Source organism: Momordica charantia (genome assembly GCF_013281855.1).
Source record: "Momordica charantia cultivar OHB3-1 chromosome 3 unlocalized genomic scaffold, Mcharantia_2.0 BLBB01000003.1, whole genome shotgun sequence".
NCBI classification, from domain to species: Eukaryota; Viridiplantae; Streptophyta; class Magnoliopsida; order Cucurbitales; family Cucurbitaceae; genus Momordica; species Momordica charantia.
In genome coordinates, this window is record NW_028275161.1 from 15,320,513 (window position 1) to 15,392,209 (window position 71,697).

General features: G+C 33.0%; 4 protein-coding genes and 1 non-coding gene across 13 annotated transcripts; 1 reads left to right on the plus strand and 4 right to left on the minus strand.

Annotated features, from left to right (window-relative positions):
• Positions 1-244: 244 nt before the first annotated feature.
• LOC111020514 (ubiquitin-like protein 5) lies at positions 245-29,839 on the minus strand. 9 transcript variants are annotated; one of them, XM_022297201.2, is made up of 2 exons: positions 29,540-29,839; positions 245-1,526 (listed from the first exon to the last, which is right to left on the minus strand). In XM_022297201.2, exon 1 carries the CDS (start codon positions 29,765-29,767, stop codon positions 29,546-29,548), a length of 222 nt encoding a protein of 73 aa, XP_022152893.1. In that variant the 5' UTR covers positions 29,768-29,839; the 3' UTR covers positions 245-1,526; positions 29,540-29,545. The 9 variants fall into 9 exon arrangements, 6 of the variants coding, with proteins under 6 accessions (XP_022152893.1, XP_087978206.1, XP_087978205.1 ...); XM_088122080.1 differs by lacking the exon at positions 245-1,526 and adding an exon at positions 16,935-17,276; XR_002602690.2 differs by lacking the exon at positions 245-1,526 and adding an exon at positions 27,540-28,657 and having other exon boundaries at positions 28,856-29,550.
• A 6,684-nt stretch (positions 29,840-36,523) lies between these two features.
• LOC111020558 (CASP-like protein 5A2) lies at positions 36,524-39,114 on the plus strand. Its single transcript, XM_022297253.2, has 3 exons — positions 36,524-37,051; positions 37,807-37,939; positions 38,712-39,114. The coding sequence occupies exons 1-3, from the start codon at positions 36,840-36,842 to the stop codon at positions 38,901-38,903; spliced, it is 537 nt and encodes a 178-aa protein (XP_022152945.1). The 5' UTR covers positions 36,524-36,839; the 3' UTR covers positions 38,904-39,114.
• Positions 39,115-39,205: 91 nt separating this feature from the next.
• On the minus strand, positions 39,206-48,058 carry LOC111020556 (homeobox-leucine zipper protein REVOLUTA). The gene is made up of 18 exons (XM_022297252.2): positions 46,959-48,058; positions 46,283-46,448; positions 45,952-46,040; positions 45,767-45,857; positions 45,557-45,652; positions 45,291-45,404; positions 45,110-45,193; positions 44,873-45,028; positions 44,722-44,796; positions 44,500-44,606; positions 44,196-44,379; positions 43,175-43,363; positions 43,010-43,090; positions 42,740-42,874; positions 41,603-41,937; positions 39,983-40,088; positions 39,710-39,862; positions 39,206-39,548 (listed from the first exon to the last, which is right to left on the minus strand). The coding sequence occupies exons 1-18, from the start codon at positions 47,189-47,191 to the stop codon at positions 39,399-39,401; spliced, it is 2,544 nt and encodes an 847-aa protein (XP_022152944.1). The 5' UTR covers positions 47,192-48,058; the 3' UTR covers positions 39,206-39,398.
• A 535-nt stretch (positions 48,059-48,593) lies between these two features.
• TRNAR-UCU (transfer RNA arginine (anticodon UCU)) lies at positions 48,594-48,666 on the minus strand. The gene has a single exon. It is a non-coding gene; the product is annotated as a tRNA-Arg (tRNA).
• An 8,840-nt stretch (positions 48,667-57,506) lies between these two features.
• Positions 57,507-62,620, minus strand: LOC111020530 (double-stranded RNA-binding protein 2). Its single transcript, XM_022297225.2, has 3 exons — positions 62,080-62,620; positions 59,398-59,617; positions 57,507-58,651 (listed from the first exon to the last, which is right to left on the minus strand). The coding sequence occupies exons 1-3, from the start codon at positions 62,323-62,325 to the stop codon at positions 57,900-57,902; spliced, it is 1,218 nt and encodes a 405-aa protein (XP_022152917.1). The 5' UTR covers positions 62,326-62,620; the 3' UTR covers positions 57,507-57,899.
• Positions 62,621-71,697: the final 9,077 nt, after the last annotated feature.

The window sequence follows — 71,697 nt, forward strand, 5'->3', positions numbered from 1 at the left end:
AAAATTATATACAGAGTTTTGAAGTCCAATTTCATGGAACGTATTTATTGAATTAAAAAAAGATGGAACATCCCACTTTCAAAAAGTAGAGTCAAGCTTAGGAATGGCTTAATAGTTCTTACACCTTGATTTCAAAAATACCACTTGTTCTTGAAGATACGCAAAAAAACAAGGCTAAACTAAACTCAGTGAGAAGGGATCAAATCATTCAAAGATTTGTTTTTTTCCAAGACCAAACATAAAATATATTTTGGTCTATTGGTTGACTGGACTTAAAGAAATCTCTTTAAGTTGCCTACGTACCCTTAAAAAAAGGATCAAGTCATAACGTAGTTCTATAATTTTATTTTGTTTTTTTCTTTTTAATTTTTCAATTTTTAATCTCACACGAGTTAAATACCATGCAATTTCAACTCTTACGGTAAAAAAAAACATTTACATTGGAAGCATCTTTGTCTTTGACACTTATCTAACATTCTTCATTTGGATAAGTTTTTTACTTTTTAATATAGAGTTGCCTAGCAAGCCTTGTGCTCGTTTCCAAAGAGACCTTTATTGAACGACCCTCCTTTTCTTTTTGTAATCTTAGGATCTTAAACAAGTTCAAATCTTCCTCGAATGACCATTGATCGGAAGATGCCATTATCTATTGGAGTGCTAGCTCATTCTACTAAAGATAAGTTTCAGACTTCCTTTTTTAGAATAATTGATGAAGCTAAAGACTGCAATATGGATCAATTTCTCCTTTCAACGAGGTTGAAGATCAAGATTTTAGATTTTATCAAAAATTCTTCCTACCCACCTACCCTATGGTTCTGTGCAAAGGTCATCCAATTGATTGATTACTTCAATCTCTTTTATCTCGAATTGCATGATTTCTCAAATTTCTTGGATCAAGTTGGCATTACTTGTTCCTATGAAATATAGAGGAAACATCGAACGCTAAAGTTTCTTATTCTAAAAGAGCCAGAGGTTTCTAGGCTAGTGTCAGCTTAGTCTTTCAGTTCACTGGTTTGTTATATGATAGTGGTTCTTAGGAAGGGATCTACTCCATCCTCTTTTGTGATTCAGGATTGTTAGCCGACTTGTTGGTTTGTTTTTTTGTTTGCTTCTTCAGAGAGTTGTTTTAGTTATCCCGCATTGTCTGGTTGGTTGTTGATTCTCTCTTTATCCTTTTAGTGGTTGTATCTTTTCATCCATCAACGAAAAATTGTTTTTTGTAAAATATATAAATATATAGAGTTGCCTAGCATATTGAGTGTTTGATGATAGGTCTCCAAATTGCAAGAGATCATCTTGAAATAACTGAGTTTTCACTCTTAATTGAGTGCTTTAGACGTGTTATTTATAGCATTCCAATAATGGTAAGTAGAAAGTATCTTTATATTAAAAAGTAGTCTACTTTGCTCATAATACAACACTTATTCTTTCTTATTGATTTCTTGTCGTCTTGACCATGTTCTCCATAGTTGATTTACACAAACATACAGCTAGACCATCACATGTTGTTTGACCATGCAGATAACCTAAAACATAATAAGGTCTATATTAAGGCTCTAAACCCCATACGTCTTAATTTGTAACAATAATAAACGTAAATGAAGCAGGCATGTGTTTTAGAGGTTGGAGAGACTTGAAAGCATTAGAATCCTTTCTAATGCTTCAATAATAACTTGTTTAGTTGCATGGAGAATTAATCATTTGTGCTAAAAAAATGACAAATAGTTTTGTTCAAGCTCCAATATGATTATGAAGGTCACTTTTTTCTTATGGAATAACCTCAAAACATGTCTACTCAAACCTATTGTGGGGAACAACTTTTTTTTTTTATAAGAAACCGAACTTTTCATTGGAACAAATGAAAACAACTTTAAACTTCAGTTTCAAGTTGTTTCCAATTACCAATATACTCTAACTTTGAACATCAGTCAAAAGTATTTCCTTATAGCATTTGAACGCTAGTGAATCTTTTTAAGTACCAACATTTTTAAACATCTCAATGGAGAGAGTATTGTGTGTTGGTATCGATTGCATTTTCTACCACATCTTTAAACATCTCTTCAAGTACCATTAATTATCTATTCTGTATAGTCCTAAAATAAGAGACGACTTAAACATAGTTAACTACATTGAGCTACGATTGAATTGAATGAGTTATCACATCTTAAAGTTATTAAGACAAATAGCATGAAACAATTAAAATCTAATTGTGTTGTTGATAATCTTATAATGCAACCTTTTCCTAGTTATATTTGACAAAAAGCCTTAATTCACTACAGCACCATCTTGATTTTCAATCAAATTCACCAAATGGGCAACCATATGATCTTTTCTTCAGCTGCCTTATCAATATATTGATTTACTTATCCATCTCTACCATCCTCCATAATTCTACTTGCATCAACATCATAATCTATATGTATCCAGAATTTCAAACTTTTTCGAGATAATCTTAAGGTCAAAAGGTTACCTTAAAAATAACCCCAAATTCATTCATTATCATAACAATAACCCCATAATATATGTCTAACACTAAACAAGGCCCCTATTTGAGAGATGGTGGTGTCCCCTCTTTTACACTCCTCTTTGTAATATATCGTTTGAAAAGGGGGTTGGATTGCAACTAGATTACTAAAGGGAAAACGGAAAAGAAAATGTCTAAGTCTTCCTCTTGAGAATCCTTTAGTTACCCAGGGCATAAGGAACTTGGTCGCATTTTTCTGATGGCCTTTAAGTTGGAAATTGAAACTGAAATCTATTTGATATTTTAGGTAGACTTATTTCCCAAGAGAATAAAGAGGGATAGGTTAAAGGGATACAAAGTTAGTGGATACATCATCCTTTTAACTCGTTTAGTATACAAATGTAAAAGTTTTATTCTAAATTGAATAGAATCATCCATATCTTTTTGTTATTGTCAAAATATCAACAGTGATATGTGGCTCCCCAAGGTTAATAGATGGTCTTGGATGGTGTGGAGTGGCCTCTTTGCTCATTGCATACTAGGGATTATTATTTTTAGGACATAACCCAAGTTGGTCTCCTGGTTGGAACTTGTGGTTAAAAAAGCCTAGAAATGTCTCAGTTAAGTATTTCTTTCAATGGCAAACATTTTGATTCACTCAATTAGAAATTCTTCAGTGAAGGCTATTAAAAACAAACCAAGGCTACGCAGATTTTATGGAGGAATGGGTAAATAAAGAAAGAGAATCACATGTATATGTGTGTGTGTATATATAGTCTCTTGGCTAGAACTTTGACAAGCATATATTTTTGCAAAATAAATCACACGTATTTAGTATTTAGTTGTACTTAGTTGTACGACTGTTTTGAGGGTAGAAGGTGAGTTGGGCATTGAAAAGTTGGCTAACAAATCCTTGTCAAAGTTCTAGCCTAGAGACTCCAAAAGTGTTGCCCTTTTATCATCGATGACTCTCAAGCTGCTTTTGTAAAAGATAGACAAATTCTTAACCCAATTCTTGTTGCCTCTGAAGTGGTTGAGGAATGGAGAGCTGAGAATAAGGATGGTCTTCTCCTAAAGCTCGATTTTGAGAATGCGTATGACAAAGTTGACTGGAACTACATTAACAAAATTTTAGCTTTCAAAAGTTTTGGGGTGCGAAAACTTCTGGATAGGTATCCCACATCTGAACTGAATTCTTTCTGGTGTATATTGTGAAATGGTGGTGCTATAACAAATCCAGAGTACCTTAACTTGCGGTTGCCGCACAAAGAAAGCAGGTCACCTTAACCAGTCATACCCATTTATGGAGATTCAGGATCTGAAGCTCAAATTAAAGCCATGAAACAAGTAGCTACTCCTACTGCAGCAATGGTAGTGAAGAGCTTTCCTTTCCTAGGGCCAACCTAGAAAGAAAGATGGTCTCTTTCTTCCTTCTCCTATTCCTGGAGATACAGATTTTGTAGTCGAATCAATGCACCTCAACCTCTGCTGATCATAGCCGACAAAGATGCACCAACTAGCATAGCCGCCTTCTTCTCCAGCTTCGTCCGTAACTGCTCAGAACACATAGCAGACGCGGATGCACACCCGCACTTCGTCTGCCTCGTCAAGGGAACCCGGACCTGGAACAGCGTCTGAATCGACTGGCGATATCCCTGCTACTGATGATACCCCCCTGATGGATGCTGCAGGGTAAACAGGTTAATATAGATCTGCTATCTCGAGCCCTGTAACCTGGCTATGCTCTCTTTGCGTCTTAGTAGGAACTACAAACAGCTATCAAGACCGGATCAACTAGATGTTCTATGCTTTCAGATCAAATCATCCATTGGTAGCCCATTGTGGAGGGTGCAGAACGTGGCAGGGGCATTGGTGAGTCCAAAAGGCATAACCAAATCAAATGCCCCTTTATTAGTAAGGTTGCTTGCTCGTCACACAGGTCGTCTTTGGCTCGTCTCCTTCCGCGATACGCACTTGGTTCAGACAAGGGTCATGGATGAAAGGCTACTTCTCTTCTACAAATTTCTCCATCCTATAAATGGCAAGCTGAGAAGTAAGTTCTTCAATAGAATAAGAAATTGAAAGATTACGTTGAAATTGTTCATTTGAAAATTTCTCAGTTGTCGTCAGCTCGTGTTGTGAAGTGTTGGGTTAAGTCCGGCAATGAGCCCAACCCTCATGTTTAGTTGCCAACCATTAAGGTTAAAACCCTTAGTAGACTGCCGGATAGAGAGGTTTAAGGCAAGGGGAGGTCCCCCTTCCTTTTCACTTTTTTGGGGACTCTTTTAAATTGTACCATTCATTTTTTTTTGAAAAAGAAGTTTCATGAGGGGCGTGAATAATTGGGGAAAATGAAGTGCAAATCTCTCATCTTCAATACGCAAACAATACTTTTATTTTTTTGTCAAAACGCAAGAAGAGATATTCGTAGATGGTAGTCCTTTATCAATTTGATTCTTCAAAGGTCTCCCTTTGAATATTGGTAAGCCCTTTCAAGTGGGCATCAACACTCATAAGTGGGCATCAACACTCATACCCAACAGTTGCAACAGTGGGCCTCTCTTATCGGATGTCAAGTAAAAGGTCTACCTTTCAAAACTTTAGGGACTTCACTCAAAGGAAATTATCGGAAGGTTTCATACTGGACCCTATCATCAAAAAGTTCATCCTCAAAGACATTAAGTCAATTGGGATATTTCATCTCTGCCCAAGGCTCGTGGTGGTCTTGGTACAAGCAGCTTTTGAACAATGAAATGAAGCTCCTCCTTCACAAATGGTCATGAAAATTTTCAAACGAAAAGTGTGCTCAATGGAGAAGGACCATTGTCAGCATATATGGAGAAGATCCTTTGGGATGGTCGCCACCGAAAGGGAAATCCCTCGAAAGACCTTGGTTTGATATTGCAAAGTTGGGGGCTACTTTTCTGAGTTTTGTTCATTTTGAAGCTGGTAATGGTCAAAGAATCAGATTATGGAAAGATGTGTGGCTGAAAGACAAATCTCTCGTATCTTATTTTTCCAGACTTGTACAGTATCTCCCTTGAGATGCTACACTGGCCAGATGATCAATGTGATTGGAACTTGAGGTTTAGAAGCAAACTTCGTGATAGTGAAATGGACAGTATCCTTTCTTTAATGGGTTTACTGAGTTCTTCCGACAAGGCATTGGATATGGCAAAATTCTATGGGCTGTTGATAGCAAGGAGTCTTTCTCCACAAAGTCATTGTTCCTTAGACTCAGTTAAAAGGCCCCTGGATAATTTCTCCAAAGAAAGTCAGTTTTTTTTATAGATTTTAGCCTATCCAAGTCTCAACAACCACGATCCTACAAAAAGGAGCTTTCAAACTGGTGTGTTTCATCGATGGTGTGCTGTTTTCGCTACAAATTGCTGGAATCTATGAACTACAGTCTTCTTCACTACCCTATAACTTTGGATTTGTGGTCTTTTTTGTTTAGAGAATTCGATTACGCCTGTTGTTTGCCTAATGGGGTGGAAGTTTGACTTCTGGAGGCCCTCCATGGTGGTTTCTTCAAAGAAAAAGCCAATAAGTTCTTTGGGGTTGTGCAATTAGAGCCATTTTGTGGAGTATTTTGGAAAGAAAGAAATAGCCCCATTTTTAATAACATTATGATGAAAATGATTGGAAAGCTGTCCTCTATTTTTTTTTTTTTTTTTTTGTGGTAAGGCGGTGGCTCTCTCGTCCCCCGGCCTTAAGGTTGTCCTTTTTTCTCCATATATTTCTTCATTTCCTATCTAAAAAAAAGGAAAAAAAGGTTAGCTAACAAGAATATGAAGCTCCCAAATGGCCATGGCACTTTCCAATGTAAGTGATAGGCTGGAAGGGTCTTGAATCCATTTTTGGGAGAATATTTAGTTCAACAATGTCCCCTTTCAAGTGTGTTTCTCAAATTACACATTTTTCCTATTTCAGCATTCAAGATGTCTCCCTTCAATTGTGACCCCTCCTTTGAACTTTTTAAATAGGAATCTTTTAGAGTGTGAAATTGAAGATCTCTCCTTTCTTCCTGCTCACCTTCAAAGTTTTATGTTAACCTGGAATGCTAGAGACAAGTGTTTATGTTACATTGATCCATCAAATGTCTTTTCTTGAAAATATTTCTTCACTCGTCTTATTTCTTTAGCTATGAGAGGTCTTCCACTTTCTCTTTAAGGTTATGTTCATGAGATTGCTAGGTTAAATAAATTTTCTATTGTGTATCTTGATGTTAAATATAAGCACCACCAGAGATGAACACAGTTAAGTATTTGTAAGATAATTTTTCTATCCTAAGATCTAATCAAATCTTTATCTTTAACTTTAAAAGCTACATGTTCATGGTGTATAAATTGATATTTCTAGGATTAGTGGTAAATCCGAAAAGGACTAAAGTTGACCCTAGTACAACACTGCACAAAGGCTATTTTCTATTGTCCTACACCGATGATACTCCAAATCTCCATGATTTTATTATAGGAAACTTTAAGATTCTAAAGTATCCTTCTTGTTACTAAAAAAAAAAGGACCTCAGTAAAGTGAGGAACAACAAAACTGATGTAGTAGTTTGTTAGGTGTTTAAATGTTAGAGCTTCCACTGTATTTTAGCTTTAAGTATTTTGTTTTTAGAATTAGTTATGTTTTTTAGAATTAGTTAGGTTATTAGTTAGTTACTGTGGTTAACTTTAGTTACCATTATTGTAATTAAATCCCATTGGCCCATAAGCTAAGCCTATAAGTAAAAGCTAAGCTTCCCCTTTTGTACATTTTTTTATCATTAATAAAATAACCAGCATAAAGCTTTTTCTGCTCCACCAAAAACAATTTTCAATTGTCCAAAGATGAATTGCCTACTGATGAAAAAAGAAAAAGCACATACACACAATAAACTTGTACACTCTAGTTTGTGATCTAAAGTAGTGAAAACATCATTTATAGGGACATTCCTATAATGTTCTGATCTCCTTCTTTATGCCATTTCCATGGTTTTTGTACAAGCGTGTCATACCACATCTGTTCCGTTGTCATCTTTAGCATGAGGTTTCAGACACATATCTACCAATTCAATTAAATATTGTCTTGCAACACAAGTATCAAATATCTAACTCAAAAAGTTGAATTTTTTGCTAAATCAATTACAAAAGGAGAGATGTTAAGATTTATCTATTTATTCTGCATTATTTATTTTGACAAAAGAACACAATTTTTAAATATTCAACTTCATATAATCTTTCACTGAATCTACTAAGAATATTTGATAGGTCAAGCAACTTTTACTCTTTCCTTGCTAGTTGAAAGTCTCCTTCCTAACCCATTTGCATATTGTTCGATTCATTGTTATTTCCAATGGATATCAATGTATATTTCATCATCAATTCATATGCATTTGTCCTATGAGGCTACCTTAGTCCTTCCTTTTTTTTTTGATAGGACCTTAATCATTCCATTCATATTGATTCCTAAATTTCGTCTTCTCCACATCTCACTTTATTCCTTGGGGTTCTTTCCTTGTATAGCATTTATTCTTTGTTACTTAAGAGTTGTAATGCTCTCCTTGTCAGAATGAATCTAAAGAACTTTTGTGATTATTGTCACCATAGAGTATCAAAGCACTAGTTCCCAACCCTATTTCTTTTTCAACAAAAGGTGTTATCTTTCCTTGTACAACAATTATTCTTGATAAACAGGATTGTACCACTCTTGTGAGAATCAATCTAAAGAATTCTCTGCTTCTTTTTTTCCGCAAAATTTGTTCCAAAACATGATTCAAAGCACTTAGTTTCTTTGACGATAAATCAAAGCTTTGTGCGTTGAACACGGAGTGATGATTCAAAACGTAATTTTTTGAATTATCTTTGATCTACAAATGTCACGTATGTCCAAGAAAAATAAGTGGCATGACCAAAAGATCTATATGTCAAATGAGAGCAATGAGTAGCAGTAATCCAACAACAACTAATTTTTCAGAGGGCCACATTATGCTAATCACCAACCAGAAATTTAGTAGTAAGAACTATCTTCTATGGTCACAATCTATAATGACAGTGACACAAACCTCTACCCTAGCAAAGTTTTTTTTTCTCCTGATAAGAAACCTGAGTACCCTTGCAACTATAGCCTTGAAATTCAAAACTTTGGAAAAGTTTGGCACTCATGATGATGTAATCAGATAGCTTAACAATCAGAGTAGGTGAGAGTATGCAACAGAAAGAGAATATTGGGGCCACCCGAGAAATGTCCTCTAATCTAGAAAATATCTCAGAAGCCAAGTTGAGATACTTGTTACTAATTATTTTACACTCCTCACTTGTCACTAGCAACAACTAAGTTTATATGAAAATCATTGTGAGAGGATTCTCGTCATAAGGCCTCTCCATAAAACTCTCTTCCTTAATTGTTTGAGATCTTTATACTCCTAGTAATGAGAATTGAAACTCCAACACACCAAATTATGAGAAATAAATTAATCTAAACTTCTTGACATATTGGAAATTTTGCTCACAAGAAAAGAAAGAAATGAAGACTATGAACATTAAATCAGGTTATATGAAAGACATTTGTCGGGAAAACACACATCAAATCACATGATTAGAAGCTTACCAAAGGGCAACTACACTTAGTTACTGCGTTTAATTGATTTCATTCCCCAACCATTTTTCAAAGAGCTAGTTTGTCATCCACACCTCAAGGACGGATCCCAACCAAAGTTTCAAAGATGGAGGTCTCTCTCATTTCTTTTCTGTTTCTTTATTCTTGAGTTCGGTGGAGTTTAATCATGAAGACTACTTTAGAGTTCGGTTCTTGCAGCATGAAAAACAAGTAAGTACTTATCATCTAATTAATGGAGCCTAGGGTTTATCTTCTTTTCTCAAATATATTGCAATGGAAAATTGAGCTAGTTGGAATAAGCCTTGGTGGATACAGAAAAAGCCAAATAAAGATGGTAAGTTTGTAGAGAACATCAAAGTTGAATAACACAAGAGTCCAGAAGTGTATGATCGTACTCACTAGAGTTAACCAAGAGAGTGAGAGTGTTGAGAAATATTCTCATTTGATTGGGAAAAATACCATTATAGAAACTTTAAATAAGAGGATAAATACAGGGTATATATAGGTGCATCCAATTTTATATGAATAACTCGAAGAGATTTCTAGGTGGAGATTGAAAATCTACCTAGATAGGAGGTTGAAGCTCAAATCCAGAAGGTTAGGTGCACCAAACAGAATGCCATTGATGTTGTGGAGATGAAATCTCAAAAGCAGTTGTAGATAATCGTGGAACGTTGATTCATTATGATTGGAAAAAACATAAACATATAGTTGATTGTTTAAAAGCTTCTATTTAATTCATGGGAAGAAGTTATTTGTAAATAAGTCATTTTTCAACGTCGAACCAATGCAGCAAATGATTGATCCATCATATCATCCGAAGAAACGGAAAATCCCAAAATGTTCGAATTCACATCTAATAACATTGATTCAATTGGCACTCAAAACTCAAGTGACCTTTCTTCTTGCAAGACCAACACTCTATGTTTTGCAGGTCCTTCTGCACTCACTTTGTGCTTATTCTTTTTTTGAAACATATTCTTTTGTACAGCATTATTCTTATAAGACTGTTGTTCATTCATTCTCGTCCTGATCCACCATGAAATTTTCGAAATCTACAAAATAATTGACGAAGAGGGCTTCGTTTTTCTCACCATGTCAAATTGCTTTATCAATAATTCGGTGAATGGATTATGTTAAATTCGAGGTACATGTAGCAATCAAATGAAGGGGCAGAGTCATAAATTTTCTAACGGACAAAAGTAAATTAGAAAAAGGTACAAGTACTTTATATATTTATATATACTTTTTCTAACCAAAGATTTCACAAAACCACAGCTACAGCAAAGTTCCAAAGAGTTTTTTTCATATTTTTGAAATAGCCCACCAACAAGGCCTTGTGAACAAGGTTAATTTCTTAGGGCATTCGAGGTTAATTTCTAAGCACTTGTGAGCGATAGGACATTGGAGGAAAAGATGATCTAGAGACTCTACTTCTCTTGGGTGGAAGGAGCAAATGGAGGGGAATGAGACCACATTTGCACTTCTTCTAAAGAGACCAGCTTATATATACTTTTTGATTCATGATGGAGTAAGAGGGAGGCAATAGCTCCCCTACCTTTTTCGCTCCACCTTGGTTCTTCAAGACTTCTTCACAAACTTAAGATGTTCATGGTTTTTTCTATAAAGCAAGAAAAATCAAGACAACCTTGTCTTTTATGAGAACCTCCTACCATTAGATGATGCATGTATGGGAGGACGAACCAAAGAAGTAATGTCAGTTGATCATTGTCAAATCGACTGCAATCTTTTTTTGGGGAAGTCATCTTATTATGAAAATGTGAATCTTGCTTCGACAAACATGGTAGTAATTGGAAATTCAATAGAAAACTAAATAGTCTAAAAACTAGAAGTCAGAGGAATGTTGTCACTAACGTCTCTTCAAGATCCATTATTTGAAAATATTGAAGAAAAATATTAGGATTGAAAATTTTAAACAAGGAACATCAAGCAACAATCAAGTATGAGAGACCTTTGTAGAAAGTGATCCTATAGTATGCCATGGGCCTTATTTGAAAGGTACTGTTCGTCGCAATACAATAACTGTACTAGGAGTAAAATATTGGAATTCTTGGAAAACTTAAGGATGTCATTCTGCCTTACCTCTGGCTATAGGAAGGAATAAACCAAATCAATGAATTGAAAAATTTTAAATCTGACCAAGAAAATCTATCAACGGTGTTGCATTTACCTCTCAATGAAACTTTTATCTTGGACTTCAGTAAAAGAATAATAGCCAAAGAGGTAATTACAACAACAATCAAATATTGTGCCATTTTTCAACAAATTGAGAAGATGGATATGAGATTAAATAAAACCTCTTTGGTTTTCAAATATCTTCATAATACAATACAAATAAAAATAGTTAGGGGAATAGCATTGGATTCCTTCATAATTATTGCTGTCCTTTGTGCATCGAGAAAGGTTTCATCGCTAATATGAAAAATTAAATAGTAGTAAAAGAGCACAAAGTATTAGAATTATTTGACTGGAAATTCCTTTTATAAAAGAGAATTTTCTTGGTTTATATGAGGGAAGAACAAATCCATTAATTGTTATACATACTCTTTGACTCAAATGATTCTGCCTCATGCTTCAAAGATTAAATGGCTTTAAAAGAATCAAGAATGACTTCAAATCAATACCTCATAATGGCTCAAGGAAGGTGATGAAAATTCGAACTTTTTTCATAGATGTTCAAACTTTTTTCATAGATGGACCTCGGCTAGAAAGTCTAAAATTGTTACATCCATGTTAGAAAAAGATAGTGGAGAGCTACTTTCTATAGAGGATGAGATTGTCCCCGAGATTATTGGTTTCTATGAACGTCTATATAGAGAGACTTCGGGACCTCGCTTTCTTATTGAAGATGTTCAATGGAACGGCCTTGAGAAGGGATGGTCAACATGGCTAGAAAGGCCTTTTGAAATAGAGGAAATTCAGCAGGCTATTTTTGGTCTTGGAAATTTGAAATCCCCAGGTCCAGATGGCTTCCCAAATGAGTTCTTTAAAAAGTCGTGGAACACTCCTAAACAAGATTTATTGGGTGTGTTCCAAGATTTTTTTAGAAATGGGATTGTAAACCGATGCACAAACGAAACTTATATTTGTTTGATTCCAAAGAAGAAGAAGGCTATGAAAGTTGGAGAGTACAGGCCCATTAGTTTGGTGACTTCTTTGTACAAGATTATCTCTAAGGTTATTGCGGAAAGGTTGAAGAAAGTTCTACCAAAGATAATTCACGATGAACAATCAACTTTTATTGAAGGGTGGCAAATCATTGATGCCATCTTTATTGCTTCAGAGGCAGTTGGGGACTGGGAGATGAGAAACAAGTCAGGTTTTGTGTTAAAGCTGGATTATGAGAAGGCTTATGATAAAGTGGATTGGAATTATTTGGAAGCGATCGTGATTCAGAAGGGCTTCGGTTCCAGATGGAGGAAATGGATAATGGGTTGTTAAACCTCTACAAACTTCTCTGTTCTCATAAACGACCGGCCCCGTGGGAAAATCTTTGCCAAAAGGTTTGAGGCAAGAGGATCCTCTCTCCCCAAAAGCAGATTGGTTCATTTTTGTAGTCAAAGAAGATTGATAAAAGGTTTTGATGTTGGTAGACAGGAGGTGGAAGTTTCTCATTTCCAATACGCCATTAATACGATGATTTTTTGCCCAAATGATCCAGACATGCTGGATAATTGGTGGATGATTTTAGACATTTTTCTCAATGCTTCGGGGCTGTCTCTGAATTTATCAAAAACTGCCATTATAGGAATTCACGTAGAAAAGGATTTGCTCCAAGAAAATGCTACGAGGCTGGGATGTAAAGTGGAAAGGCTCCCTTTTTCTTATTGGGAATTCCTTTAGGGGGCAACTATAATAAAAAAGCTCTTTGGAACCCTCTGATTGACAAAGTTAAACAATAGATTGACAAATGGAATAACCTTTTCCTCTCTAAAGGTGGTAAACTTACTCTCGCACAATTCGTGATCACAAGTCTTCCTCTCTATTTCTTCTCGGTCTTAAAGGCTCCCTCGAAGGTTGTGAACGAAATTGAGAAGCTGACCCACAATTTCTTTTGGAAAGGAGGAGGACTAGTGGCCCGATTACTCACCTTGTGAGTTGGGGGAAGACTGCACTTCCGATGCAATACGGAGGTCTCCATATAGGGGCCTTACACCAGAAGAACAACAGTTTACTCCTCAAATGGCTTTGGAGATTCACCCAAGAAAGGAATGCGCTGTGGAGAAAGGTCATTGGTAGTATCTATGGTGAAGATCCTCATGGGTGGAATTCTCTTCCCCTAAAGGTTGTGCCAAAGGAAGACCTTGGTTCGACATCTTTAAAAATAGTTCGTTCTTCACCAAATTCCTTGAGTTCAAGATAAGTAAATGGAGCCGGATCAAATTTTGGTCGGACACATGGATTTGGAATGATTCCCTACAAAAAATGTTCCTAACTATGTTCAATCTTTCTACAAAAATGGAGGCAACAATTTCGGCGTATTGGAACGCTAACGAGAATGATTGGGTCCTAGGTTTGCTTAGAGGCCTTTTTGATTGGGAGGTGGAAAGCTGGTTGTGGCTTATTCAAGCTGGTTGGTGAGATTGGGGGAGGGAGAGGATCGGGTTTTGTGGTCCCTTGGAGGTAAGGGACATTTATCTACTCGCTTGGCTTTTTTTAAGATGGTGGATTGTAGACCCTTCTTAAGTTCTCCTCTCATCTCGACAATATGGAAATTTAAGGTCTCAAAGAAGATCAAAGTCTTTCTTTGATCTCTAGCTCATAGAAGCAGTGTTTTCGAGGCGCAAGGCGCACCTCAAGGCGACAAGCCCTTAGATCGCCTTAAGGCGAGAGGCGATAAAAAGGCGACGCCTGAGTGAAGCAAGGCACACCTTTATTTATATATATATATATATATATATATATATATAAAATTCCAAAGTTATAATAGATTAAATAAGATTAAACAGTAAATATATCAAGTAAAATAAAGAAACGTGTTTTAAAACATTAAAACATTAAAAAAATAATTTAATATTTAAATAAAAGTTCACTTAAATTAACAAATAAAAATTTTAATAATTTAATATTTAAATAAAAGTTCACTTAAATTAAAAAATAAAAATTTTAAAAGTTTTTATATCGTAAAACGCAATGGCAATAACCCATTTAAGCTGCCATCTGTTTGTTAGTCACCATGCATGGCACTAGCACTAAATGTTCTTGAAAATAATACCATGCATGACCCTCATTTAATGCTTCTTGAAAATGTAAGTCTGGCTTTTGCTTTTCTCCCACTTTTCTTATTTTTCTTCTCTTTGCATCTGAATCTTCTTCTTCCTAATTTCGACACTTCTTTTTCCTTCCACTCTTCTACTTTTCATTCTTCTTTCTTCGACCTTTCATTCTCCTTCCATCCTAATGTTTTTCCTTTTAATTTTGACGATCGACAGAGGCAAATAGTTGCCGGCAAAGACAAAGAAGAAGCTGTCAAGGAGAATTTGGATAATTTTTAGGGTTTTTCATTTGAGGTGAGCTTGTTGTGCGCCCGCCTTCAACAAGGCGATCACCTTGCCTTAGGCGAGAGGCGAGCAAAGGCGCGCCGAGGCGCGCCAAGGCGAGCGCTCGGTTGAAGGCGCTCGCCTGGGCACGTTGCAAGGCGCACCTGGGCGAAATCGCCTCGCCTCGCTTGAGGCGAGCGCCCGGGTGCGCCTCGAAATCACTGCATAGAAGTCTTAACACCCTTGAGAGGCTTCAGAGAAAATACAAAAATTGGGTTTTATCCCCTTCGGTGTGCTCCTTTTTTCTGATGCACAGTGAAAGCTTAGACCATATGTTTTTGTATTCCCCTTTGCGACCAAGAGCTGGCTTTTCCTCTTGGATTCTTTTGATATTTCTATATGCTTTCCTAAAAAGATTGACGACAGGATGGACGAGGTTCTTTTTGGGTGGATTCTCCCTAAGAAGACCACTTTTGTTTGGAGATGTGCTTCAAGAGCTCTACTTTGGAATATTTGGCTTGAAAGAAATTCTCGCGTTTTCGAAGATAAGTCCTCTACTATTGATATTTTTTTGTAGGAATGTACAACACACGGCCTCTTGTGGTGTATCAAATATAGTAAACTCTTTTGTAACTACCACCTTTCCATGATTATGCACAATTGTAAAGCGGTTGTTTAGTTTTTGGTGGATAATCTCTACCCCAGCCTTTAAGCTGTACCTTTTTTCGGTTTATCAATACAAACTTGTTTCTTATCTAAAAAAAACTTGGAAAACAAGAAAGCTTGTTTGGTGTCCATTTCCTTTTCATTTGTTAACTCATGGCTACCATGCTAAAAAATGGCGGGAATGGTAAGAAAAATAAATTCAAGACTTCTCGAACACTTGGGTTGGATTTAAAATCTTAATAATTTTAATCACATTCCATCCAAAGAACAGATTGAGGAACCTGTTTTTGACAAGGAAAATAGCCTTTCTCACGGGATTATCAACTCAACAAATGAGTTCAACAACAAACAATCTACCCCAATTGAAGAGATAGATTCAGATTCATATTTCATAATAAGCATCAGTAGCCTTGAAATCGAGATTTACTCCTCTAAAGCAAAAGATGATAATGAAGCAGTGAACGAAATCTCCTTCGAGGAAGATCTCTGTTCATTATTTCAAGAAGTCGCCCAATGAGAAGGAAAACATCAAAGTCTTCGCAACCTACTCAGCTAGACAAACATCCTGACCCTTCATCTTCCAATGATTTTCAAAATTCTCCCCTTTTATTCAAGTTTGTGGATTAGAAGTTTTTGAAATCAAACCAAACATTAAAACCCAGATATCCTTTTTAATGAAGTTTATTCAAGGATTTCAAGAGTTTCGGACATTTGTGAAACCACATCAGTGAAGAAATTCCTCCACTGTTTTGGTCTTATTCAAGAATCTAAGCTTGAGAAAGTTGAGAAAAATGCAGTTATAGTCAATATGGAGTCCAGAAGTCATTGTTTGAGCTGAAACAGATTTCATTCGCAAGTACGGTGGGCAAGCAAGCCCTAAAGTAAGGAAAGGGAAGGAAAGGGCCGCGAGTGAGGCTGGAGAACGAGTCAGGGTCCCCTCGACTTTGCATCATCAAGTCGACGCTCCGATTTCCCTTTGCTTTCTTTATTACTTATCGCACGTGCCCATTCTCAACGTCACTTTTCTCCTCCAGCATTATGAAAGTAGAATTAGTATTCTTGAAGCACTAAATGGAATGAAAGCATCATTGAAAGGTTTTATCTTTGATCCATTCCTACATTGGAGGAGAATATATTTCTTTGGTTTCTGATCGATTTCTAGAAGGAAGTTAACCTAGAGAGATGAAATGCTCCAACAAAATCATTGCTATCCTGGGAACACAAAAGTTCAAATTTGAAGAGTTATTGTTTTTCACTCCAATCGACAACACTTGGCAATGACCCATTAAAATTCCATCAATTTTTTAAAGTTTATATCAGCCATTTGGGAGAAGAATCGTTAAGGAAGATTTTCAGAGGGCATATCCGTTCAACAAGATAGCTTGATGCATTCTTTAATGCTTGTTGAAGCTCTTATAAGTGTTTTGCTCTTCATTACTTATCTTCTTGAAAATTGTAGTTTATTGTTTGTTTTTGGTTTTCTATTAACTCCTCTTGGAGTTTGTATTGTGAACTTTTTCTTTCTGTTACTTTATCAATGAAAAGTTTGTTTCTTGTTAAAAAAAATGAATGAAGTTCCAAATATAAAAGAGTTGTCTACCCAAAAAAGATCAGAGAGGATTTTCAAATCTGGACTCAAAAAGAGGCAAAAAGTTTCTTCGAGATTAGTTTACTGAGGAAAATTGAAGCAGGAAACACTTTTGACTAACATAGCATTCAAGGCAAAAATTGATTCTGAAAATGTAAGATATAGTGGCTTCAAAAGAGAGTCATGAAAACTTCGTCCCATCTTTTCACTCAAGTTTCCAACCATCATCACATACTTAAGTTGAGGATTACTTCCCGTAAGAGGTCTCCAAACCTGTGGTTTTATCATTCCAAGTAGCCATCGTGTTTATGAAGTCGTAGTGTGCACGAGAGAGATGGGAGACTCCCATGTACCACTTCAGGGGATTGTATGAGTCAATGACAATGATGAACACAATATCATGATCTACAATAGGAACATTTCCCTCCACGTACCTCTTTTTGGGGAATGTCTGAGTTGGAGACAATGAAAACACGATATCATGATCTAAAATGAGGAACATTTCCCGTATATGTCAGTCTAATAATAGTACTCACTAGTAAGCCCGCAATCTTTGTTAATTTCATACATAAATTTCTTACTCAAGAAAGGAAAAAATATATTGTAAAGAGTCAACGTAGTTGTTGATACAGAAATTGAAAGAAAGATAGTTGGCATATATTTTGTGCATGTTAGTACTAGTTCTTTATTTGAAATTAAGGCCAAAAGGCTAAAAGGGATATACTTTTGTAATACTCAACAATTATTGTTGCCAAATGCCAAGAAAATTGCAGGCATGAAAATAATTGCAAGGACAACAAAGGGTTGAGAGACTTTCAGAGAAGATTATTGGTAAGAAGACTCCTAACTCTCATTGCTCATATTTTGTAATGCATCAAGAATCAAAGCTTGACAAGGTTGTTTAGAAGATTAATCAAATATCTATGGAGTTCTAAAGAAACTGGATGGTGGAATCATGAGAAAGGTCCGGCAGCATGCTTATTCTTTGGGATGAGAATATAATGTGTTAGTGAAGTGGTGAAAGGTGGTTATTCTTTATCTATCAAGATCTCTTTTCTAAGCAACAAAGAGGTATGGATTTCTAATGTATATAGTCTAACTTATTCTAGAGAAAGAAAGCATCTATTGAACAAATTAAAGTCCCTAAATTATTATACCGACTCCCCTTAATGTATTGGAGGGAATTTCCAATATTATTTCTTCGGTCATGGGAGCAATCTACTGTTGGGACAAGAACTCACAGCATGAAGAATTTTAATAGAATTATTGAAGAACTTGAACTTTAGGAATTCCACTTCCTACTATATTGTTTCTTTATTTCGAAGTGGTGTTTAGAAGATCTGAAGGGTATTGGAGCAGCGTATCCTGCTCAAGTCCTCTTGGCTTTTTCTTCCAAAGTTTGATCCTCAGGACAGTGGATTAGGAAAGCTGGTTACATTTTGATGGTTTTGGTCTTTTCAATTTTAGCTATTTTAATTTTTGGGGTTTTTATTTTATTTATTAGGTTGCTTGTTCTTTTCACTTCTTTGAGAGTCTGTATTATTGAAAAAGAAAGGATCTGGAAGGAGTAAATCAAGTGGGTGGACCAGGTGCTTTCAACAAACAAAAGTTATAGAAAGAATCTAGACAAGGCGATCCTATCTTATCCCTTCAGCACTATTACACACAACAAGCTCATTTGCCTCGTTTATTTCACACAACAAGCTCATCTGCCTCGTTCTATTTCTGAATTGCAAGTACATCGCGCACCAGGGTTTCCATCCTTATGATCCCTACTTCTCTAGTGAAGGTCTCAAAGGGAAGGGAGTACTTCTCTACCAAGATCAAGTGAGAACCTAGAGCCAAACCCCCATGTTGAGCCCTAGTTTATTTGATCTGTTCCAAAACTTCATATTTTGATAATTCTCTAAGACGCGTGCTTAACATTGAATTGTAAAAATAAATTCTACAACAATAGTAGGTGAGACTCTTTGATAACATTCACTTTTCCAAGAATAGAAAGTAACAAATCATAAGAAAAGCATTATTCACAAAGGTTGGGAGCCAAGTTCTACCATAAGCATACATAAGGAACATACTTCTCAGGAAAGGTCACAAGACCTAAGATTCTTTCCTTCTACCTAGCAATCATCTTCTTACTTATCTTGCTTGATGAAGGATAACAGAAAGAAAGAGGTCGGCCCTTTTTGCCTAGGGAGCATCATCTTAATAGACGAAGAGAGAATCTTCCATCTAAACATGAACCGTCTCCAATATTTCCTTGGTTTGGTGATGTCAACACCTGATCAGACATTCCTTCCGGATATGTGTCAGAAAACCTTATTGACAAAGGTACAGGTGAATAATTAATTCAAGGCTAAAATAAGGCAAACTCGTGTTCCTCACTTCAAATCCCTATATATTATTTTATTTCTGAAGAACAATGGTTGGATTTTAAAGACTCTTGCAGACGCTATAGAAGCTCTAAAAGTTGCTTTCACTCGATGTGAGTTGGGAAAATTAGTTTTCAGCTATTAATATGAATTTTAACAAGTGGATCAATTTTTTAAGAGTTTTTCGAGTTTCCCACTTAGGAGAAATTCAAGAAACGACATCCTATTACTGAAAAGATGATGAAGAAATTGGATGGATGAAGAAAATTATTATTTACCTGGGAAGAAATTTAACCTTTTGCAAGTCAATAATCACAAATATTCCAATTATATTATAGGTCTGCAAAATTACCTTATATTTTTCTCATGCCGAAGAATGAAGTCCATGAGATTGAATGAGATGGTAAACTTCTTTTGAGAAGAAAATAAGAGAAAAAATTGAAGCATCCAATAGATGATATCTCAGGAAGGAAATTGAAGACTTTGAGTTTCCATAGTTTCCCAGAAGATTTATCTATAAATAAAAAGGGACAAGAATGTAAAAATTAAAACCTTCAAGTGTCTTCTTAATTATATGTTCTTAGTTGATGAAATTATTGGCATTCCTCTGGTACCTTTGTACAAAGCTTCTTGGAAGTCTAGAGTCCCAAGAAAGTCCATGAAACTGTAGAGATTTCGCTCAATGGTGGTTCAATAACAGTTGAAAATTTACCAATATCTTTGCTTGCTCTACAACTGTCAGTATTTTACGTTTGAAACGTAGCTTATTTCCAAAATGTTAGCAACACACTCGTGTGGTGTCCCTCAAGGTTCTTGGTATTTTGTTAATGTTCCAAAAAAATATAGTAGAAGTACAAAAGCAAACTTGAACTGATTTGGGCGGTTACAAATTTTATTTCATAAATTAAATTGAGAAGAACCAATGCATTGTTAAGACTAATCTTTTGAATGGTTTGAAACTTGAGATCTAGCTAAACACAAGGCTTCATCATGGTGTGTCCTATCCTCTTCAAGTAATTTCTCCTCATAAAAGTAGGTTGAGATTTGGGGCTTTTATGCAAGAAGTTCTATTTTTTACTGTACTCAATTTGAGAGAGGCTCTTTCTTGAGAAACTTCTGTATGGTAAGTTTTCAATTAACATCAGAAAGTTAGCTTGTCTGTCAAAGAAGAATGAATGACACCAATGTTTACCACGTTCCTAACCTAAGATGCAACCCTCTGCGACTCTACCGAGACATAAACCAGCCCCAATATTCCTTGGCGATATGTCAAATAACCTTAATGACTGATGAATGCTTAATTGAAGGCTTGGGAAAGGCAAATTCATGTCCTCACTTGTAATTCCTAAACGTTATTATTTAATTTTCCAAAGACAATGATTGGATGTTAGGGGTATGGCATCCTATTATTGTAAAGGTATTTGAAGAAATTGGATGGATGAACAAATTATTATTCGTCTAGGCAACTCAATAATCTCAAATGTTACAGTTTCATTATATATCAACTTCTCTCCTGCCAAATAATGAAATCCATGAAATTGGGAAAGTTGAGAAACTTCTTATGAGAAGAGAAACGAGAGAAAAGTGAAGCATCTAATTAATTACAATATAGTTTCAATGCCCGGAAAAGTATGGAAGTTCCGGAAATTGGGAACTGAAAGAAAAATAGCTAAATAAGATCAGTGATCCTTTTCAAAACACGATAAACTTTGGAATAAAGTGGTTCGTTAGTATTTATGGTAAGTCCTCAAAAACTACACAAAAAATAGGAGGTAGAAGAACAAGACCTTATTTCTGGATAATGGGAGATAGCAAGGCATTTTTTTTCTAAAGTTAGGCAATCATGCATTGTTCTCCAGATTTCAGAATCTTTTGGGCGTGGTTTCCAACATCGACTCTTCCATTCATGAGGCTCGGGATAAAACCAAAAATTCAGCACATAATCTTAGGAAGGAAATCGAAGGCTTGAGTTCCTTTCTTTACTAGAAGGTTTTTCCATCAATAAAAGCAGGGACAAAAAATGTGGAATTTGGAACCTCCAAGTGACTTCTAGCTTCTCGGAGTGACCCAAGATCACAAATGAAATTATCTGATCATGCTGAATGGTGGTTCGAGCTCAGTTGAAAATTCACAGAATAAAACGTCTTTCTTGCTCTACATCCGACTGTTTAAAATATAGTAAGGATCAATGATTATGAATGCATCCTATTTCACTACTCTTATTTCCAAAAATATTAGTAACACAACCATGTATAGTGTTTCCTTTAAATTTCTTGGAATCTTGTTGATGCTCCAAAAACAAGTACAACAGCAAGGTTAAATTGGTTTGGGTGGTTTAAGATTTTAATACAAAGTTTTGATTGAAAATTCTCTGCCAAAATTTCGGGTTTCATTTAATAGGTTACTCCTTTCTTTACACCTCCAATCAAGAACCTCTTATTTACACAAAAGGAAACGAGACACCTTGAGAACAATCCTACATCCAAGTTCTAACAGTATCCTCGACTAGCCCCGCAACCCAGAAGTTGAAGATGCTCTACAAGAATAATAAGCACTCGTCCAAATGTAACTAATGATCTTAAATTACTTATGGTTCAAGAACAAAAAAGTATACGAACTTCAACAAAAAAACTATATAAAATTATCTTCCCAATAAAAATCTCACCTAATTGAATACTTTGACCCTCAAGTTATTTGCTTACAAATTCAAACATCATTGGTAAGGAGCTACGAAAGCCTAACGAGGTAAAACGTAGGATGGAAATAAAAGCTCTAGGAAAGAAGAAAATCTTTAGATTTGAAGCAAGCCGTCTAGTGAAAATTTCAACGAGCATTTTGAAAAATAATTTTGACTTGAAGGAGAAGGAAAATTATGATCTAACATGTAAACTGAAAAATATTGGAACGGATAGAAGGAACCCTATAAGAATAGTTGAGTCAATTAGTAAACAGTAAAGTGGTTAAACCCTTCTCAATCTGATAATGCATTATTAAGTTGTGAAAGATAGACTGATAATGCTTAGCTACAAAGCTATAAACACCCAAGATAAACTTAAAAAAAAGATGCATACATGATTATTGCCACAATGATGCTCTCTTTGCAAGAACAACCTTGAATCCCAAAATCATATTATCAACTTTTGTGAGTTTGCAGATAAAATTTGGACCTATCTTCCAACTTTGAATTATCTATGTCTCTACCAAATGATACTTCATCTCTCCACACTTATGCTTTCAGAAATTACCCAGTTAAAAAAGGAAAAAAAAAAGCTCGGTAAAATTCATTTTGTGGAATAGTGAAGGAGCTTGGGCGAGTAAGTGTCTATGGACCAAACAAATGAGTGGAAGTATAATTAGGAAAAACAGAAGAATGTATATGGTGTGTATATTTAGGGGTGGCATGAGGTGGACAGGGACATAGAAGGAAGGTTTCGAAGAAATTTTCTAAATGTAACAATAATAAAAGCATGAAAAACACTGATATGTTTGAGGCAAATAGATGAAAGTTCCTCTCAAAAATGGTAATTAAACATGGTCAAATCCTAAGACAATCTCAATTTAGTCACTTCTGAATAGATTTTTTACACAAAAAATATACTGTCAAAGGCTATGAAAAAAGAATGAAAACCTCCTCTAATAATGTGCTGACACAAAAAAAAAAAAAAGAAACGTGGGGATCAGGTCCTTCCATATTGAAAAATTATATCTGAAATGTTTGTGTATATAAAAATATGTGGGAAAATAATGGAGAAACGAAAACACAAATGGTTATCCCAGTTTTAAATTACATCAGAATCTAAGAAACCAAAAAGGTGAACTTTTGAGAATACTAAACAATGAAAGGAAGAACTCCAAAAGACGACAAGCATATTCAATGTAGATAAAGATAGAGAAGGAAAGCGACGACCTTGGATAAGGGCAGAGCAAAAAGACAACGTTTAAAACAGAAGCTGAGTTGATAAAGAGGAATAAAGATATTTCTATAAGAGTAAACTCAAATGACTAAAGGAATGAGATCAAAATTTGGACTTCTTTAACAAATCATAGATATCAAGGTATGAAATCCAGAGTTTGTTTCTGATGCAGGTAAAAAATTATACTCCAAGAATGGTAAAGAAATAAAATTCAAAATTCAAGTTTAAATAAAGATTAAATTTTTTTCAAAAAAATCCTCAAAGCATTGATTATACCATATTTTTAGCCAAAAAAAAAAAAGAACATAAATTAAAATGTTTCAGTCATTGAGATTGGCCATTTGATTCCATACAAATACTTGAAAAGTTTCAGTCCACTTTCGACAAATAGAGCAAGTAATATCAATGAGAATTTTGAAAAATAAGTTTTGACTTGAAGGGGAAAGATAACGATGATCTTACATGTAGACTGAAAAATATTGGACGGATAGAAGGAACCTTATAAGAATAGTTGAGTCAGTCATTAAACAAAAAAGACTTCATAATAGAAAATATGGCGTTAAGCCCTTCTCAATCTTATAAATGCATTATTAACTTGAGAAATATAGATTGATAATGCTTAGCTACCTATCAACACCCAAGATAAACTTCAAAAAAGGAGTCATACATGAATATCGCCACAATGGTGCTCTTCTTGCAAGAACAACCTTGAGTCCCAAAATCATATTCATATTTTGTAAGTTTGCAGATAAAATTTGCACCCATCTTCTTTCTCGCTTTGAATTGTCTATGCCTCCACCAAATGATGCTTTTGTCTCTCCACACTTGTGCTCTCAGAAACTACCCATTTAAAAAGGAAAAAAAAAAAATTCCTTTGGATGAACGGTAAAATTCAATTTTAGGAATAGTGAAGGAGCTTGGTCGAGTGTAAATAAGTGATTTGGGAAAAACTGAAGAACGTATTTGGTGTCTATATGTAGGGGTGGCATGAGATGGGCCAAACTTGGGAGGAAGGTTTCGAAGAAATTTTTAAATGCAATAATAATTGAAGCATGAAAAACTCTGATATGTTTAAAAATGGTGAAGGTACCTCTCATAAATGGTAATTAAACATGGTCAAATCCTAAGAAAATCCCAATTTTGTCACTTCTGAACATATTTTCTACATCAAAAATAGGCTACCGTCGAAGGCTACGGAAAAAAATGAAAACCCTCTCTAATCATGAACTGACACAGGAAAAAAAAGTGGGAATCGTGTCCCTCCATATTGGAAAAGTTCTTAGCTGAAATATTTGTATTTACAAAAAATATGTGGGAGAATAATGGAGAAATGATAAAAGGTGAACTTTTTCTTAAAACAACGAAAGGAAGAACTCCAAAAGACGACAAGCACATTCAACGTGGATAAAGATAGATAAGGAAGGCGACCATTTTGAATAAGGACAGAGAAAAAAAAAACATTTAAAGGAGAGGCTGAATGATAAAGACAAAGTGGAATAGAGATATTTCTAGAAGAGTAAACTCAAACGACTAAAGGAATGAGATCAAATTCAGACTTCTTTAACAAATCATAGATAGCAAAGAATGAAATCCAAAGGTTGTTTCTGATGCAGGCAAAATTTATACTCCAAGAATGGTAAAGAAATAAAATTCAAAATTTAAGTTTAAATAGAGATTAAATTTGTATGAAAAAAGAAAAGGAAAAAATCCTCGAAATCATTGATTGGAACCATATTTTTAGCCGAAAAAAACACAGCGGGAAAGAGCAAAAATTAAAAAGTTCCAGTCGCATTGAGATTGGCCATTTGAATCCATGCAAATACTTGAAAAAGTTTCAGTCATCCTTCGAAGAGGGCAAAAATGGGCACTTGGTGAAAAATTATCAGCTGTCTTTCGTAATAGAAGAAAAAGAGATCGAACAAAAAGAACAGTAGTACCAGTGGATCTGTTTAGAACTGTGATGCATTTAAGAAACTAACTTGCCAATTATTCCAAACGGCAGATCAAGACAAACTACGTTGAGACACTCTCAGTCCCATGGAAAATTATGTTTTCATTTGGAGATATTTTGAGTTGAATAGAGGAGCCCGCACGTGAGCCAATAATAACTGACACCTACTCCTTGATGTTCGAATCTCCTTACTCCCAATTTGTTGTAAATCTCCTTACTCCCAATTTGTTGTAAATGCATATCGCATGTGTTTTAGAATGCTTTGAAACTAAAGAAGAATGAACTTTAAATTATATACTCCCTTGGACATGCAGATGGCACAATACCATTTAGCGTAGATGAGGGACAAAGAAAACACAAGGATTCAAATTTTATTCACTTAGCCCAGGGCTGTCAAGTTTATACCAAACATGAAGACCAACTTAATCAAATATGTAACCTTCAGGTCGAATTTGGAGAGGATTTCGAAGTTTAGATCTCAGATGCATGTAGTTATTCCTCAATTAGATGACTTGTGAGAAAACTAATTAGATTTGAGGCTCCTAGTACGGTAAACAAAGATGCAGAAAAAGTGCCCATATGCAATCATACCCTAGCTGGTGTGTACGAGGAACTACTTCAGTAGCAAATGCTCAAAAAGTTTAAGAAATACTTCAGTAATCATATGCATTCCTTGATTAACTCTAACAGTAGTGTTTTTGTGTAACCTTGTATGCTCTTATAAAATTTTCGATTTTAGCTGATTCTTCCAATAAAAAGACGAAGCGAGTGAAAAAACAGAAGCAAAGGATTTACGTAAACTTATTGAATGGACTTCGCTCCTCTTACCAAACCAAACACCAAAGTGTTGCTCCCTAGTTGATATGATGATTGGAGCAAAGAATTTACTACTTTAATTGAGAAACGAGAACCTAGCTAGCTTGACAGCTATCCATCATCATCATCATGAAGAATAAATTAAGCAGTCCAAAATCCTTCTAGCAAAGAATTTGAAATGGAGGATCCATAAATTTTAAAATAGCCAATAGAGTATCGACCAGAGCTTAATAATCAATATATACTTGAAGATAGCGAAGATTAGTATTCAAGTAAGCAGCCTATAATTCAATAAAATTAGAACTGAAATCTAAACATATTCCTTTTATGCTTTTTGTTTGAATCTTTTTTCTTATTTCAAGGAATTGGTAGCACAAAACTTGATACTGCTTTGTAGTAAATTCCACACAAGTCAGTTCTTGAACACTCTGACAAAATGCAGGATGTTTAACTTAATTCGAGACACCTAAATGACTCTAGAGGATAGTTCTGTGTTTAGAAAATCAAAATAAATAAAGATATTTAGAGCTATTTGAGATGGACAGGAAAGGCAAAAGAATACATAACACACAAGTATCACAAGAAAGAAATCTCATTCATCACATGTGACTGTAACACATCATCAAAGATAGACCAACATTTTACCTAGAAGAAGATTGAAGGAAAAACATTTTTCTCATTTATGGTGCTAACTCCTAAATTCTTCCAAAACTTACTTCCGAATACTTTTAAGACCAAGCTAGATTACCACCCAACTTAAAGAACAGTTGAAAGTTTCGTTCATTCCCAGTGGCCTGTCCCCTCGAGCACAACTCGCTAGTAGAAATGTTCTAAAAGAGTTTATTTTGCAATTATTGTCATCAAGGAGTTTAATATATCTAAATATTATTCAACATTTTATTTAATACCTTCAGATGCAGAGGAAAATTTTGGAAATCGATTAAGTATTCAGACATCATTCCAGATTATTTCTAAAACTTTTGATTAAGGAAATGTTGTGTTATATAGTTCGATTATAAACGTGTATTCATTTCAATTGAAACTTTTGAAATTATGATACTATTTATATATATATATAAGAAGAAGAAGAAGAGCCATAATGTTTATAACTACTACGAACATATTACCTTCAGCATATTAGAACATGAATTTCTGTTGAACTTTGAAAAAATTTAAATTCAATTTATAATATTCACCATGAATTTTTTATTAAATGAGCAAAAGAACTTGCGTCACCTGACACAGTAAACATTCACTAAAGTCCCAAATTGCTTAAATTAAAATTTGGAGATAACTGATCAGTTTTAGCACTAACTTGGGCCTTTTCATGATAAGAAAAACTATCTTCAAACTTGGTTTAAAGAAAATATATGAAAAGAGTAATAACGAACTTTCCTGGATGGTTCAAGACCAGGAAGAAAATAGTCATCCTATATCATATCTAGTAATTTACTGAAAGAGATATAACATGAAAAGTTATATAAGAGATGGATTTTAAATGTAATCAACCTGATCGATATTTGACAAACTTCGAAAGCAATAATGATTTATATCACACTTAATCAATCAATTATAGACCGACATAAATCAGCATTCGATATATTTGAAAGCTTTAAACACGATCAGCCAATAATTATTTACATAATACTTAACAAGTGATATTCCTATTTAATGAAGTATATTCCTGAATCAAAAAAAATATCTGAAACAAGGTAACTGAAATTGTAAACAAGGCACATAGTTCACGTCTAACATGCTCCCAAGCATTTTGCATTTGATTTAACTGTGTCTATAGCAAAAAAACCCAACGGAAAGTTGCTTTCAACCTGCTACCAAAGTTTAATCTTTGCCTCAAACTCCAAAACTCAGTGAATCCAAGATAAGCCAACGGGGGTCCATCTCATTGTTCTCTCAGTCAACAAAAGTCCCTATATTTGTTGGATTCAGAAAGAGAGATGCATGGCAACTACGAATGACCTGAAAAGCTGGAAATTGGTGATCCAAAAAAGATTTTGGGACTTGATTGGCAGTTTAACAGAACAGATGTTGATATTGCATGACAGTTACCTATGGACCGTAGCAATGCTCAAGTTCATGCCATAAAACACCATGAATCCTTCACTTCTCAAATAAACCCATTGGCCAGTCAAAGCAGTAGCATTGGGATAAGATTGACATCTAAACAGAATACAATTATCCCCTGGGTTATGTCATCTTCACCAATCACCACATTACCTACAAACCGGGTTTGATTCTTAATTCTGGCAGTATAAATATCCGCCATTAACACTAATGATTAATCGGCTCAAATTTCTCAAATGCCTCAACATACCGAAGGCCTTGGTTGGGAGATTCACCAATGGTCTTTGACACCATTAAATGACTGATTGATGAATGATGGTGGCTAGCATAAAAGATGCTAAGGTCAAGAGCATAGAAAAAGGAGTAAAATTTAAGGAACAAAAAAATAAATTATTACTAGAAATACTAGTAAAAATTAATCAAAGTAAAGGAAAGGCCACCTACCACAGGACTTTGTACTTCTTCATCAATGGCAAACTTAGGAGTTAAGAGAGAGATTATACCCATTTTGGTGGCAATATGACAAGGAACCCATTTGCCTACATTGGATAAAATCGTTAGGAATTGTTTTAAGACGTCCTGCGAGATTAGAGAGAGAGTAATCCTTCGGTGTCTTCCAGTTCTTCACCATAATTGAGTTATTACATTTCCGTAGCCTCCACTCAGAGTCATCCAATCTCTTTAAACTATTGTATGTCTATAATTAACCATAAAAGACACATATTAATATATTTTCATTGTTATATGTATTTAGTCATTGATAATGATTTAAGATTAAATAATAAAAATTCAATTAGCTTTCATAGATCAAGATCAAGCCGCAGTTTTGAAGGTTGGAGAATATATTTCACGTCCCTTCCTTATCTGGAATTCGAAGGAAGAAGAAAATCATTACCCATCTGTGCTGAAATGGAAAATGATGCCAAATTCGGGCTCCCTAAAGCACAAGATCAGATCAATAGGACAGGGCAGCATCATATCTATAAAAAACTAAGCATCAACTTTTAAAATAAAAAATTTCTACCCATCCTTGAGGAAGTGTGTTGTCGTCTACAGGGTAGCAAATTCCATATACAAGAGACATCAAAACATTCGGAGTGAAGCATTAGCTAAGCGCAGACCAGAGATATACATAAAGCCTTTTCTGCAATACAAGACTCGCATATCAGAGGAAATCCATGATTTTAAATCGTGTAACCCGATCTGATATTGGGGTGGACCATAAATTCCCAATCAAAGATAAAGGAAAGAGAACGGGTTCTTTGGGGAACAAGGCTTCTCAGGTAATTGGCGGTTTACACCTCTGTGATAATACCGCGATGTCAACCTCAACCCTACCACGTCCATCGAAAATATAATCTCTGGTCGCTCATCTTAGAGATAGACCTGAATCCTCACAACCTCTAAGAACATGCGCCTGAACCTCTTAATCGCGTCAAATGAACCCTAAAAATCCAAGAAAAACTAAACAAAATATTCTAAAAACCGACTCTAACAATAACAATCAACGAATCATAAAGGAAAAAGCCAAAACCACCAAACACAGCAGGAATCAAAAGCTTAACGATACGAAACTCACAACGATTCAATTGTAATAGAGCTCGAGTCCCATGCCGTCATGGATCTCGTAATCCTTGAGCGTGATGTGATCCTTGTAGATGTTGTACCACTTCTGGATCCTGATCTTCTCGGCCCTGGTTCCGGTCTGAGCAGCGACGAGCTTCTTCAAGTCTCCGATCGTGTCGTCTTCGTTGCACTTTACCCGAACCTTCTTCCCGAGACGATCGTTGAGCACCACCTCGATCATCTTCGACTCTCTAAATCGAACGTATTCGTAACCCTAATTCCTCGAGAGTTTTGTGGATGTAAACAAATTTTGGGGAATTATCTGCTGCTTAAATAGCCAAATGGCCTGATTTGTTACGTGTCTGGCACGCCTCTTGAATACGCGTTTATCTAACGAACACGAGTGGGGTCCACACGGTCTCTCTCTGGAAGATTCTCCGCCATTGCCTTGCCTTTGGCATCAAGCGTGCAACTCGGATTCGAATATTTCTTAAATTAAAATATCATTTCGATCCTCTATTTTTTACTTTTAATTTATATAGAAATTTTTGTTCCAAAAAGAAATTATATAGCTGCATTTTAAAATGTTTTTTTCCCTTCATTTTAGTCTCTGTATTTTAATTTTTTTAATTTATATTTATAAAATATTAACATAATTATTGAAATTGAGATAAAAAAATAGATTAAAAATAAAATTAAGAGATTTAAATAATCACTTTTTTAAAAATATAAAGAGGAAAATGAAGTACGGGATTAAAATAAATCAAAATAAAAATTATATGACCCATTTGGTAACTTTTCATTTCCTTATTTTTAATTAAAAAAATAGATAGTTCCAACATCCATGAATTCAATATTGATCGAGCAATATTTATATTAATGTTTTGTAATAAATTGGAAATCGAAACAAAAAAACTTGTTTATTATTGTTTCCAAAATTTCTATATAATTTTTAGAATATTTCTAAAAAAAATTAAAAAAACGTAATTAATTACAAAAAGTTAGTTTTTTTAATAAAATTAGAAACTAATCAACGACTTATAGGAACTTAAGTGAACATTTTGAAAATATAGAAATGAAAGTACAAAATAAAATAGTTTTTTTTTGTTTAATTCAGAAATTTTGATAAAATAAAATAAAAAGTTGTGGCGTATTTTACACATTTGCTTAATTTATGATTGTTTTGTTCTTCTAGTGTTCTACCTGCCACCTGTTTTGCTTACTTTCAATTCCGCCGTTGTTTGTTGATTTCTTCCTTTATTCTTTTATTTCAGCCCATTCGAGTAACTACCTCAAATTCAATTATAGTAATGTAGAAGTTGGTTGTTTTGATAACGTTTTGATTTTTGTTTTATATTTTAGAAATACAAGTGGTTAGTAATTCTTTTTTAGTTACTCATTTTTAATACATTTTTCTTAAAAAATTGTGTATAAATTTTGGAAACAAATATAAGTTTTATAGTTTTTTTTTCTTCAAAACATAGTTCTTCTGGAACAATCACAAACATTTTTTTTACTGTGGATCTACGGTCAGAAACCTGATGCGTGATCTTAACATTTAATGTGTAATAAAAATATTATTTTGTCATTTTTTTTATTTATAGAAGGCATAATAAAAAAATAATAAATATAACATAAACATTTTTATTATTTTATTTTAAAAATTAATTTTCATATAAAAGTTTACTTATTTTAATTTAAAATTTTAGAAAAGAAACAAGAAATAGGTGACACGTTAGCAACTATCCTACACGGTCTCTAACGTGGGTTCTAGCTCTTGCAAATAGAAACTTGCATCATTGTGGTGTTTGGCGACATATACTCTTGCAAATATTACTCTGGTGTGAAGCTGTGCTTAATTACAATGCAAGGGATAGCGTCACTTTGAGAATGTGGACTAAGAATGGAATTATTACTCTATTTTCACAACTGTAAAATCATTACAAGTAATAGTTTGGGTACAAGTATCGTTCTCTATGAATTACTAAGTATGAAATTCGTTACCCCAATTTTATCTAAACATCAAATAAATGATTAGGAAACACAATCAAATAACAACAATTAACGAAACAATGGATAAACTCATTTGATTGAAACTCTAAAGTAACAACTATATTGTTATTGTCTCCTACCCTCCATCAATAATAATCGATATTCTTGTTGTTGGTAGGTTCTACCCTATAAATTCAATAGTATTTCTCGAGCAACAAAGAATTTAAAAAAAATAATAATAAGTTATCTATATCTCTAATGATAACTCAAACTATTCAGATAATGAAGAAGGTAAAATTTAACATTTGTCGCAGCATATCTACGAGAATATCTCTATCTCTTGTATAAATTGAGGAAACGGTTCAACACTATCAATAATTCATCTTGCTCAACTATAATCATGATATAAAGTCGATGAAAATAATATGGTCTATTCTTAACACACATTAAGCTCTCAATAGTTCTCACAACAAAATATGAAATAGAAATATCAATATTAACACAAAAGAGTGGGATGAAATAAACGGTTACATTGCTAGCATGACCTTAGCTTATAAACGGTTACATTGCCAAGAGGTTATGGATTCGAATCCCCCCACCTCACTTGTTGTCTTAAAAAAAAATAAACGGTTACACATTAATGCCTTAGAAAATAAAACTAGTTCATACTTGAATAAAAAAAATTCAATCTACAACATTGAGGAGCTTCAAGCAACAAGAAAAAGATAAAGAAAACAAATTTGGCGATCTATCAAGGCTCCATTCTTCACGACTAGGGTTAAATAAAATTTGTGACTATCTAATAGCGGCTAGGTGCTAAAATGCGTGGTTTAAAAATTTGCTGCTACTTTTAGAAACCCTTCTAAATAGACTCTAAAAGCTAATCTTCATTCACCAACAAAAGAAAACCATGATAGTAACCAAGAGTGCACATTGGGAATATCGAGACTCTACTATTGTGACTTGTCATATCTGTCATTCAACATGTTTTAATCAATAATCAAAAGATCGAGTAGAATCGCCCAGTGCCGAATATCAACAAATTTCCTACCAATCAAAATCTTCACTAGATCAAAGCCGAGTTAATCTCTGTTTGCTTTATTACGGTTAAGCATATTTCTATTTTTTAAATTAAAAAAAAAACAAGAAACAGTTATCAAACTCAATTCTATTTTCTTCATTAAAAAACGAAAACGAGAAAAAAAAAACAAGGAATTAAACCTACTGAACAGGCCTTAAAAAAAGGTCATTTCAATTTTAAATAACTAACTTATCTTTTAGTTATCTATTTTTTAAAATTATAAGTTTATATAAATTTCAAAAACTACCTAGAGTAGTTTTTTAAAATTTATTTTTATTTTTTAAATTTAGCTAACCATTCAAATAGGTTTATAAGAGAGGTAAACGAATATACTAAAAAAAAAAGTAATAAATCAAAGATAACTTTTAAAAAAAAAATTGTTATCAAATAAGACCCTGTTGACGGAGAAATTTCGGCTAATCACTAAATGCCACGTCACAAAATTAAAATTATATTTAGGACCAATCACAAATTTACACGTGTTCTAAATTGATTTTTAAATCAAGAAATCAAATTGTGCCACGTGTCTCTCTTATGGTCGTCCGATAAAATCAACTAATTGGATCCAAACCCATGAAGAGACTAGGCCAAGCTGATGGCCCATTAAGTCGTTTGCCCATAAAAGACCCACCAAGACTCTATAAATAGATGGTCACCTATCATTTGATGGGGTGGAGGAAGCCAAGAGGAAGAAGAATTGGAAGAGGTCTAGAAGAATTGGAGATTAAGAGCACTCATAATCGTCTACAATCCTTCAGAGTCAAGTGAAGCATCCAAAGCCAACAAGATTTGAAGAATTAGAGACTTGAAGAGTACGAGACTTCAAGAACATTGAATATTCTCTCTCAAGCAACAATACTTGAAGACTCCATCAAACTGCAAAGTCTTCATCAAACTGACTGAAGAACTTCAACAAGCAGCACAAAGCCGAAGAACTTCACAAACTACAAAGCCGAAGAACTTCAACAAGCTGCAAAGTCGAAGCATTTCACAAGCTGCAAAGTCGAAACACTTCACAAGCTGCAAAGTCAAGAACTTCACCAGCACAAAGCCAAAGACTGCACAAAGTCTTCATCAAGCTACAAGCCAAAGAACTTCATCAACAAGTCAAAGTCCTCGAACAAACTCAAAGCTGAAGACTTAAAAGATCCTTCGTCAAGGGAGAAGCTGAAGGCATCAACCATACAAATACAAGCTCACGAGCCACTGAATTAAAGTTTACATTTGAGAGAATTAATCAGAGGATTATACATTAGAGATTGTAACACCCACATACATACATACAAATACAAGTTCATTAATTCGAGTTTCTCTTATTGAATTTCTCGTCGAACAGACCCCAACATTTACACTTGCATAATTGAACAAAATAGACTATATGTGGTTAACTTAGTTAAAAAATGTCATTCGACAAACTTCATAGAAGAAGGCTACCTTATCTAACCAAGCAAGCCTTTCCATGTCTTTGTCAAGATTTGTCTTTATTTGATCGCATAATGCATCTTTGTACATCTTATCTATGAGTAAAAAAAAATATTTGCAAGCAGAAAACTAATTTTATTATAAACAACATAAGAGTGTGTGTACGAGTAATGGTAGAATTAGTAATTTTAAGAAAAGAGATTCGAATATAATTGATTTTCCAAAATAAACATCCAAGTAACTGATACCTTAAAAATCGATTAAAAGTGATTTTAAGCTTCCCTAAAATCCATTTTCTAATTTGTCAAATATGATCAATAGAAAGAAAAGTGATTTTGACAATTGTAGAAATGATTCTTCCAAACACACTCTAAATCACACGATGGTAGACAAATGTGGAGATGAGAAACTGAACCTTCGAATTATAGAGAATGAGTAAAATATCTTTAATCATTGAGCTATACTCGTATGTTTAGTACTTAAGCTTTGCAGATCGTCAATAAATCTTCTTTTATCCACTCAAATATTTACATTTTTTTTCTTTTTTGTATTCAACCCTAAACTTTAATGGGTTAATTAATATAGTCACTCAGTTAAATACAAAACGTTAGTTCGTTGTCATGTAAATAAATAAAAAAAGTGTCTATATTCAATATTTTACCGAGAAGAATATTTTGTGATGTTTGACTAAACTATACTGATGAAATTTAAACTTTTAAAATTATTGGGATCAAATTCACCTCATATTACAACTGGATCCAATAAATTCTTTATTTTAAAATTTTCATCTATTGTACAAACTTCAAAATGAAGTCATCAATCTTAATTGGGCAAGCATTTTAATTTCTAATGAAATTTGTGTTTGTCCCGATCTCACAATTATTATTATTATTATTTTACATTTTACCTATTAGTAAAAATAAAAATTCTAAATCTAAGCATATAAACAAAATTTGTAACTATAATAGGATGGACATCCATTTATTTTTTATTAAGCAATAAAATTTTAAATAAGTTCATAGGTATAAATTTTTCCACTTATAATGTTAAATGTAACTGCATCATTTACTCGAGATAATTTGTGTGATTTACTCTTAAAATTTAAGAATAAAAGACCACTTTTTACCAGAGATATGTGTTGAGCATTGCAACCAATTTGATGAGGCTTACACCTAAATTTCCTGATTTTTCTCCGAGATAATCACTATGTTAATAATAATTTTTCAGACATAATAAAAGCAAAATGGCTCCAAATAAAGAGGGAAAAACTTAGAACTCTATGCAAATTAATTTGAGTAGGAAGATATGTAAAAAAAAAAAAGAGATGGATTCAAAATTTTCCAATTCAGCCTTCAAATAAAATAAATACACAACAAAAATTATAGGCCGATCCAAAAGAAAAACCATTTGCTAATGCCAAATTTCAAAAAAGTTTGATAAAAATTATTTTTCATACCCATATGTCTGCTCAGTAACTTAATTATCATATCAACGTTTAAATATTATTTTAGCCCAGTATTTTCAAAATGTCTAATTTAATTCATGTACTTTCAATTTTTTGTTATTTTAGTCCTTATATTTATAAAACGTTCATTTTGATTTCTCTACTTTAAAAAAATAACTATTTTGATTCATTTATTTTTATTTTTATCTTAGTTTTTTCTATTATAATTTTAGCATGATATTTCATTTACTAAATTTCCTAAAATGTAGTCATAAATTTGTACTAAAGGATTTCCATTGTTTATAAAATTTGTATTCCAATTTTGCAAAATAAAAATCAAATTTGTCACTTTTTAAAACTATTGGAACCAAAACATAGGAAAGTAAAAAGATTAAAATAAAAAAATTGAAATAATAGTGATCAAAATTATGTTTTAAAACATAGTCCAAAATAAATCAAAATAAAAAATTATATATAAAGACCAAAATAGTATTTAAAAGTATTTACAAATTTAAAAACAAGACGCCCCACCAGAAAAACATGATTGAGGCATCCCTATGGAGTTTTATCTAGTTGCATACTTCATTTAATAGAATAGGCAATCATCATATCATATCCTATTATATGAACGTGATTATCATGGTTTGATCAAACATTTGAGACTATAAAAAATGGTTAGATTATAAATTTTAATCTCTCTATCATTTTCAATGTGTCCACGTTTACACATTATTTTAATTCAATGTAATTTTTATAATTTCAAAAGTTTCAATTTCACTTTACAAATTATCTCCATCATTACCATATTAATATTTTTTTATATAATAATAACAAATATTTTATCTTTGACTAAATTAGTTTAATGCATTAGAATTTAAAGCTAAGTAAAAGAAATAGAAGGAATGAATGATTTACGAAGATTTTCAGTATAATATGTGGGTCCAGATCGAAATCAATTGGTGATATAAGTCAATTAGCGCATACTATAAATAACTCCGGGGGCTGGAGTAAATTAAAATTTTTAAAACTTTAAGCATCTAATTAAATTATGTATTGGAAACAAATTTGTGACGGAAAAAAAAACCAAATTGTATTTCAGAATACGGAGACAGCCCGAAGACGAAGAGGCCCTTATTGATCGGCCATCGCCGCGCCGAACGTTCTTGGTCGCGAATTCAATTCAAGGATCTCGCTCCTTCTCCCACGCAGATTCCTGGAGACACCAACATAGATTTGGTTTCCGCATGTGGCTCCTCCATCAGCTTGAGATTCTTCAGCAGTATCCATCAAACGAGGGTTCACAGCCAGCATCGCCGACAATGTCGACGCGATTGGGGAAGAGATGAGGAACTGAGGCATCGCCGTCGTGGAGAAATGAATGTGAGCCATGCCACGGTTCACCCCGTCGAAGATCCCCCCACAACCGACGGCGCCGACGACGCACCCAGGCTCAGGATGAAGGACATGGAAGGAATGCCCGGCACGCGCGGTGGGCTTGCTTTGCGTCTCGCTCAGTTTGCGTTCGCGGCGGCGGCGGTGGTTGTCATGGCTACCACCAGCGATTTCCCTTCTGTTACTGCCTTTTGGTATGTCTCAATTTATTCTACTCGACTTGTAGCTTTTGGATCTAGGATTGGCTGGGTTGGATGGATCTTTTCAGGTCCATAAGAGAGAGTACTTTTTAGTAATTCAACTGTCGTTCGAACTAGATTTAATTTTTCAGTGAATTAGATTCATTTACTTCAGTTTAGTTCGATTTGCTACTTGGCTATGTAATTGTGATCAAATTTTGGGATAAGCTAGGGCCGAATTTTGAAGCTGATGAACAATCGCTCTCTCTGTATAATGTATTCATTGTGTTGTTGCCTATCATGCTGAAGATGCAATCCATGTCTATTAAATTAAATGGCAAACTCAAGTGGAGCCTTCCGTATGGAAGAGCTTGATGGCATATGGGTTCAGTAATCAATTGACCCACTGACCCATGAAATTTATCTCTTTACCGACCATCAATAATCATGGACCTCGACTAAGTAGTAAAATCCTGTGTATACTTGGAGCAGTTCATGGTCCTATTTTTGGATGCTGTGAGAAAAAAAATAGGAATTATGAAGTCCTGGACCTATGAAGAATGTTGATAACCTGTTTAGATTGTTTCATGCTTTGTTGGCTGATGGTTATTTCCTATTGGGTTGGTCTCAGATTCCTTAGCTTTAAATTTTAGGTTTATCTTTTATCATTTACTTCATGTACGAGCTTGAGTTCTTAGTACATGCATCTACATCTTATCTTAGTCTTTGTGTGTGCTGTCCTTGAAGAAATTCACCTTCTGCTATTTCAGCTACCTTGTTGCAGCAGCTAGTTTGCAGAGTTTGTGGAGCCTCTCGTTAGCGTTTGTTGATATATATGCTCTATTGGTGAAAAGATCATTACAGAATCGCCGGATAGTCAGCTTGTTCACTATTGGCGATGGGGTATGTTAATAACAAAGTGTCAGATTTTGATTTTTGCATACTTTTCATCTGTAGATTCACCCTTACGTTCTCAAATATTCTGGAAGCTGATTGCTGCATTACTAATTAGCTCAAGTTCATCTTTCTTGGGTTGGAATAATGGAATTATTGCGTTTTCAGTATGCTAGCATTAAGGCCGAAGATATTCTCTTAGGGTTGTGACTAATAAATGAACTTGGAAATGCTAGAGAAAGTTGATGCTGATTATTTTATTTAAATTCTTAGTTTCACATATGCAACTTGGTTTGCTCTGATGGAAATCTCCATTTCATGTTCTGGTCCCCAATGTGTCTAATTCTGTCATACTTGTATCCAGTTGAAGTTGGTTTGCTCAGGCTGAAAAACTATGTTGGAAGTTTCGAGTTATTAATAGCCGATGAAAAGATTGAATTATACTTGAAATTTTTGCTTTTATCTTTTCATTAGTATAACCACAAGGGCAAATAGCATCTTTCATTTCTTCTCAATGAAAGTAAGAAAGCAGTTTTGTTGCAGTTCAAAAAAAAGTGTTAATAATAAATAAAATAAGAGCAAATAGTAAATTGGACTTCCATTGTCGTTTCTTACATCGATTCTCGTGTGATAAGAATTTGAATACTAAGAGAACCTCTTAGAATTCCACAATTTCTGCAACCATTTTTTTCCAACCAATTATGAATGATGTGCTATATTAGACTTGTTCTCTCGAATTTTACTTGTCTAGCAGTTGATACCCGACTGTTTTCTCCTGCAGATCACATCAACCCTCACATTCGCTGCAGCTTGTGCTTCTGCAGGCATCACTGTCCTTATAGACAACGATCTAGGTAGCTGCAACCAGAACCACTGTGTACAGTTTGAAACTGCCACGGCCATGGCATTCATTAGCTGGTTTACTGCGTTGCCTTCATTCTTCATGAACTTCTGGTCTCTTGCTTCCCGGTGAATTTTGCCACTATTAAAGAGAAGAAACTTGAAAGAAATTGGTTCACCCTACTTGTAACGCCCTCTGCTTCATTGTTACTGTTCCTCGCTGTTTTATGATATGATATTTTGTAGTAAATGCCCTGAGACTGAATCTTTATTATGTCAGTGTGTATAATTTGCATTTGAGGTGGTGAATGAATATGGGTGGTTTGATTTGGTTCTTGGTTCAACACTCTATCGTTACTGCATCACGATCCAACCACCATTGATTATATACAAACTGTTGTACACTGCTAAATTTGCTTCAGGCTAAGGTTCCAGTAATGCAACAAAATTTTCCATTCTTATCATTCAACAAAAGAATTTGCCATCGTCAGAAAATTTCCCCTGCCAGATACATCCTTATGATTCAAACCTGAGACTGATATATAGATAAGATATTACAAAAATGAAGAAACCCCTTCCTATTTTCTGAACTGTTACATAACTTTCAACAAGTTTACAGGGAAAAGAATCACAGAAACGACCAGTTGACGAAGGACAAGGCAAGACAGTGCACAGTAGACTCATCTTCTGCAAGGACTTTCCATGCAATGGCCTGTTCAAAGGAAGCATGGCGCCCCATCGTCGACATGCAGATTCCAGCAGGAATGTAAGCAAAGCCCTAAACAGGTAACAAGTAAGATTCAGTTTGTTTACAATTTGTCATCAGCTCATATATATCATTACATTTTCGTCACACAGCCACCCACGACGAGTTTGCTTCAAATTTTGATGAATCAGGTGGATGAAATGAAGTGAAAGTCAACTATGGGGGTAACCAACCTGGTGCATTAAGTTGGAAAAATCAGCAGAGAAAGCCCTGCGGGCAGAATCACCAAGAATCTTATCCAAAGTGATGTCTTGTAAGGCAACTAAGGTTGTCTCCAACATGTCAAGTCCTGCTTGGTTTGCAAACATGAACACTGGGGGCAATGACTGCAAAACCAACCAAAGTGAATGATAAATCACATTGTAATTCTCAAAACAGCCACACCAGACATTATATTATGTTTATTTGGTTCATATTTTTGTTTGTTTTTTCTTTCTTTCTTTTACCTTAAGGGAACAGCACAGAAATGCATCCTGATGAGTCCATAGATTTTTCAACACCGAGTCATTATCCACACCCTCTGATGGCACCAATTCTGTTCCCGTATGGCATCTGTGAGAGTGAGAGTGACAAAGAAAGTCAATTTTACATGTTTTTTTTAGAATATTATATCACAGATGCGAAGACTTTTACAGGTCTTTTTTTAGAATATTATATCACAAAGACTCGCTACCGGTCTTTTTTTAGATTATTTATATCACAAAGACTCCCTTTGAATGGTAAGTGTGATAATTTTTAATAAAAAAAACTTTCCTCATGAAGATTTAGTAGAAAATTCTGGGAAGATTTAGTAGAAAATTCTTCCTGAATTACTGCGTGGTCAAGACAAGTGGACCATGAAGGAATAATGCAAAATTAATTCCTACTGGACCGCATAGGAATTCAGAAGGAAAGTTTTTTTTTTCTATTTTTTAATGGGTTAATTTCTAAGATGGTAAGAATGCTTTTTTCTTTTTTTTTTTTTAAAGAAAAAGGTTATATTCTTAAATAGTAAGTATTCTTTTTTTCTTTAAAGAATAATACAAATATAGCAAAAAAAACTTTTAAGGAGTTTGCTACTTAGGGGGAAAAGAAAAATCAAATGTAGTGCTTCTTTTAAAAATATATACCACGGATAATGAGTGTCTTTGCATGTCTTCTAAATTGTTTTCGGAGAAACTAAAAGTTAGTTAAAACATTAAACAGTATTTTTAAGTACTTTTTTAAAATTTTTTATCTTTATTTTATAATCAAAGGTAATTTAAGTGCTTTTAGATAAGACATTTTATTAATCTTCTTGCAAAACAAATATTTCACTTAGAAATACTTTTCTCAAAACACATTCCAAACTGACCCACGGTTTGGACGTCTTGTATAAGTCTATGATTTGAGTGTTATTACACTTCTAATAAGTCATTTAATAGAAACACGTAATAAATACTACTGAGACAAGTGTTTGAGTTCATATATAATAACCAAAAGGTTAAAAAATATATTTGGTCCCTAAAGTAATAATTTAGTCCTTAAACTTTAATTTGTAATGATTTAGTCCCCGTATTTTCTCTAAAGTAATAATTTAGTCCCTGAATATTAACTTGTAACGATTTAGTCTCTGTAATTTAACATTTGTAACAATTTAGTCCCTATCGTAAAAAAATTTATTAAAATTAAGTGTCAAATTTAACAAAAAAAAATTCAAGATAAGGACTAAATATTTACTAGTTTTAAATTACAATGACTAAATTGTTACATGCTAAAGTTCAAAAGCTAAATTGTTATCAATTTGAAAGTACAGAGACTAAATTGTTACAAAATAAAGTTCAAGGACTAAATTGTTACTTTAGCGAAAATACAGGGACCAAAAGTGTTTTAAAACCTAACCAAAAGAGAGAATTTAAAACTTCTGTTCAATTAATAAAAAACCAACAAGGACAAACAATTTTTTAACCCAAAGTTGAGACGGAAATAATATTTTCTTTTAAAAGTTGAGAGATTAAAATAATTTAAAAACCAAAATAAAACCAGTAAAAAATTTTAAGACCCAAAATATGATTTTAAACCAAGAAAATGTAGGAAAGGGAAAGAACCTGTAGCTATGGCAGATCCATTGAGCCAGTGTAAGGGCTTCTGGACAAGCAGATGATAGTTTCGGTTCTCGGGGCAAGCTTAATCCAGAGGGAGATATGGCGACTGCAACCCTCTGCACGGCAGAGACGACACTCCGAACATACTGTCTCGCCATTGCTGCAACGTCGTCCTGCAGGTTGCTACCGAACGGGAACTGGAAAGCGATGGTCAAAACCGACCTGAAATTATGAGAAGTTGATGCAGCAGCAGAATCTTGGGGAGCATATGAGCCAAGTTCAAGACTTGAAGTAAGATCTAGAGTTCTGTTTGAGTTCCATGCATCTTTTGGGTCACCCTGAATGATTAAACCAAACAAAAAAGGAACATGTTGATCATGGGGATCAGACTTCAGTGAGAAAAAGATTCAGCAAAAGGGTGAACAATTATATCAGAAAGGGAATAATATATCTCGGTTTTTCTTTTAATTTACGTCAGGTGATCTCGTTAACTAACTGGTCTAACTATGACATTTGATGTTAGAAAACTCGACTCGAAGAATATCGTAAAGTGTTTCGTGAATCATCAGAAAGAACACTTTTGAAAGCAAAATGTCCTCAGAAAGCAGTTCTCAGTGTAAGGAAATCAAAGTTTAAAAGGGAAGTTATAAAGGAAGAGAAAAAAAGGTAAAAAATTTATGTGATTTTTTTTTTCCAAATTAAATATTCAAAATTTGTATATTATATTTATTTTTCGATATTCATTATCCATTTTATAGGAAAAAATAATACTTTTATCTATGTTTTTGAAAAAAACCGGAAACAGAATAAGAAACTTGATTTTAATATTTTTAAAATTTCTATACAATCTTGGAAACATTGTTAAACATGAAGAATGAAAAATAGAAACAGTTACTAAATGCTTGTGGCTTTCAAACATCGAAAATGAGAAACATGAAACGGAACGATGTTAGACGGGTCCAGACTAACCACTAAATTTTCCTATTTGTTCTAAAAAGTTGAAAATCAAACATATTCCAAGATGGAAAAACCAGGTTTACACAACAATTTTACCCAAAAAAATGGATTTTAATAATTTTGAACAGGTGAAACACAAAAAATGCATGAGATTAGATAAAAAGAAGCACAATTGAACTCAACTGTTTTAGAATGCAATGGGATGATCCTGAAACCAGAAGGCAGCAGCACAGCATCATCAGGAAACATCTCATCAATCGGAGCAAACACAAGTTCGGAACACGCCCCGACCGCATTCTCATCTATTCCAGTACACATCTGCCCGACACAAGAATCAAGAGAGAAATTAAACTCACACACACAACAAACTATCAGAACTCTTCTTAGCAAGCTATTGCAGTTGATTGGCCTCCCGATCCAGGGGCAAAATCGGAGAGATTGAAAAGACGGTACCTGCAAGAGATGGATGTCCCCGGACATAAAAGCATCTTCTTGAGCAAGAGGGTGGCTTTCAAGCCTCACAACTTCAAGCAACTGGATGAACATAAGAGAAATACTAATAAACTTCAAGCAACTGGATCAACAAAGATAAAACTAAGTTAATAGATCGTCGTATACCTCTTCTTGTTCAATTGTATGCCCGAGCGGCATGATGATTTGGCTCCCCGTAAACCTGGTCGGTCTCATTCCCGGGTAAGCATATGAACCGGTTTTCAATGAAGCAGCAGAATATGCATCGGCGTTGAAATCAGCCCACTCGGAACGATGCTCTCTCAAGAAGCGAATTAGAGCAATGGGAGGAACATTCTGAAAGGGAGACCATAATTAACGAACTCATTTAACTTACAACCAAACAAGAAATCCACTGATCTGTACCAAAATTGGTCTGATTTAGAAATCATAACAGTAGAATGTTCAGAAAGGTACGTAAGCTTCAAGTTAATAGCTGTTTGGAAACATCCCTGACCAGATAAATATGCCTATAATTTACGACTATTTCAGTTCCTACAATTTCAAAAGTTGATTGACTGCCTACCTAGAGTTGCATGGAATCCCTCAAAACGTCTTATTACCCAATGTTAACCGTTACTTCGTTATGTTACACATTTTCTTTAGATATAAGCTTATCACCTCTCTCCATCACATCTAAATGAAACGTGTCCGGTAAGAAAATTGTTAACATCAGGGATTTCTGGGGCATGGAATAGAGATTGCCGTGCTATGATGGAATGGAAGAGATTCTTATGAATCCTTCCTATCGAGATAGGATTTAATCCTTCGACATGTGTGTTCTTTTTGGTATTTTATGGGTATTTTGCTGGAGAGATGGTAGGATTTATCGAGAGGTTGAAGGACTAGAGAGGTTTGAGATGTGGTTAGGTTCAACTCTTCCCTTAGAACGTCCATCCATCTCTAAGCCGTTTTATAATTCTAGCTAGGCCTTATTCTTGTGGATTGAAAGTCTAATTTTGCACAATTAGATTTAGAACTCAGGCTGGCTTTTTGTGTTAACAAGGATAACGGCAATAACGTTTTGGGAGATTTAACTAAATCAGGATCTCGAAGACCCTATTGAGACCAAGCATAAAGTATAGGTACAAAAATGGTAAGTTTAACAAGGGAAATCCTTTAAACATACTTGGAGAAGCATGGAAGCCTTTGCACAAAGGATTCCCCCATGGAATGCAAGAGAATTGACTGGATCATATGATGTATTTAAATTCTTGCTTGAATTTATGGCAAGGGTCACATCTTCAGCTCCATCACAATTGATCAAAGACCACCCATCATCATTAAATCCATTGACAGCATCATTAAATCCTCTACAAGAAGATAATAAAGGAAAAGATCTTCAAAGTGTTCTTATTCCAACCATGTTAAAGTTAAGGGGAAAAATGCATAAGAAACCTTCATCTTGTGGAAAAAAAAAATCACATATCTACCTGCTCAATCTTTGGCTAAAAGTTCGAAGAACGGCCGGTTGCCTGCCTAGACTGTATACTACTTCACCACTAGTCTCCTGAGCAATTTGCCTAACGTAACGAAGAGCCTACATGTTGAAAGTCAGGGCAAGGAGATGATTAAAATTCAAAGACTAATCGAATGCTCAAAAAGGCCTTAGTGACAATATCGAACAATATTGAAACATATCTGAATTTACTCACTGCTATAGTCATTTTCTGGGCCACGCCCTTTGACGACTCGTAAAGCGGTCGTACTACCTCTGGTACACTCCAGGGCTATTGAATTATACAGTTGCTTAGCGATTTTGCCTCCTGAAATAGTATTTATAAAGTGAAAGCCGAAAAGTCAAACCTCAAGATTTAGGTGGTCTACAATGTGGATGATTGAACCTCCACCCTCGCACGGACGAATCAAATAGCCACTGGGAAGCATTTCAGCTCTCACAAACTGAGCGGCAGAAGCAGCATTAGGCCCAGTGCCAGATCCGGACAGAGATCTTTCACAAACCTGAAGGGGAAAAACTAAACTAAACACATACAATATGGGGGAAAAAAAGGATATCAAATGTAGAAAAGGAGGCGCTTTTACCACAAGATTGCCATTTTCCAAAGTTCTGGTGTATCTTAGAGTCCAAAAATCTCGGGCAGGCGCTAATGTCGTAGGAGCGTAAACCTAAAGTAATAAGTCAGCCCATCATTGATTCCCTCTAGAACTATGTCACTAACTAGCTAACAGAAAAATTGTAATAGATGTCCATAACCGAGTTCACCTGTGTATAAACAAGTTCGATCGTCCCTCCATTACCAGTGGGGAATGTCGTAAAGACTTCAAGGCTTCGGCAATCACGGAACCAAGATGGACGATCTTTTAGGATCTCTGTAATCTGCAGAAGTACTATCGATTTTGAGCAAATATATAAAACTCACAATATTTACAACCATAACATACACATTTTTTGAGCAGTAGTATGAGGATTTTTGCTCACTTCAAAGTTTTCTTATCTAAAATAAAATAAAGTAGTATGAGGATTCATGCCTTCATGGGCTCTAAACTGACAAGACCACAGGCTCGAGCAGCCACTCCACTGCAACTTTGCGAAATGGCAAAAATTCCCACCGAATCCGGACCAGGCTGAACGAAATATATCCACAATTAACGAGGCTTAACAAGGCTATTAAGCAAAGGAAAGCCAGATTATGAACAACATATGAAAGTAGTGGGAAAAGACGGGGCAAAAACTCGAACCTTCATCCCAGGCATCTGGACCCAATCGACAGCAGTTCCTGTAGCCTTTGACAGGAAGGCTGCCAAAATCTCCTCTGCAAAAGACAGGAGTCTGCGATAATTGTAACAGATTAGAAAAAAGAAGAGTAACCACACAACTCGTTGAAGAACACAAGAAATAGCATAAAAAATGTCTCTAGAATTACCCAGCAGGGTTACTAGCATCTCTAAGTGAATGCTGAGGGGTGGCAGCCACTGAATCACAGCTTGCATCAGTAGTTGTCGCTGCCGGTGCCTACAAAACAAATGCAATTCTAAACAAGCGACGAACTATCACCTGAAAACACAATAATCCAGAAGTATACCGCTCGTTTTCGAGCTATCGTTTCCTTAAAACTTCACAACTAGACAGCCTATTTTCAAAGTGAAATAAGACAATAAGCACAGAATCGTTCAACGGTAAGAGAGATTACACAAGTAAGATGATGATATTATCTCAGAAAAACAAAAAGTAGAAACAGGAGGAGAAAGGCATACATTAGCAGTTTGCAAATGTTGCCGCATACACCCATTTTCACTGACGAGCTGAGACACTTGTTTCTGCAACCGATCATTCTCCTCCATCAACAGCTTGTTCATGGCCGTCAGTTTACTGTTCAGTGACTGTAAACGAGAAGCCTCTTTCCTCTGCTTCTCTCTACACCTACAGGACCAACCAAACCCCCCATCATCCTTCTAACTCCCAAAAAAAAGCAAACACAAAAATCCAACTTTTTCTTTTTTGATGAGAAGCCGAGCTTTCGTCGAGGCAAAATGAAAGAATACAAAAAGGCATACAAAAGGAGAGCCCAAGCATACAAAAAGGAGCTCCACCTCAAAATAATAAGACCGAGAGGATAAGAACACAACTCCTTAGAAACCGACACCCAAACAAAGGCATTAAACCTAACAAACACGCCCAAACCTCCTCTCTTCAATAACTTTCCAAATCCCTAAAAATCCTATTACTCCTCTCAATCCAGAGGCCCCAAGAGAACCACACTACCACAAAATCCTGCCTCTATCATGAAAGGGAGATTCTACAATGGAGAATCAACTTCACAACAATCGAGATTCTAGTAAAACCAAAATGCACTGAAAATGCCATTAGTATACCATTTCAAAAGAAGAAAAAGAACAAACACGAGAACCCCATTAACAATCCTTCTCATACCTGCGGTTCTGGAACCAGACTTTGATCTGCTTTGGCTCGATGTTGGCCAAAATGGGGCAATCGCGAACCAGCTGCTGGCGGCGCAAAGAGCTCGGTTTAGGACATTCCGCATAGACTCGCTCCAGAGCCTCCACTTGCTCCGCCGTGTACCGGACGTACTTCCCGGAGCTGTCAAGGTGGCCGTTGATACCCCCATCGCCACCCTCTCTGTGATGGGCCATAGCCATGGCCATTTCCCCCAAATCGAAGCTCTAAAACCTCAAACACACAGAAAAATGGCCTTGGTAAACTCCGCCAGGTGTGAAATGGAAAAGCTAATGAGACAAAGTTGGAGAAGAAAAAATCACAACAAAAATCTGTTGGGTTTTCTCTTTTCTTCCTCTTCCTCTCCCCCTTTTTCCCCCCTTTTCTGTTTCTGAAAGAACTGAAAGCTTAGCAATAGAGAATCGTCAAGCTTCGACCATGGTTTCACATAACTTTTCTTCCTTTTTTTTCTCTCTTTTGGCTCCAAAAATTTCCCAGAAAGTTCCAAATGCTAAAACCTCAGATTCCTCGCTACTTTTAGAAACCCCCAACCCCCTCTCCTTGCCTCCCACTTTACCCCAAATCTCCCAAATTCCAACACCCGCTTAGATTACCAAAATCCCACTTCGTATTCCCAAAAATGTATAAGCTCCAACTGAAGAACTAAAACTTCACCCAAAAACCACTTCAACTCACACTAAAAAAAAAAAAAAACTCCTCAAGACTATCGATTGAAGAACAACCCACCAATTCCGCAGAAAAATCGAACAGACCCATGAAACATTAAAGAAGAAAAGAGCAACAGACCCTCTTCAGGCGATTAAATTACAACTCCAAAACTCTCACAAATATATAATATGCATATAGAGAGAAAGAAGAAAGAGGGAAAGGGTCTGGTATGGAATGGTGCAGTTGCAGAGAATCAGAGATGATCCAGTTCTTCAAGGTCGCGAAAATGGGTTGAATTTCCTTTTTTCTTTTAAATCTTATTTTGAATTTCCTTTTTCTTGAGTTTCGTCGCTGTCGATAGTGTTTGTTTGAAATGACATGATAGACAGGTAGCTCTTAGGCCCCTCCGTCAATCTGTCTTTCAATTCTTTGACAGAAGAATGACAAAAATCTTTTTATATAATAACATTCTTCTATTTTTTTCTATTCTTTTTCAATGTTTTTCTTTTTCCTTTGTTCTTCATGTTCAAAGATCTCTTTTGAGGTTTTTTTTCTTCTCTGATCCTCTTGGCCGTCGACTTTCCAGATTTCTCAAAGAGATGGCAAAAACCATCTATATATTGTTGTAAAAGTAGTTCAATTTTGGAGTTAGAATAATAAAAGAAAAGTTACCTTAATGTCATTTTTTTAGTTTTTTTTTTTGTTACTCTATGTTTGATAATTGATTTCATCGATATTGGATCATTCCGGTTTAAAAGTTCAAGAATTAAAATAAATATTTCAGAGTTACGGCATCAAATTAGAATAAATTTGGAAGTTTATAATATTTTAAAAATTTTAAATCAAAATGGGATAGAATCTAGACTTATCAATTATTTAAAACTGAACTAAAGAGGGAAAATTATGATATGCTTTCAAAACATATTCCATTAATTAATTCAACACGCCTAGTGGGCCTCGAACCCACAATCGCCTGATTAGAAGTCAAACGCCTTATCCATTAGGCCATAGGCGCTAGTACATGCACACATTCTTATAAAATTAAAACTAACTTTTTCTCAAATACAACTAGAAGAGAGAGATCGAACTTACAACTTCTTGATTTGAGATGTATGTTAATTATCATCGAACTATGTTTGTTTTGGCAAATTAAAACTAACCTTTTTAAACTCAGGCCACATTCTTATATTTTTAATCAACATTAATGATCTTCAACATAATAATTTAAAAATATAACACATATAAGTCAAGATTTACTTTAAAAGATCATTAATGATTTATTAAATTATAAATGTAGTTTACAAATTTTGATGGTAGTGTTTATTTAGTTTCTAGTACTTGAAAAGTTGCAATTACATCTATTTGAGCATGATTAATAAAATGATAACATATCAGATTTATTACATAAATATTGATTGCTCTCGCATGATATAGAGAATCAATGATAAACTAACATGAACATAATTCAACTGGTTAATGTATTACATACTTTTCTTTAGGTTGAAGATTCGAATCCTCCACCTCTCACTAAAAAAAGGTTAAAAAATAATTTTGGTCACTGTATTTTCATTAAAGTAACAATTTAGTCCCTGAATTGTAGTTTGTAAAGATTTGGTCAATGTACTTTCACATTGATAACAATTTAGTCCTTGAATTTTAGTATGTAATAATTTATTCCTTGTAATTTAAAGTTTGTAATAATTTAGTCCCTATAGTAATTTTTTTGGTTTTGTTAAATTTCTTATATACATAAATAGATTAATCGATAAGGGGCCAAATGTATTTATAAATTACAAAGACTTAATCGTTATATGATAAAAATCGACACTTAATTTTGAGAAGACTTTTCATGGTAGGGACTAAATTGTTACAAATTTTAAACTATAAGGACTAAATTGTTACAAGTTCAAAAACTAAATTGTTAGCAGTTTGAAAGTATAGGAACTAAATTGTTACATACTATTCAACGACTAAATCGTTACTTTTATCAAAAGTATAGGTACCAAACATATTTTTTAACCCATAAAAAACAAAAATAAAAATGTACTTCTATTAACCCGTGCACAATTGAATCGATTGAAATGTTTGTCTTTCTTATCGAACCATGCTCGGATTGAAATATCCATATCTATTTATGCTGATATTTTTCTTTATAATCCTCCTAGGTTAGACTTGTGCAACTAAATGTCCCTCTCTACTAATCTTTATTTACTTGAACATGTCACCTTTCACCAAACCAAAATTCTGTTTGGTTAGTTTTCTACCCTAAAATTACTTTATAAGTTCATCTATGTTACCACATTAAGACTTTCCAGAGCCTCCAAATTTGACCTTACAAAGTATAACTCAACCAAAATTTAATAATGTCTTAAAAGACTCTAATAAGTAATATTAGTCTATGAAATTTGTCAATGTATGAAAAATAAACATATACATACAGATGGGCTTATTTGACCAACAACCTAGTAATTAATTAGTCATCATTTAAAAAAAAAGTGCTCAACCTTTTTAAGTTCATATTCGAAGTGCATAACTTTTTCCTATCGTTTGACTCAACTTAGAAAATCTACGATTCAACTAAAATTCGACCATATTGTAATTAGACATAGCTCAACTAGTTAATCTTACCTCCACATGATATTAAACTGATAAAGAAAGAAAAAACTAAAACTAATAATTTTCGTATAATAATATGTTGTAAAGACTCAAAATATTTTGTCTATGAAATCAGCGACCATAGGAGAGTTTTTAGGACTTATAAAGAGCAAATAATGACTAACTTTAAGTTAATTATGAAATGATTTTAAATGATGCGTGACTAAATATGGATTCACTTTCTACTAAATGTAGATTTATGCTATAATACTTCTTAAAAGTTAAGCATTAATTTAAAATGACCAAGATTAAACTCGAATAAATTGTATTGAATTAAGCCGATAATACAAAGCATAGACAAACAACTTTATAAGCCCAAAAAGCTATAGAATGATGGGACCAAAACCCATATGTATCATACAATCTCCTCAAAGCATACAATATTTTAAGTAATAGTACATGCAATAGAATTATTTCCTTATCAAAGGAACAAAAACTAGAACAAAGAATTTGAGTCAAAAAGAGAATTACACACATCTTTTTCGCACTCAAAATTGTAATAATGGAGCACAAATCTTTGATTTTGTAACACTTTTATAGTTTGTGAACGAGTTTGAAGATCTGGATCAATATTTTCACCTAGTATATTTGCACTACAGTGACTAAATTATTACATATTAAAATTCTGAAATCAAATTATTATTAATTTGAAAGTACAAAATAAATCTAAACTTTGAAGAATATATACTTAATTTATAGAGACCAAAGCTTATATTAAAAGATTAAGTACTCATTTGAGAATTAATTAAAAGATTAAGTACTCATTTGAGAATTAATTAAAGGATTAGGATATGAATTATATATTTTCTTAAAAAAAGAAGTAATTGCTGAAAAATCGTTTATCTGGCGAAGACTTAGGCTTTATAGATTATAATTATAAAAATCTTTCCGCCGCAGAGCGTCAGCGAGGAGTGGATTTGATTTTGGAAAATGAAAAAAATAAAAAAAAATAAAAAAAAGAGTGTCAGATATTTTTGTACACCTCACAGTACACGTGGCATGATCTGGTTGATGTAAGATTTATATTTAGGAGGAAAAGAAAAGTTGAATTTGGGCGGTAGCAAAATTTTCCAACCGCTTTTCGCACGCGTGAAAAGTAACTTCACATGCTTTCCACGATTCCACGTGAAATTAATTTTCTTCCTAATAATCTTTGAATAATAAATGCCCTTTTTTTCCAATTCCTTATTATTTTTATTTTTATTTTCAAAAAGGATTTACGTGAATTTATAAGTTTAGTATCTCATGATGATTTTCTCATTATTTTGTAATGTAAACTTTTGATTTTTTTTCCTATTACTTATTTATTTGTTTTTACGTGCGATATGTTTGGTGTGTAATTTTAACTTAATATAATGACCAAATTTATACTATTTTTCTTGAATTGGTTTTATGTGAAGAAACTAAGCATTCGTGTTTACTATCCAACACATTTGATAAAGTTTAGATTTTGTAAGAATTGAGGTTTTGTACCATAATTTGATAAAGACATGAACTTTCTATTAGGAGATTTTTTCTTTACTTATTTATTTCTTTGTAGTCATATTCAATTGAACAAATAACGTATCTCATGTAATAGAAATTTTATTATGCATTTAGTTATAATTTTGACCTCGTGAAAGTTTACTTTTTTTTTTCTTTTAAAGTTTTGCTTTATGATGTTTAAAAAGTTTTATTTTAGATTTGAATAAGTTTTATAATTCTTTTGACGTGAATTCGAACAAAGTTTAATGATTAATGTATTTATATTCGAACACTCCAATAATATATTAGATAAGTGTAAGTTAGTTATGTCATTAGGTATAATTCACCGCTCATAAACTAATTATGTTAACGTTTCATAATTTAAATAACAAATGATTTCTTACACCTTCCATCAGCTTCAAGTCCCTCTAACTTCGGTTTTTAATTTTATTTTGTTAGTTTTTTTACACTCTCGAGCTATTTTATTTTATATATTTTGTTAATGGTATAAACACACATGACCAAGTGAACCGAAACTTGCCTAATTTTTCAATTTTCTTAAAAAGAAAAAAAAATCATACAATTCATGTTTCTTTCATTTCTTATAGAAAAATAGAAAACTTTCTTTATATAAATATGTTAATCATTCTAAAGGATTGTACTCCCACCCTATTTTTCTTATCATATATATTCTTTCAAAATATGTATATATATACACACACACATATATTTTGTCTCTTTAACTTAATTGCATTTGTAATTCCACAACTTATTTTTATTTTCAATTTATATGTTGCCATTATATATAAGTAATATCTTTACTATAAATTATTGTACCGATATATTTCTTTATTATCTATAAACCATTTATTTTTCGAAATTAAATTGTTATTATTTTATATAATTTTATTTTTAATTTTGCATGTGAAAGCCCACGATTTTAGTGGTTAAGTGCTGTCTCATCTTGAAAAAAAAATTATTTTTTAAAAGTTTGAATCAAAATGAGTGATAATTTAAAGACTAATTATCTAATAATTAATATATAATATTATAATTTACATTTTAATTTTTTATATAATTAATAAAAATATTTTTAGATTTTTAATTAATGGTAAAAAACTATATAATTTTTGTAAGTAAAAATTTATACTTATTATTGGTTAACTTGTAAATTATTGTTACTAAATTATGAAATTTCTCAACGAAAATGCTGGACTAATATCCTATATATGTTATATAAATATCTAATTAGAAAATGCTACAAAAATGTCTAATTACATGGGAAAATTCCCAACAAATATAGCGGTGGACAATATTGATTATTTTGGATGGTAGAATGAGATCTTTCTCCATTGACATTTACAGTGGACCTAAATTATTATTATTTATTATAAATTGACGTGACAATGGTGGGATTGGACCAAACATTTTTACGTTGGAAAGAAAAATAAACTATCATTGGTTTAAAATTTTGGTCAAGTCTAAATTAATATATACAACGATCAAGATTTCATATAATCTGAAACATTACTGTAAAAAAAAAGAAATCTATAATTTTGAAACGAAAAATCACTTCAATTACCTGAAAAAACACGTCATCACTATAACACACTAAATAAAATAAAAAGGAGTAAGATTTCCAAATACACACAATTATCTAAACATATTGTTCTTTAAATCCATTCCGAAACAAAATCTTATATACCTTTATCTTTTTAGTTCAACAGTACGTGAGGTGGAGATTCGAAGCTCTGACCTTTTGATCGAGAATATATGTCTTAACTAGTTGAGCTACGTACATGTTGATACAAAATCTTATTTCTAAGTAAATTAAACTGGAATGGGTCCCTATTCGAGCAATTGCGCTAGTCATAGCGTTGTTGAACCCAGACAACAAACCCTAATTATATTGATACACTGAGTAAGCCACACAACATCGATCCTGAAAAAAAAAATAATAAAAAATGAAATGGAATTGAGTTAGTGGGTTTGAATGGGAATTTGTTGTCCAAAGTGGGGTTGAATTCATACCTACCAATGAGATTCAAAGCAAAAAGAGAGTAGTAATAGTATAGTATGGTACTAGGAAAGAAAAAGAAAACATTGATTTATTTGGATCTCTCATCATAGGAAACTTTGGATTCAAATCTTATTTTTTTTCCTTCAAAAAGCCAAGAAAGTTTCCCCAATATCCCCTTCCAAAGGCTTTGAATTTCTTTCCCTTTTCCAAACCATTCCCCCAATCACACATACCCAATTTTGCCCTATACCCAATTTTGCCCTTTTACCAAGTTACAAATCAAGTAAACAATTTGACTTTTTCTTTCTCTCTATTTTTGCAATACGAACACGATGGGCAAGAAAACCCCGCTCGTATTTTTTCAAAATGGAAACGAAAGAAGATCGAAAGTCGAGGTTCAGAACATTCGTTTTTTGTTGTTGTTGTTGCACAAAATGGATTCATATCACTGAAGTGCGTTTGGAGTTGAAGTTGATCTCACCTCATGAACTTTGTTTTTAGTGGTGAAAAAAAAAATTATCGGCCACTAATGATTTACAATACACGTCAAGAATCTTTACGCACAAATATAGATATATCTTTTTCGATGTAATAACGTGTTGAAGATAAAAGACAAATGATGAGAAATACCAAAGTCAAATAGATGTTTTTCTTTGGCTTTAATCGACGATTCTTTCCCTTTGTCTCCTCTACCCTTTCTCTCTCTAACTAGTTTTACCCTCTTTCTCTCTCTAACTTGATTTGCTTTTAAGATATGATTGCTCTTCTCTATTGGGTGTGGAGAGTGCTCCCATTTGCTTTTGTCACACCAGCAGCCATGGCTTTTTTTTTTCTTTTTTTTCTTATTTTTATTTTTTATTTTTCTCATAGGAAAGGAATATTGATTGCAAATTGGGCCCCATTTTGGGTCCAATCCAGTGGGCCCAATATGTCTTGGCCACCTCTCCATTCATCTCATTCCCTTTTAATAATGTTTGTTTTTTTGTAAAATTATTAGAATGCTGACGTGGCAAATTCCTAGAGGTTGGGCGTTGTTCAAAGTGCCTATTTTGACCCCCACTAATCAAGTCTACCAATAATTTCATTTTTCAAACTCATCTTCTTTTAATTATATATATAGTCTCTTAATTGATGGGATTTTATCCCTCAAAAGTTGTGCCTCTTTTTTTTAATAAAAAAATTTAACTATAAAGTTAAGTGGGAAAAAAGAATTCTTGATTTCTTACTAAATATATATGAATTTCTTATATATCATTAAATATAATAATAAGAATCATAAGATGTTGCTCATCTTGTTTTGAAACAATATTATCCATTTTGGGCTAAAGTTGGTAGGATTTTGTAATTTTGATTTGTGTTTTACACAAAACATCTGTTACGGACTTACATACATAAATCTTTAACATTAAGAACACTATTATCGTTAAGAAAAATGTCTCACTTGATATATAAATTATTGTAGTACGAGTATTTTACTAGTTTCTAGTTTGATATTAGCTCTCAACCAACTTTCTCTAATTAAAGCGTCTCCCAATATTTCTCCGTGCATTCTAGACATTCATATTCAATTATCTACTTGACAAAATCTTTCCAACCAAATAAAGTGTAATTATATCATCAATTATACGATCGAACTCAGGTTTCTACTTCAACTTAAAAGCTCTCCTATTCAATGGTCAAATTTAACTTTTAGTTGATCCACGGCTCTGTCTATATCTATTAAAGTCAAAGGCTTCCCATCCTATACTCTCATAGCCTTATAGAGACATCAAAATCTCACACTAGACACAAATCCTCATTTAGATAGATTTCATCTTTAAAATTAGAATTTCCATAAAATTCACTTTCTACTATACTATAAATTGTTTCATCCCAAGCGCACGTTTAAATTACTCTAATTTATCCCCATATCTCTAACAAAAACAAAACACGGAATGACTAAAAAACTAGAGGTTCCTCTCTAATAAAAAAAATTAAGGTTTTCTCTCGAGAGTTGTCAAACCACCACCCTGTTCAAAATCACTAAGTACATTTTCATTTATTCAAACCCTAATCAATTAATGCAAGTAACTATCTAATGTAATTTTTAATCTAGCACAAACATCATATTGACCCACTATAATTAAGACTTATTTGTAGCCTTTTGAGTAATGAAAATAGAGAGAAACAACTCTACAATTAATGTTATTTATTACATTTAATTGATCATAATGTTTATACCCAAACTTTAAATAAAAATTTGATGGGTGAAACCAAGACTAAAAAGATTCTTTTTTTTTTGGCCAATGGGTAAATAAGGAATAAAAGAAAAGGGGTTTGGCAATGATGATGATATATGCATGTTAGCATTCACTATGAACCCAAATCATTACACACTCTTCCATCTTTTGGTTTCCTCCTTTTCAAGAAAGGGAAAACTATTCTTCATTATTAGTTTTGGGACCTCAAAATCCTATTTCAACTACAACCATTAACTTATTAAATAATGTAATTAGGGCCTTTGATACCCGAACATAGTTCAATAGATAAAACTGTATTTATTACCCCTTTAAATGTTGATACTTCAATCTCCCATCTCTAACCAAAGAAAAAAAGAAAACGACGACTATATTTGGTACCCTCAAACGAAATACAAGCTATACAAACTTATATCTCTTAAAATTGGTCGTGTGCTAAATTTTTAAGGAGTTTTTTTTTTCAGGCAAATCTCAGGCAAATCTCAAAAAGTAAAAGGGTTTGATAAACATTTTGTTTTAACTTTGTCTTGCGTATTTATTTGCCCTGGAATATACTTTTTAAAGACGTTTTTAAAATTTTAGCCAAATTTTGAAAACTCGTTTTTTAATTGAAATTTGACTAAGAATTCAAATATATTTGAAAGATAATGCCAAAGTAAGCATAGCCTAACGATGATATACATCTAAATTATGAGTTCGATCCCACACCCCCACATGTTGTACTAAAAAAAAGAAGAAGAAGAAATTGAGAGACAGTAGGCATAAGTTTTAGAAACAGTAAACTAATACAAAACTGTTATTAAACGGGACTTAAATTTTCAAAATTGATATGATTTCAATATGCTATAACACAAAGAAATATGTTGAGTACATAAGCATAGTTCTTAAATACAAAAACACTATCAAGCACAGTTAATTACAGGTTATTGTACAAATCATAAGCACCCATCTCTTTTAACAAAGAATTTATCCCTTCAAATTTCTCCAGCCACTAGAAATTCTACTCAAGTATGCATTTTCACTACTAACCAGCATGCCAATTCGATCAATCAGTATGATGACCAAAAAGCTAATAAGAACAATTAGACACTTATGGGGCGTTTGACGTTGACCCACGGGTTCGGCATCGGTGACCTGAGTTTGTTAAGCCTGAGGTTGATCTTAGGACACTGAAAGAAAAAATCCAACCTAAGTTTAATTTGGGCATTCATAATTGGGAATTTTACTCTATCAGTTACTTGTCATCTCCATCATTGAAAAGCTGCTCATGAATTGAGGAAGATGAACCATCTCTTCCTTAGAATACTGCATTTTCTCCACCTGAAATACAAACATCATTCGTTTTCGAACAAAAATTTTCGATCCCGAATTTCAGCAACCATAGCATTCAAAAGGGAGCCACAACATGAACATCTTTGGAATCACTGTTCAGAGAAGATCAGCAAGTATATATGCATGAAAATGTTGAAATGCAGAAGATGGAAATGAAGGATCCCGAGCGACGGGCCGGGTTACTAGGACATCCTAATATATCCATGCATCCGAGGGCTTGTTGAGCCGATCTTGGGATGCAAAGATGGCATGAAAATGACAATAGAGTTCTTGGAGACGATAGGAAAACATGCCCAAAGATACTAATATATAAGTACATAAGTTGTGACACAGTTGCTGTTGAATGGCATTGCTGCTGCAGGGATGCTGATACTAAATTTTCCACCTCTCAACAACTCAAGTTTTAACCAAAAAAAGGGCAAAAAAAGATGAAAAGGAAAGGTTGACACTCAAAATAAGGTGCGGACAGGATGAGATAACCTAACTTTACTGCAAAACCATACGACAATCTCCTATGTGGTCTTCTAATGGTCCACCTCATCAAATTTTGAGTTGTTCGAGGTTCTCTAATGTCTTACTTTCTTGCTGACTGTTCGCCACTGCGGTTGTAGCTTGTTCTACTTCAGCAGGCGACGTAGTAGGCGGTGAGGGAGCGGGAATAACAGGAGGGTCTTCTTTTGGAGCAGCAGGAAAATCTTCTTTTCTAACTACAGGAGGATTTTCCTTCCGTACTGGGGGAGCAGCAAAAACAGGAACTGCTTGCCTAATAGAAACGGGTGGAGCGATTCGTACAGGAGGGACCCGAATTACTTGCTGTGGCGGTAGCTTCGATGGTTGTGGTAGTGGCGGGGCAGAATAAACGGGCATTGTTGTTCTTATTGTCACTGGTGGGGCAATACCATGGCAAGATGTCCTAAACTGCGGAACGGGAATATAAGAAAGAGCAGCTCCGGCACTGAACTTCTGGGGGCGGGTTCCCGAGCCTTCTAATGCAGGAGTTTGGGATTGTGGAATGGAGATTTTATTTGTTGAGAATGGAGCTCTGCTTCGAGGAGCTGCCTTTTGGCAAATTAAGGGAAGAATCTTTGATGTTGGAGCAGGGGGTCGTTGGGGACTAGTTGGCCTTGGACTTTGAATTTGAAGTTTTTTAGGGAATGGTATTGTAGCATTTGGATTTGACATAGCCATTTTTTCCTTTTGGCGATAATTCAACAAGGCTCGAGCTATAGTGATCTGCTCCAGCTCATCATTGTTTTCTGGTTCCGATGAAGAGCTTGCTGATTCTTTAGCCACTAGCCAAAATTAAAACAAAATCTCATCTCAGCACCAGAGCATAAAATAAATAGGCATAATGATGTAAATAATTTTCTTAAAAGTGAAATTATGCAACTTTGAACTTTGATCATGTATGCTAGCAATTGATATTATCTATTAAGAGGCAATTCATATTTTCAGATTCACATTAGAAAAACTGATTTGGCAAACTATTTAGGCTTGTTTAATAACCATTTCATGAGTTGTTTTATGTTTTTAAAAATTATGCTTGATTGCTACAATTTCATTGGTATGTTTTTCACCTCCCTTGAAAACACAAACAAAACCAAGTTTTTTTAGAAAAACTTGTTTGGTGTACAAAATTTGGCTTAGATTTTGAAAATGTATTTCAAAAGTAAATAATATAACAAAGAAATGTATGGGTGAAAATGGTGTTTCTTAAGGCTTAATTTTTATAAACAGAAATAATAAACGAAATCATTGTCAACTAAGACGTTAAGTTTTATACATGGTAGAAGCACATCAAGAATGGGATATCATAGCTTTCATAGGAATGGGAAATAATAGCTGTAAAACAAAGAACACTGCCAAAACATGTCTGCAAAGTATTCTTTTGAATGCCAATCTCCATGTTCCAGCAGATATAGTATAGCTATCATATACAAGAGGGTTGCATTATTAACTTGCACAAAACAAAATAAGATGATGTCTATTCTCTTTTTAGCTCTGAACTTACATATGGTGAACATTAAAAAAAACTCACATTGTTTTAAGGCCGACCAAGCTGCCATTGCAGCATTCTTCTCTGCTTGTTTCTTGTTCTTGGCAGGTTCTCCAGTAAACGTTATTCCAGCCAATTCTACTATCCCTGTAAAAACAGGTAGGTGACCAAGGCCTGATCTGAATGTTGTATATTGTGGCAATGGGGCTCCAACTCTTTGGGCGATTTCCTGCAGAAGGTTCTTGTAAACCCCTGTCTCATCCTGATAACAGACGAATATAGTAAGTAATTTAACTAAAATTCAGCTAAGGCAGCTCATCCATAGATATTAGCAGTATCTTTAAATTAATTCATACCAAGAACATTTTTGAGAGATGGACGAACAAGAGAAAAGTTTACAAAGACTATGCACAAGAGGATTAGTAGATTTCATAAATCTTCTCCTTTTACAGTAATTCAATGATAATATCTTATAAGCGTTTTACATTTTAGCATACAGTTACAAGGAATAACATGACCAGAAAATACTACTCAGTTATAAAAATTATTGGTATAAATACATGTCATGACATGTACTTAATATTTTCAAGTGATTAACTCTAGTAAGAATAAAAATTCATTTCAGAAACCTGATGCCCAGAAAATCTATTTCATTATCGTTAATAATACCTTCAAATAGAAGAAATCTGTAACCTAAGTTTGTAAGGAGAAAACTGCAACCCTTCAGACGAAAGGAAACAACTCGAATTCCATTTTATGATCAGTTTCTAAGGTAAGGTGCAACAAGTTTTCTCACCCTTTAATAAAGGAAGCAGGCAAATCCCATTTAACTTGAGGTAATCTCAACTTGAAGCCCATCTACATCATAATTGGATTTGTAATGCCCTCTACTGCTTAAAACTGAATCCAATTGAATTCTAAAAAGTTGAAATATTTCATAATTTTTTCAAAAATTACTTCTGTGGTTGTATACAAAAAATTAGATATGTAAGCTCCAATTATTCCATTCTAGATCATTAGTCTGTTTCTTTGCAGTTTGCATATTGAAACTCCACAAAATAGAAGTGTTTCTTCATCAGACTACCACCTTAACCACTAGAGCTCTTTTTCATGGCCACATCTATTCAGATTAAATTTGAAGTTACAACTTGAAGTTACAACTTGAAGTTTACAGGAATGAAAAAGATTAAGAACACTGCTGCTAATAGTTATATCAAATATCAGAAACATTCTTGAATTATGAAGGACATCTTTATTTCTTATTTTTTGGGAGTTGTTAATAGGGTGAGAGAATTTGAAACATATTTCATAACTTTAAACCAATTAAACTTTATTAAAACAGTTATTACTAGCCAAGAGAGAGAGAGAGAGAGAGAGAGAGAGAGAGAGAGAGAGAGAGAGAGAGAGAGAGAGAGAGAGAGAGAGAGAGAGAATCATAGTATAAGGAAATAACAAGGTATTCCGTCACAAGAAGAAATAAAAAAAAAAAAGAAAAACAAGGTAATGAGCAATAAATTACTCTAACCTAAACAACATCAATGTACCAAGCTGTGCACCAGAACGAGAAACAGAAAAAATATTGGATATTTTTGGCAACTTATCGCAAACAAATCCTCATTCAACTGAAATCACTATGGCTATAGTACAGAACGTAAAGCTCCATATCAGGGAATTTATCTTATTGGAACACGACGATGTTCAAGGAGAAAAAATTCCCCAGACTGACGGGAAATTCCTCATCTCCATCTTCAAATCCCAAGATAAACAAAAGTTTTTAAAACACAATAAATTTGACAGAGACGCATGCACACATTTCCTCGAATGGCGAAAGGGTAGCAATAAAATTTTAAAACGAAGAAAGAAGTCTGAAAAGTTCAACTATTCCTTCTAAAACTTGGGAAGAAATAATTACATACCCAAGATTTAAAGTCTCAAGACTTTATGAAGCAAAGATAATGGCAATATCCTCCTAATTTCTAATTGGTCTACTTGGATCATCTCTATCTGAAATTCAGTCTCCAACAATTTTATCACAATTCGTGTTGGATTCCTGGTCCCTGCCGTTCCTACGATACCCATCTAATCATTTATGAGATCGGAGAAATAAAATGGGCCAAAGTTGGGAGCTACCGAAATCACAATTGGACGACCGACAAACCCATTAATGAGCAAATTAATTACACCAACTTGCCCGAGAAGACTACTCCCGACAGCTGGCTCCGAGATAACAAGGTAAACAAAACTAGATACCTCTTCTCATGGAACCACCACCCCTCAAAGAGGCGTGATTACCCTAAACTGTAGGACATAATCAGAGAATTCTGGCCGATCAAAGAGATCAGAAGTCGGTCTCAGAGCTTAGAAGAAAAAAATCCAAGCTGATCCCAGGTAAATCCATCATTTCAACACCATCTCTTTTGGATCTTCACTAAACCACCGGCCGAGATATTCGCGGACTGTGTAATTTCTCTATATTACCTATTCTTTCACGCGCACAAACCGGAAATAATGCAGGAAGCTTAGAGGTGGAGAAGAAGAACAAAAATCCACAGCAAACATCAACAAGAATAAAAACCTAAAACTACTCACGAATTTTACTAACTCGCAGACTAACAAATCGATTCATAATCACAAAAAGACTAAGGAATGAAGATCAAGCAGAGAAGATAGAACAAGAACGGAAACCTAACTTCCGTTTAAAATGAAATGGCAAAAAAGACTCACCAGGATCCTAGCCGCTAGCGAATGAGGGGGACCACGGTTAGAGAGGGCGTTTAGGGCAACCTCGGCGGCCGAGTGCTCGGCCTGACGGAGAGTAGAGCAGTACTGAGGACATTCAAAGATCTCGCCATTGAAGTTAACAGTAGCCTTGAACCTTGGTGCATGGTCTGGTCCTTCCCTAATGCAGGTATAGGAGGGAAGATTGAAGCAACTCCTCTGCGCCAGCTCTTGAAGCTGGTTCTTGTACATTTCTTCTGCTCCGATTCGGCCTCACTCTTCGTTCTTCCTTCCCCAGTTCACTCAGCACAAGAACAACAAAACCTCCTCTTCCTCTTCCTCCTCCCTCCGCACAGAAAACGAAAACCCTAGGCCAGATCGGATCCGCCGTAGTCCTCCCAAACCACAGAGAAGAATCCCGCCGTCGTCGCTGACGGAGAAGAAAATCCGGCGAGATCAAGGTTTTTAGGGGTTTTTTCCCCTTCACTTCCAGAGAGAGAAAGAAGAGAGAGAGAGCCCTGAGGCTGGTTTGTGAGATGAGAGAGAAAGAGAAATTTTCTAATTGGAAAAATATTTTCAAAATTTTTTTTTCTTTATGAAAAAATTAATTATTTTTTAATTTTGTGTTTTGTCTTATTTAGAACAATATTATATTGTGGAAATATTTATTTAATGCTTTATTTGCGGGAGTCAACTGGAACGTTAGGTTGCATTTACCGCTTTGCTTCTTTTTTTTTTTTAATAATTATTAATTAATTTATAGTAAATAAGAAGAATATATATTTTTTTAAATTTGGGTTTTTATATTCACTGACACTGTACAGATAGACATAATAGAGACAATGGGGATTATTAAGAGGTTTATTAAAAAAGACAGTAAAATTGTATTTTTCATTTATGTATTTTTGACCCATTATTTTATTTCTCCCTTGTGTGTTGAAATGACAAAATTGTCCTCCAGTTCATATTTAATGTATTTTGTTATTTTGTAAAGCAAGACATTGTTTTTAATGTATTTTGTTCTTTTGTGAAGAAAAACATGGTTAATTTAGAGATCACGTGACTATGTTCAGTGATAATTAGCATATATCTTCAACTAACAGGCTGTGAGTTCGAATTTCCTCCCCACCCTATTGTAAAAAATAAAAATAAAAAATTAGAGATAGATGTGATTATGTGAAGATTGTTTTTAAAATAGTTTTGGTTTAAATTATATTTTAGTTTGTTTTTGCTTTGGTTCATTTCGGTTATTATACTTTTAATTTTTTTCATTTTAGTTGTTGATCTTTCAAACATCCTTTTTTTTTCTCTATACTTTTAAAAATTGACAAGTTTGGTCTATATTTGTAAAATTTGAACTGAAAATTTTTTAGTATAAATTTATGTCTACATTTCAAAAAATTTAGCAAGTGAAAAATCAATCTAAAATTATGATTAAAAGAAATAAGATAAAAATGAAAATAAGTTAATCAAAATGGTCTCTCTTTAAAAGTGCAGGGACCGAAATGGATGTTTTGAAAGTAGAAGGACCAACATGAACCAAAGCCAAATATACAAGGACCAGAATAGCCTTTAAGGGCCCCTTTGAACAATTTCTATTTTTGGTTTTTAGTTGTTGGTTTTTGGTTTTGTGTTTTTAAAAAACAAAAACTGTATATGTTTGATAACTATTTTTTGTTTTTTGTTTTAACAGAGAACCTGGTAACCATTTTTAGTTAATGGTATGGGTAGGAGTGAGGATACTCTCTCCCATTTTCGTGCTCGTGAAGATTGTTAGTCGGCGGTGGATGGTTCGAGAGATGTTCTCGAGAAAAATTACATGTTTTATAATTAATTTTAATAGAATTTAAAAAATAAAAAAATAGCAATAAATATATATTAATTATTTAAAAAATGGAATCGAACGGGGTCGAGACATGCATTTCCTATTTTTGGAACGGGGCACGACCATGCGGGAATTTTGTCATCCTTAGAGACATGAAAATAAGTTTAGAGAGTTGTAAATAAATTTTTTGAAGATAAATTTTAGAGAGATAAATAAAAAGATTTAGAAAAAAATTAGTGAGATAAAAATTAAAGACAAAAAGAGAAAAATTTTAGAGAAAAAAAAGTTTGAGAGAAAAAATAAGTTGAAGGAAAAAAAAAAGAAATTAGAAAGAAATAGAAAATGTATACTGGAAAATTTTAATATAACCACAACATTCAAAATATAATTTTTAGGAAAAATAAATAAATATACAGAGAAATAAAAGTTACTATGAACGAAAATTGTACGATAAAAAGAAATATAATTTTCAAAGTAAAAATAGATTAGGTATTAAAAGAAAAGTTATAATAGATTAAATTTTAGAAAAAGACTATTATAAAAATATTAAATTGTTAGAGAGATAAATGAAACTATTAGAAAAATAATAATATAGAGATGAAAAATTTGGAGAGAGATCAATAATAATAAATATTTAAAATATAAAAATTTTAGAGAGATGAACAACAAATATTGTAGAGAGAAGTTTAGAAAGAAAAAAAAAATTTAGAGAAATTTTTTTTAGAGATAAATATGAGAAAGAAAGAAAATTTGAATATTAGAAGAAAAAGCTCGATTTTGAAAAACATAAATTTTGAAAACACTTTTTTTTTTGTTTTCGAAATTTAAATAGAATTTCAAAATGGTTTTTGAAAAACAAAAAAGAGAAAACTGAATTGGTTATTAAACAATCCTATTTTTAAAAAACTAAATACTAAACACCAAACACAATAAAATGAAACGGTTATCAAACCGACCATAAACTATTGATTTTCTATTTTTTATATTGAATAATTTTGTAAAAATATATTTGGATAATTTCTTTTCAAAAGGTTTTTTTTTATTGTATTATCACAATGGCACGTGTTTCATTTGTAAATAGTAAAATTTCCATAAATATTTGCTGTAACATTAAAGGCCTAAGATTGATTAGAATCTAGATTCCGAGTTCGAAATTTGGCACCTCACAGTCAATATTTCTCAGGCATCCTTTGCGACATGAATGTGCAACATAGCATCGTGAATTGCTTTTGAGGGTGAAGATGAAAAAAAAAATAAATCATAAGAGATCACATAAGTTAAACTACATTTGCTTATGAAGTTTTCAGTAACTGGACTACCGAAAAGTAATACATTATTAGTGTAAATAATACACGTAAATTCTTTTAAGGTTTTCTTGACTATATTATTCTATATTTGCATTATTTTAATTTTAATTTTTATTTTTAATGTGGCATGATGTTAGTTCATTTATATATCTTTTTATCTAAAGTCATTCAGTCGATTCATCTTAGTGGGGAACGATATATTCTTTTCAAACGTCTGGAAAATGGGATGAAATTTCAAAAGGTATTCGAAATGTCAACAAGAGGCTGACAATTAGATATAAATACTTTATAATCATGATTTAGAAGTGTTGAACTTTTTTGTTTAGGTTTGTAACCCTATTTTGTTCAATGTTAATAATGGTATTATTAACCGAACGTCTTTAATATTTGATTATGATATTTGACTCAGGTTGATTTTATATTCAAGTTGTCCGACTAGAGTATATTATTCTTTTACTCGTGTTAGTACAAATAAGCTATCACAATATATGTATATTGGAGAAGTAAGTATTTAACTCATTTTCTCCTACTATTCTTTTAAATCCATATTGTATAAGCCAACCTGAGTTTAATTCAGCGGATTAAGGTATATAATACGACTAGAAAGGTGTGAGTTCAAACTTCCCAACCCCAACAACACATGTAATACTAAAATAAATTCACATGGTATAAAGCAATCAAGATATGAAGAAAAAAATCTTCTACACATTTCGAATAGATGTATAAACCTAAAATCAAGCATTCAATACCTAAATGATTTTAAAACACTAGCTTTAAAGGCAACCACACATAAATCTTTTTCAATTCAGCCAAACACAATATTATTTTATGATTTATTATTTTATGCAGAAATCATATGTCAATGACCTGTTCGATAAACATTTCGTTTTTGGTTTTTGAGTTTTTTTTTTTTTAGTTTTTTAAAAACAGAGTTTTTTATAACCAATTCACTGTTTTTTGTTTTTCAAAAACCATTTTCAAATTCTATGTAAACTTCAAAAACAAAAATAAAAAAAAGGTAGTTTTTTCAAAATATCATTTTTTCTTCTATACTCAACTTTTTTTTTCTTTCTCATATTTATCTTTAAAAAATTATTTCTCACTCTAAAATTTTCATATTTTCATATTTATTATTATTTGTCTCTTTCCAAATTTTTGTGTATTTTTGTTTTTTTACCAGTTTCATTTCTACTTTTCTTTCTTGTATTCTATTTTTTCCTCTGAAAATTTTATTTTATTTTATCGTTCAATTTTCTTTCACTGTAACTTTTATTTATCTCTGTATTTATTTATTTTCTCTAAAAATTATATTTGAATCTTGTTTTTATCTCTACATTTGTTTCCACCATAATTTTTCTCTTTTTTTTATAATTTCTTTTTTTTTCCTTTAACATATTTTTTCCTCTCGATTTTATTTTTTTCTCTTTTTATCTTTAACTTTTCTTTCACTATTTTTTTTTCTAAATCTTTTTATTTATCTCTCTAAAATTTATCTTCCTAACGTGTATTTTCATGTCTCTACATTAGGGGGATGACAAAAATTTCTGCAGTGTCGGGTTCCAAAAATAGGACATGCATGTCCCGACTCCGTCTCCATCCCCGATTCCATTTTTTAAATAATTAATATATATATTTATTAAACTTTTTTATACCTAAATTCTAAAAATAATTAAAGACAATTATAAAACCGATAATTTTTCTTGAGAACATCTCTCGAACCCAAAAACGAGTTGGAGACGGAGACTAAAAATTTTTACGAGCACGAGAATTGGGAGAGTATCCCCACTAACACCCACAACATTATCATCTCTACTCTACATGAAATTTTCTCTCTCTAATTTGTATTTTCAATCTTCTAACTTTTTAAAAACAAAAAACAAAAAATGGTTATCAAACGTCGTTTTTGTTTTTTAAAAATAGAAAACAAAAAACTAAAAATAAGAAAAACAAAAAACAAAAATGGTTATCAAACAGGCCACTCAGCTATATACACGTATTTGTCTCATCCTCCCTGTCAACAAATATAACTACCAAAAATTAAAAATAATCAAAAGTACAAATACAAATATAGATGATAGGACAAAGCTCCATTCATGGCTTTTCCAATGTTACGCTAGATCATATTAATAAATAATGCTCTACAAAAATATGGTAATAAATACAAAAGAAAAGCAAAAAAGAAGATGAAACCTGTTTTGGGAGAAAGAAACAGGACATAGATGACCAACTTTTAAATTTAAATTAATAATGTATTATTTAAAGTAAAATAAATCTAGTTCAATATAATATGGTTCATGTGGCTGTGTCTTGTGGTATTGATATGCACGAAAGCTATCAAAATGAGTCTAGGTCAATGGTAATTGAGATATCTCCAATCAAGAGCTCGTGAGTTCGATCCCCCACCTTACATGTTGTATTAAAAAAAAAAAAAATATATATATATACACACACACACACGAAATTTGTTTCATGTTCTACCTCTCAAACAAATATATACACCTAAAACTAGAGCGTCGATATACCACCCAAATCGTTTAAAAATACTACCTTTCAAAGCAAGGATATATATAAACTTTTTCAATTCAAGTTTTACTTTGAAAAATACAATATTCTTTTGTGCATAATTCAGATGTCAAGGAATCTAACTTGAATGACCATCATAAATTAAAATGAATAAAAAAAATATAAATACAAATATATGACAAAATCTTAACATATGGGTTCGATCCCACTCCCACTTCTTGTACTAAAAAAACAAATACGACTGCCATAAATTAAAATCTTCCAAAAGTTTTTAATAAAATTTAACAAAAATTCAAATTAACGATAGTTAACAAAATCTAGAAAAGAGATAGTTAACCGAAATTAAAAATGATAAAATCTAGAACAAAGAGAGAATTAATAAAAAAAAGTTATTTTCAAAAGTAAAATGAACGAGAAAGAATTTAATAAGAACTAGTCCAGTGCCACGTGCAAGGCGCACGGAGTATTTCAATTTAATTTAATTTTATAATAATATAAATAAATTAGAAAAATAATATCACTAATAAAAAATAATAATATAATAAATAAAAAAACAACTTAGATGAATATATTCAAACTTCATTAAAATATATGTACTTTTTTAAAAAAAACAAAAATGTATACTCTTTATTTGATAACTGCAAGATAGATAGCTAACTTCACAATCGAATTGTAACATCCAAACCTATAATTTATAATATGAATTCTCATATGTCACTCTCTCTTAATATATTACACAACAATTTGAGTTGTTTTTGAGATTAAAGAGACTTGATAAGGGAATGAAATGAGAAACAAAATTATAGAAAATAAAATAGAGTATTGTTAGTGGAAGAATGATGGTCGATGACATAACTATATTTTATGATACGATAATGAAAGAGTTATAGAGCTTCTCTTAAAATTCCAACCTATGTAAAATTTTATAATCAAATATAGTTAAATATAAAATATTTAAATTTTTTAAAATTAGAACGTAAAACTTTTCATCTTCAATTTTTTTAAATTTATATCGTTGAAAGTCAACATGTGGGTGGGAGAGAGCAAACTCACAATCTCTTGTTGATATATGTCAATTACTGCTAAGGGTTCGTTTTGGTTTTAATATTCTTAGATTAATTATAATTTATTTAAATGTAATAATTATGGAACTAATTTCTTAGTACAAATTATTGAATTAATTTAAGTGAGTAAACTTTTGCTATTCTAATTTTTTAAATCATATTTTATGACAAAATTAAACATATAAGTTATTAATACTAATTAAATATATAAGTGATATGTTTTGTAAATTTAAATTTTACAAAGATAAAATAGTCAAAAATATTTTTCAAATATTATAATTTTTTTGTACAGTATTTAACTTTATTTTATATTATAACAATAAAATTGATATGTGCTTTAAATTTATAAAAACTTCATATGTTGTTTTTTGTTTTGTTTTGTTTTTTTTGAAAGGTTCATATGTTGTTATATATTAAAATTTGATAAATTTATTTTATTATTTATAATTAGTGTAGACATAAAAATATAAGATTAAAAAAAATAATTATTATTAATAAAATATGTTTAAAATCAAAATATACTATCAAAAATAGAGTTTTCTCATACCACTTCTTTCTTTTATTTTTACATTACATTATTATAATATATTAATTTAAAATGTGTACTTACTTTAATATTTATTATTTTAAAAATGTCATTTTACCTATTTTGAGTCCATAATTTTTTTTAAAAATATTTGTTTGTTTATTAAAACTTGTAAAGAATTTTCAAACTAACATTTTGTTATAGATGAAACTTTAAAACTTGAGATAAATTATTTTACTAATTTAGTCATTTAATATGAGTGTATTCAAATGGTATTATTTCATATACTACTTTTTTTTTTCCTTTTTAGGTTTCATTTCATTATTTTTAATATATTAATTAAAAATATATAAGTACTTTAATACTTTTATTTTGAAAATGTTAGTTGGTTTAATTTGGGTCAACTATTTTTTTAAAAAATATTTTGTTTGTAAGAATTTTCAAGCTAAACTTAGTGAAAGAAAGTTTGTTTATGTAGCAGTAGATAAAACATTAGAAATTATAATATTAATCCTAAGTAAAGAAACATAATTAATTTCATGCTATAGAAATCTTTTTGCATTCTAACATCATATATATTTATTATTATTATTATTGATAATTAATAATTAATAATTACTTAATATTTATAATAAATGATTAATGACATAGTTTGTAAAGTAATAAATTAAGGGAGAGACAAAAATGTCCCAAAATATTTTTTCAAGATCCTCTCATTTCAATATAATATAGCTATAGATATAGATGCAACCAAAGAAAATCATAATCAATGTGATATCTCACACCGGGTAAATCCTTAACCCTTCCCCCTCTTATTAAGACTACATAATGTTCTTGTAAATTATGACCAATACCAGGTATATAAGTAGTTATTTCAAATCCCGAGGTTAAGCGTACTCTGGCAACTTTACGTAAGACAGAGTTTGGTTTTTTAGGGGTGATAGTGGAAAAGTTGACAGATAAGTCACCCTTACTGCCACTCAATAGAACCGTACATGAGATTTTCACCTCAAACGGCTCCTCGTTCAATTCTTTCGAAGTCATTGGATCCTTTTCCTCGTTCGAGAATCTCCTCCCTTCTTCCATTCCGTCCCGAAGAGTGATCGGGACCAATTCAGTCATGTTTTTATTCATTTGGAATCTGGACTCTTCTACGTCATTTTTATTTACTTATTTTTCCCTCTCTTTTTTTCTTTTTTTATTCCCTTCCATCATTGCTTAGGATGGGAGAGAATGAAAAAAAAAATGTTATTTTGATATTTAAAAGAATAATCAAATAAAAAGAGGGTAAAAGAGTCCAAAGCAAATTTAGAAAAATAGTTGGAAAAAGTAAAATAGACATTTGTCATTAACAAATATTTGACTATTTTTCAAAATGGAGATACATTTACTCCATTTTTGGACAAGCAAGCTTACAACAGCCCCTTCCATTTCTCTTCTCATCAATCTTTTAAAAACGTTTTTAAAACCTAAATTTTGAAAAGGAAAAAGTAGCTTCCAAAAAATTGTTTTTATTTTTTAAATTTGACTAAAAATTCAAATGCGTTCTTAAGAAATATGAATTTTTTTTTTTTTGAAAAGAGTAACATAATTATTATAAATAGAAAATTAAAAGCAAAATTATTATCAAATGCATGGCTTTGTCGTTAATTTATGCCGGTTAAAAACATCATCTTCCCATCCAATTACCCTTTTTACTTCTTCTAGTCTTTAGTCTTTGATTTTTTTACCATATTTTGCAAAGTTTCACTTTGTGTATTACATAATTGTAAAATTTTCTTGCCATTGCTTCATTTACCTTATCCTTAATTTACAATTTCCATACAAGCTCTTCAACATTCCTATCTCCTTCCATTTATGGTTCAAAATTCAAACAATGTTTAAAATCTTTTCCAAACTAATAATATGGCAACTATTCAGAAGATTAATAAGCCTATTCCATTAATGGAAACTCTTCCACTCGATTATTTAAGCTTCTTTCACGAGGAGTGAATTGCGTCGGTAAATAATGAGTCTGAAATGCTTTTTGAAAAAAAATATTTTCAAATAAGCACTTTTAGGAAAAAAAAAAAACTAATTACATGTTTTTACGTAAAAGTAATTCAAAATTTTCTTTTCTATATGTTTTTAGGACTTACTAAAACTACTTTTGATATAATTTTCTTTGAAAAGTACTTATAACCTCTTAAAATTTTAACCAAACATTGTAAATTTTTAAAAGTACTTTTAGTCCCTCGTAAGCATTTTAAAAGGCACGAGAAACATGAAAAATTATTGAACGACATTGTCACAATGTGACTGTTGCTAATAACCATTGATTTCAGATTTAAAAATTTTCACGTCCCTAATAACCACTGTATATATAGATTCTGAGATACT

Coding starts and splice junctions, on each gene's coding strand:
- LOC111020556 (XM_022297252.2), bottom strand. CDS start 47,191: ATGGCCATGGCTATGGCCCATCACAGAGAGGGTGGCGATGGGGGTATC. Junction 45,194..45,290: donor TCGAACTTGTTTATACACAG/GTGAACTCGGTT, acceptor TTATTACTTTAG/GTTTACGCTCCTACGACATT. Junction 44,380..44,499: donor TTTAGCCAAAGATTGAGCAG/GTAGATATGTGA, acceptor ATCTTCTTGTAG/AGGATTTAATGATGCTGTCA.
- LOC111020530 (XM_022297225.2), bottom strand. CDS start 62,325: ATGTACAAGAACCAGCTTCAAGAGCTGGCGCAGAGGAGTTGCTTCAAT. Junction 59,618..62,079: donor CGCTAGCGGCTAGGATCCTG/GTGAGTCTTTTT, acceptor GTCTGTTATCAG/GATGAGACAGGGGTTTACAA. Junction 58,652..59,397: donor TTGGTCGGCCTTAAAACAAT/GTGAGTTTTTTT, acceptor AATTTTGGCTAG/TGGCTAAAGAATCAGCAAGC.
- LOC111020514 (XM_022297201.2), bottom strand. CDS start 29,767: ATGATCGAGGTGGTGCTCAACGATCGTCTCGGGAAGAAGGTTCGGGTA.
- LOC111020558 (XM_022297253.2), top strand. CDS start 36,840: ATGAATGTGAGCCATGCCACGGTTCACCCCGTCGAAGATCCCCCCACA. Junction 37,052..37,806: donor CCTTCTGTTACTGCCTTTTG/GTATGTCTCAAT, acceptor CTGCTATTTCAG/CTACCTTGTTGCAGCAGCTA. Junction 37,940..38,711: donor TGTTCACTATTGGCGATGGG/GTATGTTAATAA, acceptor TTTCTCCTGCAG/ATCACATCAACCCTCACATT.